Consider the following 72,089-nt stretch of genomic DNA (forward strand, 5'->3'; position numbering starts at 1 on the left):
AGCTGAACTGAGGCAACAAGTAAAACTTCATTAGACTTTCAGTGGGAGAAAAAGTTGTAAGCAACATGTAGAGGACAACTCAGAAAACTTGAGTATTGGCTGAACAGTAGAAGATTTAGGGAATTACCCTTTATTTCCTTAGGTAATTGATCATTTGGGAGAAAGCTCTTACTTTTAGAAGAGGCAAGCTAGAATACTTAGGGATGGAGTGTGTTGTACCTACAGACTACTCTCAAATAGCTTAGCAACACACACAAACATACACACACACACGCACGCAGAGCAAATATGCAAAATTTAATAGTAGTTGTATCCAGATGATGTGTATATGGATGGTCATTATAGATTCTTCTGTATGTAAATGTTGGGGAAATAAAAAATTATTTTCAAGAAAATCTGAAAAATTCAGCCTTCGTCCTCCAAAAAGGAAAGAAAAATGCTGATTTATTTCTTTATGTCTCCTCCTAAGATCTCAGATATTAGTTCCATACTAGATGGAAAGAGATAGAATTATTGGGTATTAAAATAATATAAGAGGGGCTCTGGTTGTAGCTCAGTGGTAGCATGCTTGCCCAGCACATGTGAGGTACTGGGTTCAATCCTCAGCACTACATAAAAATAAATAAATAAATAAAGGTATTGTGTCCATCTACAACTAAAATTTTTTTAAAAATAATATAAGCTCTATTGCTTTTCCAATTATCCATGAAAAATATTTATTCAGCACCAACTATGTGCATGTATCTCTTACTGTTAATAGGGTATTACAGTTTCATCTCTGGCATTATTACAGAATAAAAGTTGTCAACCAAATATAAAAGACAGAAGGAGAGCTAATACATTTATGGAGGGCTTACTTTGTATGAGGAATACTAGCACATCTCATTGCATTTATTTCTCATAAAAACCAAGTGAAGTAGATACTACTATCATTCTTGTTTTACAGATGACAAATGGAGGTGTTTGTAAGTTATATACACTTGGCCCACGGTCCCACAGCTGACAGGTAGGAGGTATCTGAATCTAGGAGTGAATGAATCTCTTCTCTTACCGTGCTGGTGGGAATGTAAAATGGAGAAGTTGGTTTGGAAAACAGTATGGCAGTTCCTTTAAAAGTTAAACATAGCTGGGCACAGTGGCACATGCCTGTAATCCCAGCTGCTGAGGATGCTGAGACAGGAGGATTGCAAGTTCAAGATCAGCCTTAGGAATTTAGCAAGGCTCTAAGCAACTTAGTGAGAGCCTCTCTCAGAATAAAAAGTAAAAAGGACTGAGATGTGGCTCAGTGGTTAAACCTCTGGGTTCAATCCCCAGTACCAAAGAAAGAAAAAAAAAGTTAAAAATAAAGTCACCATATGACCCAGTAATTCTGTTAAGTATAGGCTTAAGATACACAAAAATTTATGCACTAATGTTCATAGCAGCATTATTTGTTAAAGCTCCAGAGAGAAAAAAAAACTAAATGTTTATCACCTGATGAATGGATAAATGCAATGTGGTACATCCATACAATAAAATTTTATTTGGCAAGCAAAAAAAATTAAGTATTAAGTATTCATAAGACTACACATAGATGGATCTCAAAAATATTACACTAAGTGAAATAAACTGAACACAAGTGAGTATATAGTATATGATTCTATTTATATGAAAAGTCCAGAACTGGCAAATTTATGAAGATAGAAAGATTAGTGATTGCTTAGAGCCTAAGGGGAAGGGAGAGATAGTGCTGTTAATGGATACATTACCCTCTGAGGGGGAAGTTAGGATGGAATGTTCTAAAAACTTATTAGGGTAATGGTTGTACAACTCTGAACATATTAAAAATCACTGAATTGTATACACTTTAGAATAGGTGGATTTTATATACACAATATATATATATATTGTATATATGAAAATAAAGAGTAAATTTTCCTTTATCACACTGTGTTGTCTAACAGAACTATGATTTTCTTCATAAACTTGGTTTTTAAAATCAGACCATGAGGGTAGCCAGGTTGAATGGGTCTTTTCAGGCTGTTCTAGACAGTTGATTACTAAAATGGATCTTTTTGAATGTCCAGTTATCTGAATTGGAGAAAAACCTCAAAATGCTCAGAAAATATTAGGGATGAGGAAAGCAGGGAATGAATCGATACATGGAAATTATTTTTGCCCCAATATTCTCAATGTAGGCTATCCACATTTTTTTGATTTTGGTTTCATCCTGTGAATCTGTTTTAGGAGATCTTGTCTCTGGGTCCAGAAGCCAGTGCATACAGAGCTGGCCACCAATTACCTGCAGATTTGCAAAAAAAAAAAAAAAAAAAAAAAAAAAAAAAAGGGAGAGAGACTTTTGTATTGATTATCAGTAATAGTTGGTTTCTGTAAGTATTTCAGGAACTAGTCCTTTGGACTGGCTGGAATTGTGGCAAATTCACACTGTGTTAAACTTTTGTGTTATCTTCCTTTATCTTTTTCCTTTTTCTGGTACTGGGGATTGAATTCAGGGGCACTTTCCCACTGAGCCACATCCCCAGTCCGTTTTTTTTTTTTTTTTTTTTTTTTTTTGAGATATAGGGTCTTGCTAAGTTGTTTAAGGCCTAATTTGCTGAGGCTGGTCTTGAACTTGTGATCCATCCTGCCTCAGCTTCCCAATTGCTGGGATTACAGGCATGTGCCACCACACCAGGCCTGACTTTCAACTTAATGTTGGACGTATTTATGGAGTCAGACACTAAGTTGTGTGCCATGAGGTCACATGTCACATGCATTTATGAAGAAAGGAAGATAACCTTGGGAATCCTGAATGCATAAACTTGGTTTTTAAAATCAGACCTTTTAAAATCACTGTCATTTCCCAGTCTTAACACTTCTTTCCTTCTAGAAACCTGGGTTAGTTCCTTTTATGACCAAGCTGTGGCATTTGGGCAATTCCTTAAGTTTGTTTTAAGTATTTGCAGTAAGTTTAGCTCCTGTGTTTTCCTGACTGGGGTGGGTTTGGGTGTCTCCAGGAAGTACTTCTACCTCTTGCTTGCTCTCTTCTGTTTGAGTGGCCCACTCTCCACATCCCTGCCCCCCTTCTTCTTTCCTTGTCTTTTCTTTTTCAGTTTGATTTGGTTAATTGCTTCTGCACTGTGGTGCTTTCCCAAAACTGGATTAGCAGCAACATAATAGCAGTAACCCTTTAATTACCAGAGTAATTTTCTTTACACACTGTTTTGAACTTCAGCATTTATAGATAGCTGCTGTAAAATTCAAAGGTAAAATGATAGGTGACTGTTTCCTGCTTTTACAAGGACCTACAGAGAGTGTTGTAGGGCTTTAAAAAAGCGGTGAGAACTGAGACAGGCCTCGCCTCCATTTAAACAAATTACAAATCCAATGACAATACTAAAGTAGTATTTTCAAGATTCTTCAATCTAACTAAGAATGATAAATTCAAATGATGATTTAGTGTTATATACATTTTTATTTCTTTGTAATCTGTTTCTGACCTTCTGTCTTCTTGAACTGCAATAGTAAAATTGTTAAAATAGAGGAAATGAAGGTGAAGGCCTTGCTATCTTGGGCAGTTTCCTATTCCAATCATTAGTCATGTAGCCTCTGTAATTTCTTACTAGGCTATATAAAGACTCATAAAACTGCCTCTTTGTGATATGACAGGCTTAATGATTATCCTAAAGTGGTCTAAGGCACCTGGATAAAAAGGTGGTTATAAAGAGTGATGAACACAGTTCTCAGAAATATTTAAAACTTGATTTCTAAGAGCTGTCCAGCTGGTAGAAGGCAAGTTACTCTGAATCTGGTTGACTGATTCCTATAGGATCGCATTTTCTATTTATGTAGAGCTTGCTTATACAACTTTGGCAAGACATAGGATGTTCAGAATTGAGGGGAGGTGCCATTTATAGTACAGAGGACAGGTCACATTAGTTTCTAGTGGAAACCTGCTCTCCAAGGACTATCCAAAAAATAGCAACAACAGTGGAGGGATTGTGGAAGATCCTGGTTAGGCTAGGCAATAGATCTAGAAGTCTTGCTAAAGCCCAGCAACTAGTGACATCCTTGATGTGTTCTGTAACACAATATGCTTCAGGCTAGCATTGTGGGCAAGGTTCAGGCCCTAATAGCATTGACATTTATGGTAGGAATGCTCATTATTGCTTGAGCAGAACAAATGGATTTCCTCTATGTTGAGGAGAGTATGTGTACACCAATCAGTTTTTAGACTTGTACCAACAGACAAGACAAACCCACAAACATGATTTCATACTATAGTTAAATTATTTGAACCAAACACAGGAATCAGGATGTTCAAACGAAAGATACTCAGTGAACAATTGCAACTCATTTATTCAGCTCCATCATTCAAGCTCTTATTTCACAGAGGTTTATTGAGTGCCCATTCAGTAGTGGGCCCTGCTGAGTTATCACGGACGTGGTCCCGAGGGCGTTGATAGTCTAGTGTATAAGCAAGAGAGAGGGAGTCTTAAAAAAAAAAAAAAAAAAAATTCTTGCATGCATCATTGTTACTGAGATTGCACCGGGAATGGACCAGCCCTTCACATTCTCTCCCACGTGGTCCCGGCAGGTGAGCGTGGGTGTGAGCGCGTGCGGCTCTTGGTGTTTGGGCAGTGTGCGAGAGCACGTGTGTCAGAATGGCGCGTGTCACAGTGCGCGTACCGGTGTCGCCGTGGTACGCGTCTCCATAGCTGCCCCAGCCGGCTGTGTAGGTCGGGAGAAGCTTGTGTCTCCCGCCCGGGTACCACAGGCGGCACGGGAACCACCCAGCGCGCGATTGTGAGTGAGCGTGGGCGCGCGGGGGGCGGGGCGCGCCGCGCTGGCGGTGCCGCGCGCAGGCGCAGAGCGCGGGAGCCGGGCCAGCCACCGCAGAGCGCCGGGGGCGGGAGGAGCGAGCGCAGGAGGCCATGGCTGCCGCTGCCGCTGCCGGCTGCTAAGGGGCTCGGCCGGTGAGCGCCTGCCGCTACGGACGATGGTGACCGCACGGGCTGGGCCGCTGCCGCCGCCGCTGCCTCCGCCTCCCAAGACGCCGCAACCAAGGCCCGGCGCCGAAGAGCCGCCGCTGTGAGCCGCGCGGTCCCGGCCCCCTCCGCCACCGCCTGGAGAGGACAGGAGGACCGGAGGGCAGGCAAGAGAGCCGGGGAGTTGCGGAGACCGTCAGCCAGCAGCGCCGTCCCGCTGGGAGGGAGGCTGCAGCCAGAGGTGACCGCGCCGCCCAGCCCCATCGCATCCCGGCGCCCCCGCCCGCTTCCCTGGTCTCCCCTCCCCTCCCCCATCCGGTCGCCCGCTCCTTCCTCTTCTCCCCCTTCGCTCCTTCCCGGCTCACCTCCCTCCTCCTCTTCCCGGCCTCTGCGGGGTCCACCTCTCCTCTAAACCCGCGCCCCCTGCCTCTCATCCTTTAGCCCCCCCGGAGTCCCAGGGCCCCGAGCGGCCCCTTCCGACTCTGCTTCCCTCCCGGAGCCCAGCGCGGGGCCCCCTCCTCCCTCTCCCAGGCCGCGGCCGCAGCCTCCCCACCCTCGCATCTCTTCGCCTCTCCAGCGCCTGGAGATGCCCCTCACATTCCTGAGATGCCCTCACTCTGGGTTCTCTCCGTTAGCCTCTCCAGCGGTCCATTTCAAGGCCTTTTCCAACTCCCTTCCTGAACTACCCGTTCCCAGCTCCTTTTCTCCAGATTCTGTTTCCAACTTTACCTCTCAGCATCTTTGTCCACTTTGCCTCCAGGCTTCCCTCCCTCTCTACCTTCGCCTTTGCCCTTCCTTCTTGTACCCAGCCCCAGACTGCATGCGTCCAGGCAGCGTAAGAATTAGGGGTGCAGACAGGCCTGCCAAGAGTGGGGACCCGTCGCTTTGCATCCCGTCTGTCAGTATCCCCCCCCCCCTTTTTTTTATAACAGTAAGAGAGCTGCTGCTCATCCCTTTCTTTTTGTATCCGCGGTTTCCTCTCGTGCTAGCTGTTCCTCGGGCCTCCCTCTCCAGTTCTGCTTTGCACACCCAAGAACCCCGAGATTTAAGCCCTCCCTTGTGGCATGAGTCCCCAGTCTGTACGGAAATTATGAACTTCGCCCGCATCTTAGTCGCAGGCCTTTTGTTGTGTGGCGCGGCAGAGCCTGCACCCTTGGCTAGACAGGAGGGGAGCTCCCGGGCCTCTTTCCTGGCAGAGTTTTTGCTGAACGTAATCCCCTAGCCCCGGGGCGGCCGCAGCCGCGTTGTTGCTGCTGTTGCTGCTGCGCCGCCTGCTTGCCGCGAGCTGGCTTGGGGTTACTATAGTTCAAGCGCATCTGAGATCAGCAGGCGTGGTGGGAGGAGGTGCGGGGAGAGGAAGGGGCCTTCGCAATGAGAAAGCATCAAAGATTAATGGATGGCTTTGCATCAGAGTCTGCAGTAAACAGGAAACTAGTCTGAAAGGAAAGGAGAGGACTGTGTCTTTTTTATTTTTTAAAATACGGAGTATGCAGTTCTGTTGAATCTTGAATCGTGCCCAAAAGGATGAGCTGTCGGTGCTGCAGTCGTGACCCAAGCTGAGCGCCCGATGGCAGAGGTAGCACTTTTTATTTTCTGTCTGATCCTTAAATTAAAAAATGGCTCTTGTATTTCAGGGCGGACTCTTTGACGTATTGGGAGATGATAAGAAATCTCAGAATTGCTAGTAGTTTATATGGAATTCAGGTATATACAAAGTTAGCTAGCAACGAGTGGGAGTGGGGAGGACCAGCTATATTTAAAACATGTGCCAAAGCTTATGTAAGAAGTGCATTCTCTTTCTTGATATCTCAGTTCTGGGCTGAGTTTAGGCTTTATCTTTACTCTTACATTTTCAGGTCTTATCATCCTAACAGATGGACAGTCAGAAAAATCTGTTTCTTAAGATCAGTTTGGGGGCCTGGGTTGTGGCTCTGTGGCTCAATGGTAGAGTGCTTGCCTAGCATGTGTGAGGCAATGGGTTCCATCCCTGGCACCACATTAAAAAAATAATAATAATAAAATAAAATACAGGTATTATCTATCTACAACTAAAAAAAATATTTAAAAAAAAGATCAGTTTGGTTGATGGTAGAATTTTCTTTTTTAACAGGTTGGGACAAAGCAAGGAGATTAATGATAAATGACTTTTTTTTTTCCTTTAGGTGTGGGAAAAGGGTGTAGAAACTTCCAGTCTAATTTGCCTATATTATCAATTATCTAGTTATCTAAATTGTTAGTAGCCTTACATTGAATCTTGTGTCGTTCTTATTTCTGCTTTGTCTTTTTAAAAGGGAGTTTAGGAGATGCAGGATACTGTTAATTTTTTTGGTAAGATCATATTTTCCATTTCTGTTTTTTATTTAACATGGATTTTCAGCGGAGATCAACTGTGATTTTAAAAATCTACCTTTTTAAAATTGTTTAGGATGGTTTGTTTGATTTCTTCATATTCACAAACCAAAATGTGATACTCAGGAAATTATAGAAAGAGGGCCCTTGTGTTTCCTAACCCACAAATCTGAATGGTAAACTGGACATTATACTTACACAAGACATTACTGTGTTTAACCATTGCTGTTACCAAGTCTGGGAAAGTAATCTCTTGAAATTGTTAAGGTCTTGTCTGTTTGGGCAGCGTTTATTGAACCTTTCCTGTGGTTTCTGGAAAGAAATGTTTTTGTTATTTGTTTTGAGCTGTTTTACTGGGTAAAGCATATTTAAGTCACATTTAGTTTATATTACTTGCAGAGACATCATGTTGGAGTATTATTTTCCTAGTTCAAGGAGAAAATTTTAAGATCTTGTGGGAATGGTAAAGCAGTGTAGAAAGTTTATAATTTGGTTTTGGCTGTATCAAACCTTTAAAATTGCTGTAAGCTCTGCTGTTTGTTTTCTAGGGTTATTTGGTATTGTTTTGGTTTTAAGAGAATTTTTGAATTCCCTCCAACTTTAGAAAATGCTCATTAGCCCTGTTTGACACTAAATTTGGTAAAAAACTAAATAAATTAGATTTGAATCAAACACTATAGAGGTATGATCTCTTCAGGAAACAAGATTCCATTCTTACTTCATGTTAATATAATAATAGTGATTTGGCAGGAATGAATGAATTTAAGTCTCAGGAAACAAGATAACTATTTCAGAGTTTTGTGTAGTTATCAGTTTGATGTTTGGTACTAGACTGTAGTGTGCAGTGTTTGTGATGGTCATCGCCTGTCATGTGTACTTGTACTTAGGTTCAAAATGATGAGGTTTGGAAATGTGTTTTTTTTTTTACTAAATTATTTGCATTTTCTTACTAAAATATCAGAAATAAATGAAACATTTAGTAAGTAATAAATTCATTATTAAATGAGCATACTTATTGCTATACAAGGTCTTTTTGTGTATGTGTGAAATTGAACCTCTGGGGTACTCTACCACTAGGAAAACCCCTTCCCTCCCATCCTGCACCCCAAGTCCTTTTTGTTTTTGAGAGGGACTTGCTAAGTTGCCAAGTCTACTCTTGTAGTGCTCCTGCATCAGCCTTCTAAATATTGGGGAATACAGATGTGTGTCACTGCACTCATCTCCAATGTCCTTAAAGATTTTAGTCTTGTGTAGACAGGGCCATTATGGCATTTGGGGATCTGTCCTCCTGGATATTTTTGTACTGACAGCTTTAGAGATCCAGGGTTTTGTTTTATTTTCTCTTTTTGTTATATTTGTGAGGTAAGAGTTTGGGTAGAAATTAGGAGGGAACATGTACTATTCTGCTAATGGCCTTCTTTCATAAAGATGATCCCCTGTGAGGATTAGGGAGATACTGTCATCCCCTGCTTGCTTAACTCCAGATTTCTAAAACAGGAACAGGACTGATTATTTGTTTAGTTTTTTTTTTTTTTCTTGACCCCTTTCAGAGCTACTGTAAATGGTGAAAGCAAGTATATTTTAAAATTATAAAACATTAAAAACAAGAGGGCTCCAAATCAGATGAGATAAATATGTACTGCAAGTTATTAACTTAGTAACACATTCCCCTTTTTTTTGCAAAAATAAAAATAGAGGTTTACATTGGATTCTAGAATATGGAAAAACACATTTCCATTATAGTGTAAAGCCTGTCAGTGATGTTATTTTCTCAATACATGGTGATTTTTCACAAGGCTGGTTGGTTGTAAGAAAAATCTATTATTCATATACTTTGAAATAAATTCCCAAGAGGGCATTGTGTTATCAGTTTGACCACCAAAGTAAATAGTTGTTTACTGTATATTTTCTGAAGTCATCCAAATGGCTTAAGTGCATTATACTTTCACCACCAATTTCTTTTTTTAATCCTACTCCCATGATAAAACAAAGATAATCTAGAAAACCTAGCAAACCAACAAATAAACAAAAAAATAAAAATCACCCCAGATCCACTTTTGAAGGGACATTACAAAGAATATTTTAATATATTTTCCCTAGGATTTTTTATTTTTATTTTTAATGCAGTGGTCCCTCAGTATTTTCAGAGGATTGGCTTTAGGACCATCCTTAAATACTAGAATCTGTGGAAGCTTAAATCTGTCTTCCTTTTTTTTTTTTTTTTTTTTTTTTGGAGTACTTGGGATTGAACGTTGGGCACTTTACCATTGAGCTATATAGTCTTTCTTATTTTTTCATTTTCACTAAGTTGCCAAGGCTGGCCTCCAATTTGCAGTCCTCCTGCCTTAACCACCTCCCAAGTGTCTGTGATTATACTCCTGGCCTAAAATTCTTATATAAATTACATGCAACCTATGTACCTCTTCCTGTATACTTTAAATCATCTGTAGATTACTTTTAGCACCTAATACATTATAAGTGCTATGTAATAGTTGCTGTATTGTACCATTAAGGAATAATGACAAGAAGGAGTCTATGTGTGTTCAATACAGATATAATTTTTTCCCCAGTAGTTTTGAGTTAAAGTTAGTTGAATCCATGGATGTAGAATGTGGACATGGAGGCTCAACTTTAAGATTGAGCTTTCAGAAATGTAGTTTAGGTTTCTATATGATATAGTGTGCAGTAAATGTTGGTTAGAGATTTAATTTTTCAGTATTTTATATCCTCCTTGGGACACAGTTGTTTGGTTTTGATTCTCACATTATTCTTTCTTGTGTAGGAAAAAATTTTAAAGTAACCAAAAATTACTGTATTTATCCATAAAAATGTTACTTACAAATTATTGGTACTATATACCTATATAAAACACTTGGGTTATGGGAATGATTGATATATGAACTTTAAAAAACTAAGTTCAGATGCTTTTGAGTTTCAACAAAATCTGAGCTAGGAAGTTATGAAAATTGGAGGGTAAGATGGAAATACTGACAAATATTTCACCATAGCATAGCAATCTGTCACTATAATTTTCTTCAGAAATAAATGTTTTCATTTATCCTGTAATGTCTGAAATTACTGCCAAAGCTAGAAATGTGTTTAGCTTTCTCAGCAGAATTCTTAAAAGGATATTGTCAGAGCCAACAATCCAGAAATTATCTTTACTTTTTAAATTGTTCTTTACCCACTTTTATTTGTTCTCTTATAATTCTTGGATTAATTTGTAGTTCTACTACATGAAATAGGATTATACTGAATTGTCCTTTTAAGATCCTAATAACTGCTTTTCATTTTCTCCCCACCCTTTTGCTTTTTTCCTTCTTTCCTTTCTCTGAATACTTATCAACCTCTAAGCAGAGAGACCTTGTAGACCCAGTGCCTAGCTTCTTCTATGTGCCTGCATGTCTGTGTATCAAGGGAAGAATTTGATAAGCATTCTTTTCCCATCTTTGAAAACAGATTATGGGAATCTTGGACTAAAATTTTCCTTTAATGATTTAAGGAAACATTATTGCAAATAATGTTTCTTTTACCTGTATCTTCATATTGAATTTGCTGGAGTTTAAATTTAGTACTTCAGTTTTGATTTTAAGTAAGTAAAGAAAAGGATAGACTGTAAGATGAATAGCTTAGGCAAGCTTTCTCATTTAGCAAATATTCAAGAGTTTCCCTCTTTTTAAAAAAAATTTCAATAATTGCATAGGAATGATTCCCCCCCCCCCCCAAATTCATTGGACAAAAGTTAGAGTATCCTTAAAGGGAGTTTTGTTACTAAGTGCCTATATTTGAAGTTAGTGACTTTTAAAAAAATACGTTTTGAGGTCTGAACATTTAATCAGAATTTTAAGTTTGGGCATATCTCAAAATATCACTGTGAAAACACAATACAAGTTTATTTCATGCATATCTAGGCATGGAGATATGACTAAGGAGGTGGAGGTGGGCTTTTTGTTTTTTGTTTTTGTGGTGGTATGGGGAATTGAACCCAGGAGTACTTTGCTATAAAACTACACGCCTAGTCTCATTTATGTATTTATTTATTTATTTATTTTGAGTCAGGAGTCTCCCAAATAACTGGGATTACAGGCATGTGCCACTGTGCCTGGCTTAGTTTTTGTATAATATGTGACAGTCCTTAATATTCATAAGAACATGTCTTAAAATTATTGTGGCAACTTATTTTTATATATGTCTTCTTTATTTTAGTTCTGCTCCAAGAAAAAACAAAAACAAAAAACCATGGCTGCAAAGGAGAAACTGGAGGCAGTGTTGAATGTAGCCCTGAGGGTACCCAGCATCATGCTGTTGGATGTCCTCTACAGATGGGATGTCAGCTCCTTTTTCCAGCAGATCCAAAGAAGTAGCCTCAATAACAACCCTCTTTTCCAGTATAAGTATTTGGCTCTTAATATGCATTATGTAGGTAAGTGTCTGCATCACATTTTCTGTGACCTCATTGTAAACATTCTGATGTATGTCTTTCTGCGGTTTTGAATTTAAGTAAAATGAGGTTCAGTTACATAAAGATGACTGTGATATAGTCATTAAAGAATGTTTACGAATCTTGTTTATAGTTCTTGTCTTACCATTGCATATGAATTACTAGGACTAGAAGAAAGCAAGCACTGTTGGATTTATTTTATTAGATAAAACCAAAGGCAGAAGAAAAGATTTTAGGTTTTAGTATGATTAAATATAAAGAATGAAAAAATGCTTTTTCAGGCATTTGGTCCCTTCAAATTTGTCCTTATTTTCACATGGTAGTAATTCAGAAAGTTGTTTAAAATGCAGTATTTCTTATTATTCCTTGAGACAAATGAAACATTGCATTTAAAGAAAGAGCATTAATTTCAATTAAACGAAACATAGAAAGTTGTGCTATGATATGATGTGAGGCTAGCCTGGGCAGCATAGCCAGAGCCTGTATCAAAAAGACAAAGTAAAACAAACAAAAAAAAACTTTCTGGAGTTATAATTTATATGCTTTGAGGATAGTGGTAAGGAAAATGATGAGAGATTAAAGGAATTAAAGTACAGAAACACACAGGCATGAAAGTTAAATTGATCTAGAATAAGTCAGTATCCTTAGGTTTTAGTCAATTTTTAGTTTACATGTAATGAGCATTACATTCTTATTAACATTTCTGTTACGTAACTGTATGTTTTGAATGTTATAGCAGTTTGATGTTAATATTTTTATAATTGGAATTACTCATCATGCTACTGCAAGTATACCTTTTATCTGTAGAGGATTTTTTGAGATGAACCTTAGCCCTGAAAATCCCTTACAGAGGGTACCAACTAAGCTATTATAGGAAGAAGTATGGTGTTAGTAGAAAAGAGGTTACACTAGAAGTAGAACATTAGGGTTCAGTAAACTCATCCCTTGCAGCTGCACTACTTTGGAAGAGTCTGAGAAATGAGAAGGTTCTTTTACTATAATTCGGAGCCCTTTATTAAAGGCTTTATGTTAGCCAATTTATGGAAAGTAATTCCAGTCAGTAGTAGGAGAACAATTGGATACTTAGATATTTAGCTTACTCAGCAAAGTAATTCACAGTTTAGTTTTAAAAATGTGCTTATCATATATGATTTCTGAAAAGATTGAAATATTTATTATAAAAATATCTGACTAAGAACCAGATATACTAATTTTAGAAATTAAATGGGTTGAATGGTAGAGTTGAAATTCATACTTTAGCTTATAACTTTGGGAACTCAACTGAACCTTATTAAGAGACACTTATTACATGTCATGGTAGAGTAAACCCAATCTCTCATCATTACTTTTACCACTAACCTCAGATATGAACAGATATTTTCAGCTTGAACAATTTTTTGGAGCAACCTTTGTTATCTAATATTTATAAAATGCTTTTGTTAAAGTTTTTAATTTTTAAAATAGTAATGTATTTGTTTTCAAAAACCAAAACATAAGAAAGTATTTCTTTCCTATCTCTGTTCCTCATCCACTAAGTTCTCAGTATGAGCCCCAACAAGTAGCTATTATTATTTCTTTGTGTATAACTCGAGATATTTTTATGTGTATATAAGTAAATATAAATATGTATTTTCCATTTTTTATAACAGATGTTACCTCTATACCTTGATTTTGTTTATGTATCTTGGAGCCAAAACTACTGCTTTTAAATAATCATGAAATAAAGTTTTGTACTGTTTTTGTTTTTGTTTGTTGATACTTTCCATTTTGGCAAATCTGAAGATTCTGAGTGAATTTTTTTTTTTTTTTTTTAAGTTTTAGAATTTAATCAATTAGAAAAGCCTTCCTCCTTCTTCAGTTAATAAAGAATTCTCTTATATTTTATCTTATTTTTATTGTTTTACTTTTTATGTTTAAATCTCTTGTCCACTTGAAATTTATCTGCATATACCATTGTTTTATAGATATTTTAATTTTTATAAATAAATTTTAATTTAAATAACTGTTCTGAAGTTCCACTTATTTATTAATTTAGCCCATCTTTTCCCCACTGATTATTATATACTAAATTCTCACATATATTTTGTTTCATTTCAAACCTTTCCCCTTTTCCTTTAGTATATATGCCTATTTGTGGACTATTAGCATACTCTAAAAATAAAGGATTTAGATTATATTTTACTGATAGGATTAGTCCCTTTGTTTTTCTTTATTTCCTCTTCAGTGCTTTTATATTTCTACATGAAGTTATCAGTCCTGTTACCCTAACAAAAAGTCCTATTGACAATTTTATTGAAATGGCACTATTATTTATAATTTTAAGTTCTGGTGAAGTGATAGTATAGGGGTGTTGTTCTCTGTGCAAGAAAACATAGAGCCTTCCTGTGGTCAAGATCTACTTTGAGTCCTTGAGTGCCTTACAGTTTTTTTCATATAGGTGTTGGACATTTTTGTTGGTGCCTTGGCATTTTGTCTTTTTTTATTGCTATTGAATATGAACATTCTCTTGAAAGTGTCATCACTGAAATCATTAGTGACATAAAATGTAAAATTCAGACTTCATTGGCATCCTCATCCTGCAGACTTTTCCTATGTTTTGGAAGCCATTGACCACATTTTTTTTTCTGGAAAGCCCCCCCCCCCCAAAAAAAAAAAAAATCCTCCTCCACCCCCAGATTTTTTTCCTCTCTGGTCTCTTTTGATTCTTTTTTTTTTTTTTTTTTTTTCCTCTTTAAACTTCTGTAAGTGTTGAAATTCCCCAGAATTTGTGTTCAGTTTTCATTTTTGGTTGCCAGGGTAATCTCAGTTTCCACTACAGGTCTCTGTCTTCACTTGCACTGCCTTTTGATCATCTCAGTCTGGTGTTTGTGTTCCTCCATGACCCAAGGCACTCACTTTGCACCACAGTGGTGCTTATTGTGCTGCATTCTGAGGTCCTTCTGCTTATTTCTAGTCCCAGCTAGATATGAATTCCTCAGTTGGAAAAGTGTTGTCTTTGTGGGTTCTTTGGCTAATCCTACAGAGTGAATAGTGGTGCACATGCTCAGAAGTCAGGTTTTGAGTGGGAGTGAGAGGGATTTTGGGGAGTAAAAAAGATTGAGCTACCTTGTTGAGGGAGAAGAAATGGAGCTTAGTTTGTGCTTGTTGAATATGAGGATATTTAAGTGGGCTATATCTCAAGCATCATGAGCTATAAGATGTCCACTTAGAATAAGAAATAAGCATATGATTTTGCATATGCAGTAGGTAGCTATTTATTGGTAATATGTATCTGGAAGGGATATCAATACTCAAAGCAACAAAATAAATTCTTTGTGTCAGATCCTTTATAGAGAGAAAAGCAATTATTTGGGGATCAGATTTCCAGTGTTCATTGGAAAGTGTGAAAAGAAAGTGAAGGGGAGGAAAGTTAGAGGATAAAAGGAAATGCATTTCACAGAGCCAGAGAATAATAGAGTATTGAGGGTGTCGCTTTAGATGTGTGACTAACAATAAGCAGCCTATATTAATTTGACAAGAAGACAGTAGTGACTTCAAAGTTTCTTTAGAGTGAGAGTAAAGGGAATTTATAGATCGCAGAGGGGGAAATAGATGGTCAAAAACTAGAAACCTTGGATATAGCTGGTTTGAAACATCTTTCAGTGGAACGAGAAAAATAGCTAATAGGAAAAGGAGAGAAATCACTGTGAAGGAGTTGTTTCCAAGATGGGGAAGAGCTCTGCACATCCTTTGAAAGAAAGGCGAGGACTGGTGTCAAGCAGAGTAATTTGAAGGAGATATAGAAGAGCAAGGATCTGGAGTCAGAGTAACAGATGGGATAGCCTTAGAAAAAGACATTGAGACTCCCATTTCTTCCTTGGCGACTAGAGAGATGAGAGAATTGATGTAAAACAAATAAGTAGATATTGAGGAAAGATAGATGATGACAGGAATCAAGTTGCACCTTGGTGTGCAGTATTTGATCATAAAGTAGAAAAATCTACACAGAAAATGACAAACTATATATTTTCAACAAGAATAAATCCATTATGATATTAAGGGTACTGAGTGAACTTTGGTAGTAAAATTGAAAAATGTCAGAAGTTCTTGAAACCTAACTGGGAAATACTTTATTTTAAGCTCTTTTCTAGTGTAATTAATTGGGGGATTAAATTAGAAGCATATTTTATTTATATCTCTCTCTCTTAATTTCCGCTGCAGGTTATATCTTAAGTGTTGTGTTACTTACCTTACCCAGGCAGCATCTGGTCCAGCTTTATTTATATTTTTTGACTGCCCTGCTCCTCTATGCTGGACATCAAATCTCCAGGTAACAATGTGACACCTTTTTTGAAATGTCTGACTGAATTTATAACTTAATTTAAAGTTTTCTTTTGCCAATAAAATTGCTGATAAAAATGAATACTGTTAAGAAGCTAAGGCTTTGGTAAGTATCTAAAAAACAGATCTTTTTGATACTTGTTTTCTAAATATGTATTTTCTAAATAAATATTCAGAATTAGTAGCTGGGATTATGTTCAAATTTTATTTCTGTTTAAAACCTTGAGTTTATAGGTGAGGATATTCTTGAACTTTTTTGTATTGCCTGAGAAAAACATTTTCTGTGACAGGCTACTGGAGCATGGATCATCTTAACTCTGTATTTCCGAGCATTTTAGGAAGTCAACTTATTAATGTGTGGAATCCCTCTAAGCTCCAATTATGTAGAGTGGGTGATTGATAGAAATTATTTGATAAGACTAATCATTTGATAAGACTAATCATTTATCTTAGAATTTCTGCCTCTTCAACAATATTGTCACTTTACCTAGGTCTGCTAGACCTTAATTTTAAGACTCAGGACAGCCAGTGCATATGAGCTTCCTACTTTTGAAACATTGTCAAAATATAGGTGAACCAAAAGTGACACCATAAATATAAATAAATCTGGACATACATCTTTTGAAACTTAGGTTTCATGAACTGCTATTGAATTTTACTTACTGTAATAAAATACTTCCAATTCAGAGATGCGTGGCATTTAACTTTGTGTTACTACCTTTAACAGTCACCTGAAATTTTACCATGCAGAGATAGATTTATTAATATTCTAGTGTTCTCTCCCAGTTTTTTCATACCTTCATTTCTCACCATTTCAGTTTGAACAAAAGAGGAAGAATAATTATAATAAAGACAGTCACCTGGCTTTTGGCCCCTCTTGTAGATGTAGGCCCTCCTTCTTCCTTAATATTTTATATACTTATCTCTCAAAGTTCTAGAGTAGCTTCCCTAAAACTCAAATCTTGTGCTTTTGTCTCTTCTGTTCCTACCTGGTTGACTTTCTTTGCTCAGTTTGGTACCAGGAGGGTGAAATTTTACTCTTTAATTTATGCCACTATCCTTGCCCAGGGTATGCCATCTAATGTCACCATTGCAAATCTGGAGCTGCCAGAGTAGTGTTCAAATCAAGCTGTGTTCCACTTAACAACAGAGGCAGTGACCTTTGTTTTGTGTTATACATTTATGTCCTCAGAATGAAAACAATTTAAGTCCTTTTCAGTAGCCTATCCATAGAACTTAACTAGACCAAGGGCCAGTACTGACTCAGACAAAATTTTGTCTTCATCCAGCACTACCAGCACCAACCCATACACAGTTTGTATGTGATGCATTACTTGGATACCTCTGAACCTAAGCTCAGGTTCAAGGTGGAGACACTTCTCCATCTTTATTTGTTCATTTTTAAACAAAAATTCTATGTGTAGAGTATATGTAAGAGTTAGCATCTGAGCTCTGGATTCACCATCTTAGTGTGCAAATGAGTGCCTCGGCACATAAGAGCTTTTCACATAGTTTGTGGATGAGTGGATGGGTGGTTGGATAGGCTCAAATCCTAGGTTATTTGTGTTCTATAACCTTGGATATTACGAGAGAGAGAATCTTTATTTTCCTCACCTATAAAATGACACTCTCTCGAAGGACTGTTTTTAAAATTCAATTAAGGTAAGACATAAGTTTCTTAGCACAATTTCTTACATACATTAAGTACTTAATGAATTTCATTCATATTATATCTTGTTTTTAATCACACAACAATGTTTTGTGAACATTTTAGTGCTTTAAAAAATGATTTTTTAAAATGATACAGTATTCCATGGTATAGTGATAAGTTGATAACTTTTTAGAATGGGTAAGATATTGATGATCAACAAGAAAATCTCAAAGCTGGTGGTAGAGGTATTAGAATTGTTGCTTTATTAGTTATAATTCTGGTTGAAAAACTATGAACCTGTCCTTTCCTGCATAATTTTTTCGTTTTCATGTAGTTTAGTAGTATACTGATGACTGAAACTATGTAGCTATATTTTTGTCTATAGTATCACCAATTCATGGATTTTTCAGAGAGGTCAAAATTCTGTTCTGAAAGGACACAAAGCAGCTTCTGAAGTTTAATAAAAACACTTTTTCTGACCATTCTTGGCAATTTCAACTTTTTCGTTTATGGGAATTTTTTTTTTTTAATATTTAAAGTTTATTTTCATTGTTAAAACATTAAAATATAATAAGCAGTAAAAAAATTTTAATAATGTTTGAGTGGGCAAAAATAATTCCTATTCTTATTTCATTTTCATCTTTATTAAAATCCTTTGGTATTTACAGATGAAAAATGAAGTAGGGACATTCCTAGACTTTAACTTAAATATAGGTTTTCTAATTTTTTCTTCAGTCATCTTCAGGAGACAGCATAATTAGTGGAAAGAAAATTAGTTTTAGGGTTAGTTTTACTACAGTAAATATGTTACCTCAGCAAATGACTTGTTTGACACTATAAACAGGGTTTATCTTAGAGTTTTGGTATTAAGTGAATGAATTTCAAAGTATGGCACATTTTTGTATTTTTCCTCAGTATAATTTATACTGTATGGTGCTTTCTCACAAAAGGTTAGAAAAGACATGCTGTCCTTGAATAATTCAAGATATGACTTTTAATAAATATTGAAGTTTGAACTTGCCCTATTTATAAGATACTGAGGCTATTTATTTAAATTTAGAAGACTTTAGTTTTAAAAATATAATGGTTCAGATTTCATGGGGCAGCTTAATAACTGACTTTTCTTTTTTTTTTAAAAAAAAAGCTTTATTAAGATAAAATTTACATACCCCTTTATAGTATGTGGCTCATTGGTTTTTAGTGTGTTTGCAGAGTTGTGCAAACTATCACCACAATCAATTTTAGATTTTTACTGCCCCATATGGAGCTCCATATCCATTAACATTCACATCCTGTTTCCCACCATTCTCCTGTTCCCAGCTGTAGGCAACCATCAGTCTTATTTTCTGTCTCTTCAGTTAGCTTATTTTGAATATTTTATATACATTGAATTGTACCAAACATGGTCCTTTGTACCTGGTGTTTCATTTAGCAAGGTTCTCCATATTGTAACATGTATCAGTACTTTATTTCCTTTTCTGTCCAAGTCATAATCTGTTGTATGGATATGCTGCATTTTGATGGGCATTTGGGTTTCTACTTCTTGGCTATTACAAATAATGTTATAGACATTTTCTTGTGGACATGTGTTTTTATTTTCCTTGGGCATTTACATTGCAATGGAATTGTGGTATTATAGGGTCTCTATATTTACTTTTTGAGAACTGTCAAGACCTCTTTTTATTATTATTATTATTTTTTGGGGGGGGGTACTGAGGATTGAACTTAGCCACTGAACCAAATCATCCCTTTTTTATATTTTACTTAGAGACAGGGTGTCATTTTTTAGGGCCTCTCTAAGTTGCTGAGACTGGCTTTGAACTCACAAACCTCCTGTCTCAGCCTCCTGGCCTGCCAGATTGTTTTTTAAAATGGGAACACTATTTTGCATTTCTCCCAATAGTATTTGCAAGTTCCAGTTTTTCCACATCCTTGTCAACATTCATTGGTGTCTTGTCATTATTAGCAGAGTCATCATAGTGGTATAAAGAGATGTTTCATTGTTCTGTTGATTTTCATTTTACTTTTGGCTAATGATATCGAGCCTCCTTTCATATTTTTCATTCACCATTTGGAAATCTTATTTGGAAAATGTTAGTTCATTTTTTATTCATTTTATTCATTACTCATTGTACTTATTTAATTGGGTTGTCTTTATTGTTGAGTTGTAGAAATTCTTTATGTATTTTAGAAACAAGTCTCTTCTCCTTATAACTGAATAAAATCTTTTTCCTTCTTATAGCTCATTTTTCATTTGTGCAGTTTGTGGACTATTGACAATCAGTCCTAAGTACTTATAAACTAAACACTTTGAAACTTCTCTAATCCACTGTGATAGCCTCTTCTCTTTTAACTGAAATTGGGAGCATAAAGACTGTAAGATGTATGAAAAAGGCCTCAAATATAGCTTGCAATTAGAAATATTCTTGCTGTAAAAAAGCACATGAGTTATAAAAGTTACACAAACAACAGAACTTAGGAGCTCACTATTCCATTAACTGATTAAAGATCTTTATACATCAGTCTGTTAAGCAGTCTAAGTCCCTGAACAACCTAAGAACAATCTGTACATTCTGGCCACCTATGGGAAGCTTTCAAAAGATCTTAATTAGGAAAGCTAATCTTTCCCACAAAACAAAGTGGTAGCCTTCTGAGTTATCTTTTGCAATATGGACAAACAAAGCACCATTCAATACAAGAGATCCAAGATGCTAAGATGTTTAAATACCTATGTTTAAGTAAGTATTATATGTGCACAAACATACGCTTACTATGCAACTGAATTGTTCATTTACACAGTGTTTACTTAAATTGTTTTGACATCTTCTTTTAAATTGTTTTAATTGTTAATATGACATCTTTATTTAAATTGTTTCTCTAGCTTCTTTCAGGCCTTCCAGATATTTAGTCAATTTTATTTTATTCCTGTCAAAATTAAAAGTTCAATATTTAAACAAAAAAATGTATTTAATGATTTCTTTGTTTATTGTAATGGTTCTCAACTAAGGGCAGTTTTGTCCCCCAGGAAGCAAAGTCTAGGGACATGTTTTGGTTGTTTCAACTGCAGTTTTCACTGTGTGACTTAATAATGGTAAGGATAAAGTGTTGCTACTAGTTAGTAAACCTCATTGCAGCAGGTACTGTGTTTTGTCTACTGTAGTATCCACAGGGCCTAACAGAGTGCTAGCAACATATTATGTACAGCAGTTTCTTTACAAGTTAAAAATTGAGCAAAGCATATTAATTTTTCTTAGAAATTTTGCTATATGTTATTAGAATTTAAGGCAAGAAACTCTAAAGACAAAGAAGCTTTTAAAAAGAAGCTAAACCAAAGAGGACTTAAAATAATACAAAATAGTTGACAAATGTCTCAATAAGAATTTCCAGAATATTTTTTGAGTTTGCTGAAGTATATTATAGAACATCCGTAATATGATGACAGAATCAAATGGGAGAGAAAACATGACAGGGAACTCCTCTCTGTGGTCTCCTTTGCTCCCCACCCCCACCCCCAAGAGAGCTACTGGGAAGAGAGCCCTTCTAGGGCACCTTTTGGCTTTCCCCTTGAGGATAGGGCTCTTGTGTTGATGCTCCTTAATTGAGATGAAATTAACATACTATAAAATTAACTATTGGGATGGCATATGATACATTTATATAGCTATCACCTTTACCTAACATTTAAAATAAAGCCTTGTGTTCATTTAACAGATGGTTCTACTTCCCCTTCTTCTAGCCCCTGGTAACCACCAGTCTGCTTTCTGTCCTTGTGGGATTTTCCTGTCCCATGATTGAACTGGATCTATTAGATAGGGATATGGTGTGACCAAAAAGAAATTACTTGACTTTAGAGGCCTAGGAAGTACTGGGACTCAGAGTTATATCTCTTTTTAAATATAATTCTACTTCTTAAAGAGCATTTCAAACACTTTGTAAACATGGTATTTAATTTTAAACTTCATAATTCTTAATTCTTCCTTCTCACAACTGCAGAAAACATAGTAACTATATTGGGGGTTACCTGTAATATTCAGGAATGTGTTCTTTGCATATACGTAGGAATTACTCAGCCACTACATGGTTGACATCTGATGCCAGATAATTCTTTGTTCTGAGGAAATGTCATGTGCATTGTAGAAGGCTTAGCATCATCTTTGGCTTTTTCCTACCAGGTATCAGTAGCAGCCTTTTCTCCTCCCCCCCCCCCCCAGTTGTGATAATCAAAAATGTTTCTAGACAGTACTGATGTCCTTTCCAGGGCAGAATTATTTCTGGTTGACAAATACTGCATTAAAGTTATTCTTCTTGAGAATCTGGATTTTTCTTTCAGTAGAAAGAGATTGTGAATATAGTACATATTAGAAATAGTCATTAGAGAGTGAAATGGAGAATTGTTAAATCACCTGTGGAGCTTGTCAATCACTGACTTTTATAATCATCCCCCCAACCCCAAACTGCTCCTGTTTAAAAAAAAAGAAAATTAGTTTTAAATTTTGAATTTGTCAGTACTCAGCTGCTTGATTATGTAAGGGTCATTCCTTGTTTGGTTATGCTATGCTAAAGGAATTCAACTTGATTGCCTAACAGGAAGTAATTTCATAGAAAAAATAATGAATTTGAGTTTGTTCAGAAATACTGAAAACATTCAAATTATTTTAAAGTACAATGAATAATACATTCAACAGTTGAGGAAAAGAGGGAGGAATTTTTTTTACATAAATTTTCCTTCTTTGATGCCAAAAGAACTTAAGACAACTATTTTCTGTAATACTACTCAACTTCCTGATAACAAAATAAATTCTCCTTTTTTATGCTTCCTGCTTATGTTTTCTCAGAGTGTAAAAGGTTTTTATATATTGCTTAAAGCTTACTACTTCTCAGTTGTCAAATGTTGAATTTTTTTGTGATGGTAGTATTTGTTTCAAAATAAATATGTAATCTACATATATAATTCTCTTTGCAAATTCTCATAGATTTTTTTTTAAAGGTCCTTTTTTGTGGGGGGTTCTAGGGCTTGAACCAAGGATGTCACACATGGGTGGCAAGCACTTTACCACTGAGCCACATTCCCAGCCCCAAAATAACAATTTTTAGGCTGTGCTGCTGTGAAATAGTTGTGGTTTTATCTGTAGCTAATGAACTATATTGGGGGACACACTTTGGGAGAAATAAGAGAGGTGATGGTGGAAGCACAAAAGGGGAAATGTAGTATACTGTGATTAGGGATTTTCATACTAGGATAGAAGGATGATGTTTCAACTTTTTTTTACTGGGCACAAAATGTTGAATAAGGCCATGGGAAAAAAGGAAATCAACATATTGTGGAACTTTGGCTACCTTCTTTGCATAGTAAAACTCAGTTTCAGTAAATTGAATCTGTTTCTAGTACTTGGAAGATACAGGTGAAGGCCATCCCTATATAATTTTTTTTTTTTTTTTTTTTTTTTTTTGGTGCCAGGGATTGAACCCAGGGACACTTAGTCACTGAGCCACATCCCAACCATTTTTTTGTATATTATGTAGAGACAGGGTCTCTCTTGGATTGCTGAAGCTGGGTTTGAATTTGTGATCCTCCTGCCTCAGCCTTCCAAGCTGCTGGGATTACAGGCCTACACCACTGCACCCAGCCATTTCTATATAATTCTTTATATCTAAACTTTTTCTTAACTGTAGAAGTTATTAACATGTGCTTGAAAATGCTGTGATAAAGCTGCTTCTCTCCTCCATCCAATACATTCTTACCGTTTTTCTTCTTTAGAGACTATGTTAGGAGTGAATTGGAGTCTGCGTATGAGGGACCAATGTATTTAGAACCTCTCTCCATGAATCGGTTTACCACTGCCTTAATAGGTATGTATCATTAAAGACTTAAAAGTATTGGTAGGAACCAGTGAGTCTGAGTCCGTTCTTTAGTATCTATGATAAAAATTGGTGTGTACTTTTAAAAAAATGCAAAAGCTCCAAGTTATTCATGATGATTCTCTTTAAGTACAATAATTGTTTAATGTCATATTTTCTTAATCTTTTCCCCACAAATAGGTGTTTCTGTTTTTTATAATCATATTGTTTATATCTCATAGTTTTTTGTGTGTGTTTTGAGTATTTGGGAAAATTAATTTTTAAACAGCGCTATTTGAAAGATTAAAATAAAATTAAAATCTACTCATTGTTTAAAGTCATCACTGTTTTGTCAAAAATAAATTGCCAGAAATGTTAAGAATTTTAGATGTGATTGAATCACTGAAATAGCAGAATATTTAAAGTTGAAATGTTGGATAAGGCCTAAAAAAAAATCCATACAGTCCAAAGTGAGCTACCAGACCACACTATGCCAAAGTTCCGAAAAACTGTGTTCCAGAAAACCTATTCTGTGAATCTTAAACTAACCTTTGTAGAAGGTATTAAAAAGCTGAGTATTGGAGCTTGAAGAATTTCTTTGAAGAGGACTATTTTCTGATATTAGCCCTTGCATTTGAAGAGTCCCCTGTCTTCTGTGGTGTGGGGGAATACTATGGACTGATTCAGACCTGCAGAATCTAAAGCTGCCCTGTCCAGAACTTATCACAGGTGGCTACTGAACACTTGAAATGTAACTCTTCCAGATTCAGATGTGCTGGGTGTGCAAAAACACACATTCAGTTTCTTCTTAGTCCAAAAGGGTGTAAAATATCTTTTAATTTTTAATATGAGTTGAATGTATATATGATATTTTAAATGTATTGGTTAAAGTATATTGTTCTGTTATCTGTTTCTGTTAGCTTTTCGAAATGACTTTTAGAAAATATTAAATTATATATATGGGTAGTGTTGTAATTCTAATGGGATATAAAAAGCTAACAGTGAGCTGGCTGCTTGTAGAGTTTTTTTGACTGGGGAGTGAAAATGCCTTGTAGGGTTGTGTTATGGGAATATTTGTTAGTTAGAAAGCATGTAAAATTTTGTTATGGATGTACCTTAATATGTGTATGAGACATTATTTCCTTGATCAGTGACTTATGGCCACACCGAACTAAGATTCAGTGAATAAGGAAATAAAATTTATAAACTACTAAATGGCATTTTTTTCTGACTTTGATTTTAAAGTAACTTCCTACTCCTTTTCTTCCATTTCAGCAATAAACTTTTATTGAAAAACAAAATACTTTGAATATGCCATGATCTTATAGGGTTGAAAATTTCTTGGAGATATTTCTATTAGTAGAACCTTGGAATCCAGAGATTGTGATTTTGATTTATTTAGAATTACCATTTGGCACAGGCACATCAAAAAAGCAGTTTACTCTTGTGGAGCTCCAGGGGAGATTCCACTAATAATATGACTCCTTTCTCCTTTCACCTAAATAGGAGGAGTAGTCTTCTCTCAAATAGAATATGTTGAATGAGTCATATTCTCTGAAAGAAGACAAGTGAAGCTTGTAATGCCAGGGCTGAGCATTACATGTGCTGCTGACTTAGACTTTTGGGAATTTCAGAGATAAGGAGAAGTTTACATCATGCTGAACAAGAAAATTTATTGTAGCTCTGAGTACAATAAAGTAAGATGCTGGAATCAAAATTTCTTAGCATTCCTAGTATTAAAGCATTACAAGCCTCTCTTTCAGTTTTAACTATTTTTTTATTTATTTTTTAAATATTTTATCTTTTAGTTGTAGTTGGGCACAATGCCTTTATTTTATTTATTTATTTCTATGTGGTGCTGAGGATCGAACCCAGGGCTCTGCTTGTGCTAGTAGAGCCCTCCACCGCTGAGCCACAATCCCAGCCCAAATATGCTTATTCTTAACCAACAAAATATACTATCATTTTATGATGAAAATCGGCTCTCTCCTGCATCACTCCCGTCCATTCTCTGGACTTCTTCCCCAGAGGTTTCTTCTTTCAATGCTGATAACTTCTTCCCTGATGTTCTGTCCTGTCTTCCTTTCTAGAAATCCTGTTAATTGGATTTGAACCTCCTAGGTTGGGCCCTTAATTTTCTTACTGTTGTGTTTTCCTCCACTTAATCTGATTGGCCTTTTCTCTTTTTGTCTGGGGGCAGGTTTATTTTCTGAGATTTCCCAACGTTTATCTTCTAACCCTTTTATTGTTGTATTTTGATTTTTGTTATATAATTTTCATATCTAAGAAAAATGTTTTCCTTGAATTCTTTTATCATGGTAGTCTTTATTTCTTAGGTATATAATTTATATTTTTGAAGGTATTATTACTTTGAAACTTCTTTTTGCTACTTGCATTCTCTTCATTTCCTCTGAGGTCTTGTTTCTGTTTGTTTGTTTTGGTCTTTGTCTTTCATGAGAAACCAGTGTTTCTCAAGCCTGGATTAGAATCACCTGGGAAAAAAACAAAGCAATATAAAACCGATGCCTCTGCTGCATTTGAGACTGATTAAACCTCAAGTTTTGCTTAAATGTCTAGGGATCCTCGACCTATCGTTGTATTAAAGGGAGTTGCTAAGTTGTTGGAATTTCTTTAGGGCTTGCCAACTGGTGTGTTCTAGTGTGGGTGATCAAGTGGGAATGGCTGTTAGAGGCAGGTACCCCAAGGTGTTAGTCTTTGTAATCCTTTTACTTGGGCTGGTCAGCTTTCTCAGAGAGCATAGAGGAGGCAGCTGGCAGTGATTAGAACTGACTGCTGAGAACTATGTAATAAACTTAACAGCAGTGCTTTGGGATCTAGAGAGGGATCATCTCTTGAGGTATAGCCTTTTATTTTCATCTGGGCATCTCCCCTCTGTTATGGATTGTGTATAGTGTCCAGGAGCTTCAGTTTCAGCATATTTCAAAAAGCAAACTTCATTCTTACTCCAGGTTAGGGGGAGGAGGTCTAGCTAAAAACACAATGAGTGGTCTCCTCTTTGTTTTCTATCTTCCAAAATGATGTTGACATAATCTCTTTTGGTGACCTCACCTCTTGTTTCTTCTCTTTTCTAAGCCTTTATGAATATTGTTCACATTTGGATGCTAGTTGTTTAGAGGGGAAAAACTAATGGTTTGAAGGAGAAAATAACACATTTTATAACATAGTAGATTGTTAAAGATGATCGGCCTTGTGTAGAATTGTTGCCATTTTTGTATTTTTCTGTGGGTAAAGTACAAACATAACTGCAAATTTGTTTTGCTTTTCATTGGCAAGAAGGAAGAGAATATGAATAAGTGACTTATAAACTAATCTAGAAGATAATATGCTTAAGAGTCTTAAAGAAATTGTCAAAAGAGCCACGGGGGACTTGTTCAGTCACAGAAATGAAACAGGGTGGCACTGTTAACAGTGTATCACTGGGAAAGAAAAATGGCAAGTTTCTATACAAACCCAAATATGTAAAAGATTTTAGAGTGTACTGAAGTGGCATTTCAAATTAAAAAGAAAATAATGGGTGATTCTAATAACTAGTTCTGAGACAATGGACCGAACATCTGGAAAGAATAGACTTAGATCTTTCTTTTTCCCTTATTCCAAAATAAATTCAAAATGTATTAGTTTTTAAATTAAAAATTACTAAAAGAAAATATAAGTGAATACTTGTATTATGTTGGGTAGGGAGAGCCATTGCACCAAAAATAGAAACATTTCCTTAGGAAGAAAATTTTTAGTTTACTTTCAGTGAAACTTGTTAAGAATGAACTTATTTAAAATATTAAGACATGATACAGTAGAACAATTTAATTAGCTTACAGGATTTATATTTTGATCAAACATTGATACATATTTCAATAGAAAAATGAATAAAGAATGAGAACAAAATTTCACCAAATAATTGCAAGTGTTTTTATATACTTATTGGTAATGTTCAATTCTATTGGTAATCAAAAAATGAAACTTCAAAAACCTTAGAAAATATTTCTTGTTCTTTCCTTCTCTAAATTATACTCACTGTGGGCAAACCAATAAGAAAATGGGCATCTTGTATACTAGGTAACTTGTTTCTGGAGAAAAATCTGACAGTATGTGTCTGAGGCCTTAAAAATGATTCAGAAATTCCACTTTTAGGAATTTAGCTTAAGAAAATGTTAGGAAATGTGCCCCAAGTAGTAAACCTATGCTAGGATATCATAAATGTATAATGGAGTTTTAAATGCACTAGCTTATTCAAACAAAGCACTTCATAATTAGGAAATATCAGGAAAAGGCCAAATGCTAATATTTTATCACATGCATTATTTAGTATACCATACAAATTTTAAATATAGCCATATGTATTAGCACTGAGAGATGTACAGTGTGTTAAATGAAAAATATTGATTGTGAAGTAGTTTGTGTACTATCCTCTCTATATAATTATTGCATAAAATAAATGTAGAAAGTTAATTTGTAAATATGAGGAGCTAACTACTGAGCACTTGATAGGTTCAGATACAGTGCTAAAGCTTTACATATGTAATGCTTCATTTAATAAATTAGGGTATTCATAGTGCCAGCTTTGGTGGTGGAATGATAAGAGACCAAATGTTCTTTCTCTTAATAATTTAATTTTTAATGAAATGTTTTTTAAAAATCTCAAAAGCAGTGTAATCTTGGATAAGTAAGTATATTTCTTGGATTTTATGTTTTTACCTATAGTCCTGATCAGTTAAATATTGAGTACCTTTGGAAAAGGATCTAACGATGAACAGTAGCAGATGAATTATTATGTTTTAAAGAACTTTCTCCGTGTTGTAAATGCAGTCAGACATATGATGAAAACCAGTGGAGATTTATGTTGCTTTTTTCTAATCATGCCAAGTGAATTAGTTTTCAGCATTCATAATACATGTGAATATGTAATTATAGTCGATGAAGTGAAAATTTGATTTAAAATTTTATACAGTAGATCTGGACTTCTCTAAAAGCTGTGTTACCATCATTATCAACAGTATGTTTATTTCTTTGCATACCAAGTGCTCAGAATTAAATGCATTCTATCCTGTTTTAGGTCAGTTGGTGGTGTGTACTTTATGCTCCTGTGTCATGAAAACGAAGCAGATTTGGCTCTTTTCAGCTCATATGCTTCCTCTGCTAGCACGACTCTGCCTTGTTCCTCTGGAGACTATTGTTATTATCAACAAATTTGCTATGATTTTTACTGGATTGGAAGTTCTCTATTTTCTTGGCTCTAATCTTTTAGTACCTTATAACCTTGCTAAGTCTGCATACAGAGAATTGGTTCAGGTAAGATCATCACACACAGGTGAATAAAATTTTACATAAACATTAATAGAGCTTGTTCATTTTTATTTCATAGTCATAGTTACAACATTCCTTTCTACAGCTTCAAAACAGTGACTATTTTCAGCTCATAGGACATCTGAAATTCTTTCTTGGAAGTTCTCTTGAGAAGGTGGTAAAGGGAAGTGATTGTCTAAGATCAGACTGTTTGGGTTTATATCCCAGAGCTGCTGTTACCAACTGTATAACTTTGGAATCATCACTCATCTTCACTTTCTGTAAAATGGAGCTAATAATAACATTGTACTTTCTTCATGGGGTTGCTATGAGATTTAAAAGTCAGTTTAGTGCCAGGCAGATGTATATGTTAGCTGTTGTAATAGAGATAAAAATAATACAGAATCACATATCTAGAAGTCACATCCTAGTTTGTTTGTTTTTTTTCCTGATTATATTCCTGCTGTGACCATAGTTTCTTCCCTTTTTTAATTTAAACTGAAAAGTTAAATATTTGTGGGTTATACTGTGGATTCATTTGGATGCAGTGCTGGAGCTAACATTGCCAACATAAAATGCCTCTTGCAATAAAATAGTCTTTTTCTTTCTTTCTTTTTTTTTTTTTAAACCTTTGCTCTAAGAAAAATTACCCCCAGACATAAACTAGACTTTTGGGAGATAAATTTTTTTGATTTATTTTTCAGTTTCAGTGTATAAAATAGATCTAAACCTGACTGGTATGAAAAATGGGTTTACATGGTTATTCTCTTCTGCCTCTTGACTATGTATATGACCAGAAAGTATAGGAAGCTTTTAGATTGACCACACAAATGACATGCTCTCTTATTCCTCAGGGGCTGATCTTTAAGGAAAAACTGCCTGAGCCCTGGGTCTAAGCCTGATTCTATCTCCTTTCTTTGTCTTACACAATGATTAACTGGGTGGTTCCCAGAAGTACATATTTCAAAGAAGCGGAGATTTTTCCACATTCAGTGTAGAGATGCTTTCTAAGGAGGGGTTGCAGTTATATTCTGAGTGAGAATAACAAGTTTAACAGATGAACTTTTTTTCTTTTTAATTTTATCTTGTGGCACTATTCTAATTTGATAGACAGGAGATATTTAGTAACCCTCTTTTGACTATTAAATATGTAATACCCATAAGACAGAGTCTCCATTTTTTCAGTGTTGTGTGTACTCCCTTGGTTGTCATAAGATTTATGCATCACCAGGTGGAGTAGTTGAAAATAAATTATAGGTTATGAAATTTGTGACTTAGGAAGAATGGGTAAGCAAGAAATGTAGAGTCAGACTTTTTAGTGATCTGTTCCTTGAATGGAAAATAGAGAATGTACTCTTTACTTCTTAATAATCTGCTTACTTCTAATGATACTTTTATATCTAATCAAGCAATTCACTTTAACAATATTTTCTAGTTGGGAAAAGTAGAAATTTGTTGTGGGTAGGCTGTAGAAAAAGAATTGCTTTACTGATAAAAAAAAATATAAAATAATCTGCAAGTCATTCTACTTAAAGCTCTTTACACCTTTTTGAAATATACTGGTGTCACACTGAGAGATGCTGGCAAGATCAGTTGACTGCTGAGGTAGGGTTTTGTAGGCTGCCTGGCAGAACCCTACTGGGTTTCCAGGGACTGGTCCCTGGCTTAGTAACTATATAGAAACTTGGTTACAGCTATGATCTTAGATTCAATCAGATTCTGACATTTGATTCTTGCTAATCAGTCCCATGAGAGATTGTTTTATAACTGGAAAATGAGTTTATAGAGTTATAGCAGATTACTAAGCTTTTTAAAGGTGTGCCCTTTTTCTGGTGTTAATGCACTTGGCAAACAAGATTGAGAACTATGGTTGATGAGTGAATACCCAGTAGGATCAAGGGGAATTTATTCATCTGAGGGAAAGGCTTGTTAGCTACCTTGTGTGCAATAAAGTAGATTTCTCCAGTGAGTAAGTTTTGTCTTCCACTGAACTACTTCTCATCTATGACATTCCTGAGTAAACCATGAAAATTTTTTTTCTGATTCTCTTTTTCCTAACCCCTTAATCATTATTGTATTATTCGTGTTAGTTCTGATTATTTTGATTAAATATAAATATTTATCCTCAAATTGCCTCAGGAGTAGTTCTGTTCTGAATGTGATTTTACTTTGACCTTACCTTGAACTGCTAAGGCATTTTGCTGTTGCCATCAGATGGTGTGTGAAGTGTTAATAATATGAAAATGAATACAATTTTATAAACATGATAGTATTACTATCTAGAGAGCTAACTTTAAAAAAATTTAGCTGAAACAATCTTGCAAAAAAAAAAGAAAATTTTAATTTTTACTTTAAATACTTCAGATTAAACTCAAAAAAGTGTTTAAAAGTGTCTATGGAGGGTGATGAAAAATGTTTTCCTGTCTTATTTTCTGATTTTCAGGTAGTGGAGGTATATGGCCTTTTAGCCTTGGGAATGTCCTTGTGGAATCAGCTGGTAGTCCCCGTTCTTTTTATGGTTTTCTGGCTCGTCTTATTCGCTCTTCAGATTTACTCCTACTTCAGTACTCGAGATCAGCCTGCATCGCGTGAGAGGCTTCTTTTCCTTTTTCTTACAAGGTAATTAATAAGAGCCAATGATACTATATATAACCTTAGGAAGAGAAAACTTCAATCTAGGAATAACAATTTTTGGAAATTACTTTTTGAAGTCATGTTATATGACTTCATATTTCATTATGATAGGATTTTCATTTAGTGGGTACCAAGGCCTGGTCAGTACAGGGGTATGCTAATGGGAGTCTGAGAATATGTTTGGCTGTACTGGGGACTAAAGTATAGCAAATGATTTGTGGAAAGGTACATAGCAAAGTATAAAAGTATTTTTTCAATTTTAAGTTAAATTACTGGTCAGTAAGAGAAAAATGATATTTAAAAAATCACTTGTTTATTGTTTAATATATCTCACTGCCAAACTTGCCCCTCACATTTAATCTTTCTAACAAATTGGAGACATAAGTACTTTTATTGTCATTGCCATTTTGTAGCTGAGGAAACTGTATCAAAAGTAACTTGAATGTGACACTGTTACAAGAAAAAGAGCTAACATTCAAACCCCATCTGAGTTCAGAACTTGTGACTTTTCTGTACTCTTACTGTGTGACCTCATATTTTTTAAGGTTTTGCTTCAGAACTGACATAGTGTTAAATAATTGATGAAACGAATAAGTCATAGTACTTTACTCTTTAACCCAACAGAATTCTAAGACTTGGTTTTTAAAATTTACAGGGTTCTTTTAAGTCTTAGGACAGTTGAGTCCTTTCCCTAGCACACTGTCTTTTCTATGAGCTTACATCAGATTCCTGTTTCTCATTTTTTCCACTCTGGGTATGAATCTTGGTTCCTTGTTTCATTGTTACTTTGAAATACAATAACAAAAATAAATAAAGACAGGTAAAAGTTTTGAGTTCCAGTTATTAGAGCCATTGCTATTCAGCTATCCAGTATGAAGGAGGACCATGTATTAAGTGGTATAGGTAATGAGAAGTTTTAAGACAAATTCATAGTCCTAAAGGAACATGTTATTGGTTAAGATGGAAATTATTAACACAAATCTAAATATCTATACAAATGTGATGGGGCGATATCCATTTTAAAATGTAGGATAAACTTACTGATAGAAATCAGATTTTGTACTTTATGAAAATGAGTCACATTTTTATTTATAAGTAACTGTATAAGCATGCAATAAGTTGATGTCAGAGTCATACAAATTTTAATGACCAATTCTGTATTGAATAATATTTTTTTATATAAATATTATGGAGGTTTTATGCAGAAATCATAAATGATTAAAAAAAAAGAAAAAGGTCTACAACTATGGTTAAGATAGTAACTCCAATGTGAGACTGTAATCCTCAAGCTTTAAGTCAAATTATTCATTTTGAATTCATTTTCAAATTATATATAGTATAATTATTTTAATAGTTTTAACTAGTTACTAAACTGTGAATGAATTTGGATTTATTTACAAAGCAGAAAAGTAATACTGAGATTTTGGATACCATACCAAAATAATTTTTCCCTCTATTTTCCTATACATAGGCAAGATGGATTATCCTTTCTCAAGATGAGAATATTTTGATTTGGTTTTAGTTGAGATGCTCCCATATTGGTTCTTTTTTATTTTTTGTCTCTTAAGAGTTGTTTTCTGTCCTTGATGATTTTGTGTGCCAGATTATATTTATGTGTTTCATTGCCAAAAAACAGCTTATTTACAAAAATAAGATTCGAAATTTACTAGAATACCCTCCTCAAACAGAAAAGCACACTCAAACAACTAAAAAAAAAGGTGTTTTGTTTACCTCCAGAAAATAGAAATTGAAATCAATAAAAATGTCTCTTACTGAAGAGAGAAGGGAAGAAAAGTTTTATAAATTTCCAGAACTCTTTCACTTCCTCAAAGTTCAGTTTTAAACCTTTGGATCCTTTAGTATGCTCTCTTTTGAAAAATAACTGCACACTGTTTTCTGAAGTTAGAGAAGAATGTGCTCCTCTTGCATATGAAGTTAGATCATATAGTTTTGGTGTAAAAGATTTCTCTAAATATGAAGACAAGAATAGAAGTAGTGATTCTCATATTTGCTTAAACAGTTTGTTTAAACATTATATAATGATTCCTGGGAAGAAAAATGTCACATTTCAGAAATTTAGATTAGTAGGAATGTTATGAAATTATTTGTTATTTTAGCTAACAACCACTATGACTAGTGGATATTTTGGCTGCTAGCAGAAAACCAGACATACTTTTCTATAATGTACATAGGTCTATACAACATTAGTTGCTTTCACATAAAAACCAATTTATAAGCAATTGTTTAGAAAAAATCTATATAAAAGTATGGAGCTACATAATAAATGATAGCTGTTGATTTACCTAAATGAATTTCTCATGTATACAAATGAAATTCTCTGAAATCCTAAAGCTTAATATGTTTGTGTGTGTGTATGCATGTGTATAAAATTATATATAGGTGCTGTGTAAATGCTAAGTCTAACTCGTTATTACATAATAGTTCATATTATTTATAATATATTTTTATACCTAAATTAATATCTAATATGTTAAATGAAAGTATTTCTAAGATCTAGTGGGTTTTCCAGTTGTCTGTTTAAGTGGTTTCACAGCAAACTTTTATGTTAAAAACTGATATACTAAAATTATTTTTATTTTATTTTTATTTATTTTTTTTGAATTTTTAAGATCTTTTTTTAATTCTTTTTTTTTAGATGTAGAGGAACACAATATCTTTATTTATTTCATGTGGTGCTGAGGCAAGTGCTCTACCACTGAGCCAAATCCCAGCCCCCTAAGATCTTTTTTTTTTTTTTAATTTTTATTGTTGGTTGTTCAAAACATTACATAGTTCTTGACATATCATATTTCACACTTTGATTCAAGTGGGTTATGAACTCCCATTTTTACCCCGAATACGGATTGCAGAATCACATCGGTTACACATCCATTGATTTACATATTGCCATATAAAATTATTTTTAAATTATCCTAGACTTTACTCTTGGATATGCTTTTAAAATCATCCTTTAAAAAATTCATTTAATTAAAACTGAATTAAAATGTGAGACACTGGTAATATGTTTTATACTGTTGTAGATAGAGGGTTGTGGGTTGCCAGGAGGCCCTTACTCTGTAGCCATTCAGTCAAATAAAGAGTTATAACAAGTGATCCTATTAGCAGTACAGTCTGAACATTTTGAACAGCCAGCATTTTTCAGAAGGAACAATGGGCAAAGGTACAAGTTTCTTTTGAATACTTACCAGCAGCTAATTATATGTTTTGTAAGATTTGAACAGAATTTAAGCTTTCTGAATTTCATTACATTTGAAGGAGATGATAGCTAATTAAGAAAAAATAAAGATCTTGTTTCAGATAGGGTGCCAAGTACTGAATATTTGCCAAAGAGGCAGAAAAAGGTGTAATTTTGAATAACAATAATATGATTTAAAGTATTTATAGAGTGATCAGGTGATTTCATCTCAGATTTTTGTCTTGAGGTGATTAAATGAGGATCTAATGAAACTTGGTGGTTATTTAAAAGCTGAAAATGTTTTTATTCCAAATAGAAAATTCATTTCTATTAATTTCTCCTGTTCTTTTCCAGCATTGCTGAATGCTGCAGCACTCCTTACTCTCTTTTGGGTTTAGTCTTCACGGTTTCTTTTGTTGCTTTGGGTGTTCTGACACTCTGCAAGTTTTACTTGCAGGGTTATCGAGCTTTCATGAATGACCCTGCCATGAATAGGTAAGTTCTTTTATTGAACGTGTCTAGCAACATAAGCCTGTAGATAGCTTTAAGAAGTAATGATGAATTGCTTTGGTTGATGGATTTTAGAGGAAATAGAATTTTGAGGAGTTTTTCTAGAAGTGTTGAAACATTGAGATAAAAATACTATGAAAAAAATAACTAAATTCCCATGTTAAAATGTATTTTGATTGTATGTATATTACAATGAATAACAATGACACTGTACCTTTTCTAGATTGCTTTAAGATTTTTCAAAGCTTTTTTTCCCTTTGGAAGTTTCAGTGTAGTCCTGTTCAAATCTGATTCTATGTTTGATACATCCTTAAAATTTTTGTTGTTGTTGTTGTTAGAACAAACAAAATTTGAATACTACTTTTTACTGTTAAAAAAGTAAGATCAGGTTTTGAGAAATCTGTTTGTAGAACTTCTTGTGATTTCTGTTACCTTCATATACGAATGTAATGTTTTTCATTTATATGAGTTTATAGAAACTCTTCTCAGAAGCCTTCATTTATTTATATAGCCTCTTCTTAAAATCTTTAAATATTTATTATCCATAATCCTCCTGCTTGTCCCAGCCAAGAACTTTTAAGATGGAAAAAAGGGGGTGGTTCTGGTAAAGGGAACAAGAAAAGAGAAATAACTCCTGTAAAAGTTTAGAAGATTCATATAATTTACAAGGTTCAAAATGCAAGATGACTGCTCCTTTCCCCTATTTGCTGTTTCCTTTCCACAAAGGTAACAGCTCTAGATGGTTATTTTAAAAATTTTTATATGGAAAAAAGTACATTTATGTATATATTGTTTTTTGGGTTCATTGTCAACTCTTTTTTGTTGTTTTGCTGTTAGAAAATAATACTGCTTTAAGTATCTGTACATCTTTTCTCTTTTAAAATCTTTAATTAGGAAAAATTTAAACCAACATACTTGATAGTAGTAAAATTAACCCCACATGCTCATTGCCCATTTCTGTTCTCCTGCTCCTATCACCTCCACCCACCCTGCCCCCAACCTCATAATTGTTTGGAGATAGTATCATTTTGTCCTTAAATAATTCAATATGTAAATCTTTTGAAAAGCATAATTGCAACAGAATAATAGCCCTAATAAAACAAATCCTTGATATCAAATATCTATAGTTGTTCAAATTTTCCTAATTATTTTTTAACCCATTGTTTTACTCAACTCAGGATCCAAATCAGACCCCATATTGCAGTTTGTTTGATTGTCTATTAGGTCCCTGATATCTCACTATTCCCTCCCCACTCCACCTCCCATCATATGTTGAGGATACCAGGTGTTTGACCTGCTGAGTGTTTCAGAGTCTGAATTTTGTTGAGTGCATCCCATGGTGTCATAGAACAAGTTCCCCTATTCACTAGATTTTCATTTATACATACATCTTAATTTTGTAGTATATCCATAGAGTAAAATTATATTAGTAAAATTATGTGTACATTTAAATTCATATAGCAGCTTTGCTCCAGGAAGATTTGGTGTCTGTCTCAACATTAGTGTGCTCAATTCCTCTCACATTTTTTGTTGATCCTTAGTGTCATCATAGTTTGAAATATTTGCTATGTGTAGTTTTAAAAACTGCACCTGTCCTTTAATCATTTCTCATTTATTTTTGAGAGGTCTTTATATATCAAGTCAATAGAATAAAAATTCTTATGACTCTGTATATGTTATATTTTTCTGTATGAAAATTAAATTTCAAAAAGTATTTGTATTTATCTGGTTCTTATGGTCTTTTTAAAGAGATATTTTCCTCTGGAAGATTATGAAGAAATTTACCGATATTTTTTCTTTTATAATCAAGGTATGGTTCATGACAATTCATAGGTCTAATTGATAGTGGATATCAAGAGACAGAAAGAAATGATTTATTAACAAAGTCAGGTTAGAAAAATTATTAGTGTTGCAAATTGTTCTTTTCCTTTCATGGTATGCTAAAATGGCAGGTGGTCTGCTTTTGCACATGAAGGGGAGTACACACTAACATTTCACATTCATGTTGTATGATATGAAGTTACTGTACATACCAGTCAGGGTTTTGGTCTGAATTTTCGGAATTTGATTTACAAACTGTGTAACAACACTTTTGAGTCTTTAGATTATTTTCTTTGGACTTAAATGAGATTTACATTATTTACTTCTCAAATGTCTGCTTTTTTAGGGGCATGACAGAAGGAGTGACACTGTTAATTCTGGCAGTGCAGACGGGGTTGATCGAACTCCAGGTGGTTCACCGGGCATTCCTGCTCAGTATTATCCTCTTCATTGTTGTAGCTTCTATCCTACAGTCTATGTTAGAGATTGCAGATCCTATTGTTTTGGCGCTGGGAGCATCTAGAGATAAGTAAGTAATTTCCTAGTATTCTTTGATTTAACTTAATTCTTATAGTATTCTTTCCATGAATTTGTTATCTACAGCCTTAGGGAATGTTAATGATGGACAGTAAAGATGGAAAACAAATATGTAACCGGTATTTTAAAATTTATTTTTTTCCTCAAGATTTCTGTAGTCAAAAAGTCTTACCAGAGACTATGAAATTACAAAAATTTAATACTTTTTATATTTGTCCAATTTTAAAGTTAAAAATAGAACATATTTAGTCCAGTAAATATAGTGATTATTATGTAATTTTGTTCTGTGAAATGTTATTAAAATAGGAAACAAAGCATTGTTTAAAAAAAAAAGAAAGCTGCAAGTGAAAAAGAGAAAAATAAAGGCTGTCAGATAATCGTAAAGATAGGTATTTATGGGATAAGAGCCTTTTAGAGAGTTGTTACTTACTGAGTTATAATGGAGATTCTTGACACCTATGGGACCAAATGAAATTAGTAGTTGGATTCATGTATATCTTGTATTACAAAAATTTTCATAAGGAATAAGACTCAAAACTATTAGTTCCTTAAAGATATAATTTTTGGTAGTTGTAATTTATGAAAGGAAATTATATAAGGAATTGCTTAAAATTCAGTGTCACTATTTTTTTCCCCAGCATTCCAGCCACGTTTTAATAATTAGTTGATTATAGAAATACATCTGAAATTATTGCTTGGAGCAGGCAGTCTTTAGGGAGGTAGAGTTGTGACAATGGATTTCTAAAACATTGCAGTTTAGCATTTTAATTATAGTTCATCAGATTTATCTTTGTAGCCCCATAATGCATATTGCCAAATGTTCTGTAAAATTTTCTCAAATGGTAGAATGGCTGAAACAACCCATTTGAAAGCTCAGAGTTCTTGGATATATTTCAAATAATCTTAATCTTCATACTTAATAATATAGTTACTTGATATTTGTTTTTGAAGCTTAAGGTTTCTCCATAAAGCATTTAAGATGTTGAACTCAAGGATGAGCTCAGTTAAATAACCACTTAATAGCTTAATGAATAGGGTCAGTTGTCATCTCTGGAAAATGAAGCTGATAGAATATTATAGAAAGCTTGGAAAAGAGAAAGGAAAAAATAACAACCCATAATTCCACTACAGTAAGAACCAGCACGTCCATCTCTGGTCTTCCTAGGATGCTGAACTAGCCTCCCTGCTGGTAGCCTCTTCTAAAATAAAATGCAGAGGAATTGGCGGGGAAAGGAGCAAATTAAGAGGCTTGTGAGAGCCTGGGGATGCAAATTTGAGTTGGTGTATGTGTTATTACTCAGGGCTGCCAGCATCCTTGGTCTGAGATGAGAGAGGCAGTCCTCTTGACTATGGGAGGGAAATAGGAATCAACAGCTAGGTTCTGTGCTTCTAACTATTGCCTACAGTCATAAGAGCATACAATCAACATCCACATACTAGTACTTTTTAAAACAAGGGAAAAGTTATGAGAAAAATGTAGCAAATGACTTAAGAATAACTAAAAAATAACATGCATAGTTCTGTGATTGCTGAAGAAGCTAAAGCAGTTGGTAAATGTGACCAGTGGCAGGCTCTAAGGAATAATGTTGTCTTTCTCCAGGAGTTTATGGAAGCACTTCCGTGCTGTAAGCCTTTGTTTATTTTTACTGGTATTCCCTGCGTATATGGCTTACATGATTTGCCAGTTTTTCCACATGGATTTTTGGCTTCTTATCATCATTTCCAGTAGTATTCTCACCTCTCTTCAGGTAAGCCTAATATTAATTACTATGTAATAATTGATTTTCTTATTTTTCCTCTCTGAAAATGAAGTAACTTTTTCAAGATTAGTGACTTTAAATGGTTTATTCTGTGGTAACTTCCCACTCTCTTTACTACAGTGCATTACAGGTATTTGAGCATAGGAGTTAGAAGGAAGTTGTAACAATGCTAGATAGACCTGTTTGTCTCGCTGTAGTTTTTATTAAGATAATTAATCCTTTCAGTTTCTCATTTTGAAAATGTTATGATACAGAGTTGTTACAGAAATCTGAAATAAATAATCATAAAATATCAAACTATTTTCGAGCTTGTTTGGAGTAGATTTTTTGAATTAGATACTTGAAATACCTGTAGTTTCATGACATATATAAATATACATGACACACGTATATATCACACATACAGATGCAATATATAGTTTATACACAAACACGCAAAACACAAACAGTATTGCTCTAGAAATCATAAGCTATTGTAACTTAAAGGTGGATCTTTACTGCTAGCTCAGTGAGAAGCAAAAGAGAATGTAATACTGGTGGTAAAGATTTATTCATTGTTCCTATAGAAGTTAAGGTTTTTTGAGATTTTTAGTAAGAGGAATGACTGTAGAATGAGAAATGACTATAGAATGGGGTTTGGATGAGTTAGAAAAAACTGATTATTCATTGTTTTAGGAAAGATATGTATGAAGGTGTGGTTTTTTGTTATCTCATAGGTGGTTTACTAAGCTCATGCACATTTTAATTACACCAGTGCCTCCTTATATATTTTTTGACATTATATTTATTTTTAAATATACATTATATTTATTTTTCCCTGGATATGCCTCTTTAGATTTTAAGTATGGCATCCTAAAAGAACCAAGAATGTGTTAATGTTTAAAGCTTATGAAAAGCTTTAAAAAATATTCATCTACATTTTTTTTCCAGGTTCTGGGAACACTTTTTATTTATGTCTTATTTATGGTTGAAGAATTCAGAAAAGAGCCAGTGGAAAACATGGATGATGTCATCTACTATGTGAATGGCACTTACCGCCTGCTGGAGTTTCTCGTGGCCCTCTGTGTGGTGGCCTATGGTGTCTCAGAGACCATCTTTGGAGAGTGGACTGTGATGGGCTCCATGATCATCTTCATCCATTCCTACTATAACGTGTGGCTTCGGGCCCAGCTAGGGTGGAAGAGCTTTCTTCTCCGCCGGGATGCTGTGAATAAGATTAAATCCTTACCCATTGCTACAAAAGAGCAGCTTGAGAAACACAATGATATTTGTGCCATCTGTTATCAGGTAACTCACTCAATAGAAATCCACTCAGGTGGATCAGACAGTATACACCTTGGCACTGCAACCACATTAACCAAGTACAAGTTAAGTTTCCAGGTAGCATTAAATCCTGGGTTTTTAAAAAAATGTGATTCTAAAATTATTAAAGATCTGATAAAATATTTCCATTTTATTTTAAAAGTAAGCTTTTAATTTAGTCCCTCCAGTTCTAATTATCATTGTTTTCAACATTATTGCTCACCCATAAATAAAGGAAAAACAGGTCAGGTGTATTTTATATTTACTCCCGAATAAACACACACACACACACACACACACACACACACACGTACTACCAGATGTATACTATCAATCAGGAGTCAGCAGCTTCTGAAAAGTGGTGTGTCAAGATTCTGACTCAGTCCTTCTACTATTCCTGATATGGGGAAGAAGTGTTCATGGACTTACCACAGGTGGAGACTGTGCTCACCTGTGGGGTATAGGTATCAGGGAGTTGTGTTTTTGGGAGGTGGGAGATATGGTGGAGGTCACCTTGGTGAACCTCTGAAGCTGACCTGCCTGCTGTCTTTGGCACACACACTGTAGAGAGCTGATGATTGCCTTCAGTTACAAATTAAATATTTAAATCACCTTGGGAATTAAAAAAAAAAAAAAGAGGGGAAGGCCTAGATTTAGTCACCAGTCACCAATGCTGGAGTGTGAATAAAAATTATGGTCAACAACAGAAACTACTCCACTTAAAATCATTCTTAACAGTGTGTCTGGTGGAATAAAACTGTAAATAGTGTTAGAATACACAGGGAATGTACTTTGATAAAGTAGGGTGGACTTTGTTTTTGTGTGTTTTTAAAACTATCTAGAATATTTTTCTCATAGTAAAATGTACCTATACCACTTTTTAAAAATGTGATTAAAACACCTTAGATACTAGCAAAACATCGTGTGCCAGGTGATGGTTGCATTTGAAGGAACCGAGTAATGTAGCTTCCTTCCCCCAGGTCTCTTTGCCATCGTTCTGTTTGTTAAAGTGGTCTTCAGCTCTTTTGTGCCAGGTAGCGTCATGCACTCAGAGCAGAGTACATTAGAAACAGATTCAGGGCACATCAGCTTCAGCAGCCAATGTCTGAATATTCCATCTGGGGATTCGAGAGTCTTCTTTTTGTATTTCCTGTTGTCACATCACTTTTTTTGAGGTGCTAGAACTACCTGCTGATATCATGTGGAAAATAAGAGTAGAATTGCTTAGCTTCCCGGCTGGCTGCTTTTCTTTGGATGGCTTTCTGCTTAAAAGTTGACTCCCAGGTGTTCTTGGCAAGGAATTTCTGGGATGATCGTTTCTTGTTTTGGGACTTCAAACAAAATCAATGCTTATTAACCAAATTATATCTGTACAATGTACTCAGGCTTCCCTCCCCATATACATCTTATGCAAGGAATATTCATGCAAAGTATGCCACTCCTTACTCCATTGGTTATCAAACATGGGTATGTAAAAGTCTTGTGGAAGGCTTATTGTAACTGTAGCTTTGTGAATCACATCTTCAAATATCCTTATTCAGTGGGTCTGGGACAGCCCTAGAATGTGTTGATAGCAAGTGGCTGTAATGCAAGTTGAGGAACACTGGCTTATACAGACCAAACCTTGAAAACTGGGTCAAATAAAATTGCCACTTCCTTGCCAATACTCTGGTGTTATGTGGCTGATTTTTGTCTCTCCTTGCAAATAATCTCATCCTGGAGTAATCTGTTCAGCTGTGTTGCAGCATAACTGTGGTAAAAGTCCTGTTCTCATCAGATTTTTCTGAGGTTATAATTATACTTGTGTCATACCAATGGTTCAAGTAATCATACTGCTACAGTTGTTTAACTCTTGCATTTCATATTTAGGCACACCTATTTTGAAGGTAGTTTCTTCCTCGTTTTTGTTTTTTCTATTTTTTTTTTCTTTTTTTAAAAATTACTTAGCCAGTAGTTCTTATGTTTACAAGGGGGGGGGGTCTCTGATAGCAATAGCATTTTTACTAAAATAAAATGAAGCTTTTTTTCTAAGATCTGTATTAGAAATTTTCTATTTGTGTTATAAAAAATATTGGAGCCAGAACTCTTGTGGGTAGCACCAGAGAGTTTGGATGCTAGACATTTATGAGCTACCTTTTCGGCCCCTCTTTTAGGACATGAAATCTGCTGTGATCACGCCTTGCAGTCATTTCTTCCACGCAGGATGTCTGAAGAAATGGCTGTATGTCCAGGAGACCTGCCCTCTCTGCCACTGCCACCTCAAAAACTCCCCTCAGCTTCCTGGATCAGGGACAGAGCTGGCTGCACAGCCTCATGCTGGAGCTGAGCAAAACGTCATGCTTCAGGAAGGTACTGAGCCTGCAGACCACGAGCATCCTCCAGGAACCACGATACAGGAAGGTTCTGGGGACAGTAGTGAGCTCATCACCAGAAGATCAGATAGCCAGGAAGGGTGTGTTGACCCCAAAGAGTGTCCTCAGAGTGTGAAAGATGAAGCATGTCCCATCGAGTCAACCTAGAAGAAAGGAAGTGAGTGTTCTGCTTTGGTACTCTGGAGAAGGTGGCTCAAGATGAACTTCGTACTTGGATCTAAGGAGTGAATATATGAAATGATCAGGCAGGAAACTGACATTCCAAGGATCTACACCAGGAAGCACTCTCAGTGGAGACCCCTGCTTTCATCCCCTTGAATGCAATGTATGCTAATCAAAATGTATTTATATGTTCTATATTGATGTTTTGTAGAGGTTTGCCAAGAAAATTCAACCTCAGCATCTTCAGGAATGGCCCCTAATATGAGGGATTAAATGAAATTGATTTGAGTATTTGAAGGGGGCTAAGGAAAAGTGGATAAAGAGCATGAGGTCCGCATGGGAAGAAGGAGGCAGAAGTGGAACTGGAGTTTCCCAGGGATTCGATCATTCATATTGCGAAGTATGAGTGGTGACCTTTTCTCTACCCCCTTTTCCCTCAGTTGATTGGAACTCAGTCAGGGGATTATTTAGTTTTGTACAGCACTGCAATTAAATCAAAGATGTAGAAGCATTGATTGTATTCAAAGATTGAAGCACGCTCGTACTTCAGATGTGCTTTAGGGAAGGGGGTGGGTGGGTGTTGGGCCTTGCGGGTGCATTCACGTAACCTGAGACTCTTGAACTTCATGATGGAGTCTTCATTATTTTGATGTATATGGAACTTTTGTTAATATATTGTATACTTTGTTGGCTGTGTGAAGTAAACTGAAACTCTAATGAACACTTTGGAGTCCGCTTTAGTGAAGGAAGCCAAAGTGGGAGGGGCTTTAGGGCACTGATAAAGGCCCCGAGTGTACTTCTCAATCCTGTGTAATGTTTAATTCTTGCAATTGAATTAAAGCAGTGTTAAAATTATGGCAATATTTGCACTTTGGGAATGAGTACTTAACTGTATGATCACACTCTGCAAATGCCACTTTTAAAGCTGTTAATAGACTTTGCACCTTTTCTTTGACAAGGATGTGTCATATTTAAATTTTTACATTCATCATGGCTACAGGTAGAACTGGGGAGGGGGGAATGTAATTTTTTATGGGAATTTTGATATGAAAAGAAACTAGTCATTTATTTATACAATAGGCTTGGCTCAAAAAGTGTTTTTCAGACTCGGTATTCCTAATGTGGGATGTGATTTATTTTATTTTTAGTAGCAAATTTGGAAGTAGACTGACAGACATAGCTGAATGTCTTAATAAATTTAAATTTGAAGATAACCATGTTTTGTCCTGGGGATTTATTATTGCTGTAAAGTGTTTTATTGAAATTCTGTTCCCAGGAGGTTCTGATTTTATCTAGCTGGACTGTGTGTGTGTGTGTGTGTGTGTGTGTGGGTGTGTGGGTGTGTGGGTGTGTGTGTGTGAGGGTCGGGGGAGGGAAGGAGGGAGAAGGACAAGTTCATTGATATCTTGTATACTAATGGCAGCAAACAGCTCTGCATCAGAAACATCTGGGGAAGATTTTTTAAAATTATATATTTCTGATCCCTGCTTCAAACCTCCTGAATCAGTCATTTGAGGTGCCTGCAGTTCTTTGCAGTTGGTTCTGTCTGGCCAGCTTAGCACCAGCACGATATTACATTTAGAAAATCAGTGTCTAGACTGGAATTAATTTCTCCTCAGGTATGGCTGGCAGTTTTTCCATTTTTTTGGAGAACAACGTTAGGCAGAAAATAAAGCAGATGGCTCCCTCTAGTGGTAATGAAGCTAACCGAACACCTAGCACTGTGATTGAAAACCAATTTTCAATTTTTGTGTGAAAGATGCATGTTCAAATATTAGAAATTTTGGTGCCCTGTTTGATGGAATAAAATGACAGATAAAGTTGAGGTCATTTATGACATACTGAACTTGGTTGCCATTTAGCATGAACACCTGTGTGAGATTTTGTTTTAAGTCTTTGTGATCAAAGGGGTCTCATTTAGTCATAAGGAAAAGTACTCAAATATTTTAATACAAGAAGAGACTGGCTTGGGATCAGTTTTGAATTATAACAGTTTTTCCTCCTCATAACTAGTAGACCTCTGCTGTGTATACCAGGTCAGATTAGCCTCTCAGCGCCTGTTGGATATGTATTTATAACTGTGCATCCTTTTGCTTCAGTCAGGAGACTTATATGGTGTTAGAGTTAAAAACAAAAACAACAAATAAGCCTTGAAAATTACAGTGGCTTTAAAACAACAAAGGTTTGTCTTGGATATGTACACTACTTGTGTCCAGTTGCAAGGATACTCTGGTGCAGATGTTCAAGGATGTAGGCTGGTGGCCTGGCCACTCTTGAACCTTCCTGATGGTATATCAATGGGAGAGAACCCAAAAGCTGTACAAAGACAGTCTCCTAGGCATGGACACTGTCCCTTCTACTTACCATCCCTTGCCTGGAACTGCTGCTGACCACAACAGGGTACAGAGTTTGTCTTCTATGCCTGAAAAGAGAACAGTGGAGCAACATTTAATTTTACACGTTACTCAAAATTTGGGGATACAGCTGTGGATGGTTCTGCCTATACCAGGTGGCAACTTCTGACTTGACTTGTTCCTTGTTCTGGTACACTGGCATGATAAGAGTTGTATGATGCCATCCTTATTTCACATTCTCTTCTAGTCATATTTTAATAGTTTCCAACCCATGGCATATATTTTTAGTTAGGAAGAAGGCATGAAAGAAAAAGAACACAAGAGAAAGAAAATTTCCCTTTAATTATGCTTGATCAAATTGAGAAAATGATCAAATTCCTCCTTTGCAGACCATGTAATGTTTTCTACTGTTTTTTAGATGATGCACACCTTACTTTCACTTGTGCTCAGTATTTTCTTCAGACTTTAATAAAAGGTTTATCACGTTAATGAACTTTTATCTCAGTACTGAGCAATCTAAACCCTCACAGTAGTTAATATAGTGCCTCTTTGTGTTGGCTTTCAGTTTATAGAACGTTCTAGCAGGTGCAACGGCACATACCTATATTCCCAGCTACTCAGGAGGCAGAGGTGGGAGGATCACAAATTTGAGGCCAGCCTGGGCAACTTAATGAGCCCCTATCAAAGTAAAAAGGACTGGAGATGTAGGTCGGTAGAGAGAGTGCTCACTTTGCATGCACTAGGCCTAGATTCAATCCTAGTACAGCAAACAATAGCAACAACAATTGTTCTAATAATCCCAATCATGCCATCTGCAAAATATGTCTCCAGACGTCTGATTTTCAAACTTACATTGAGAATCCTCCCTGAAGCCCCTCAGTAGGTTTTGGCTGTCTTCTTAAATGTCTTATGAGCATTTCCCATCAGAAGTACTCTGCTTTTAATGTCTTGAACTATATCAAGTTGTGGATTTAATTGGTTAATTAAGAAGGAGTAAATCTTGTCATTTCCAAGTTTAAAAGGAAGGGTTTTGTCTATGGCTATGATAATGAAACAAGCACATTCAGAGAAATTTAAATATTAATAAGTTATGTGTCAAGTTGGGGGGCTTTTAAATACATTTTACACTTCCATGCTGCATTTTGTTTTTCTAGTTTGGGAACTCTGGCAAGGTAAAGTAGTAATTATAATAAGATTTTGATTATTAAAAAATATATATATATATTATATATATATATATTTCTGTGTAGGTTCTGTATGGAGCCATGTTCTGCCTCATTTTAGGCCAGAGCAATGAAGTTGACTGATCACGGACTGAACCTCTAAAGCTGGGAGCAAAAATAAACTATTTCCTCTAAATTATTGTCTTCAGGCATTTTGGTCACAGCAATGGAAAACTGATATCTATACTTAAATTTTTTTTTTTAAATTTTAAAACACTGCTTATTATTTAGAAAATAAAGTATTAGTGAAGAATATAAATCACTCCAATCTCATTTTGGAATTTGTCCAAGTTTGTGTTTATATTTGATACTAGCAGATGCCCTCCCCCCCCCCAGTTACAAGTGCACCTCCCCACCAGCAACACTTCCATGTTTCTTTGAAACTCTCCTGCCTAAATTCAAATACATCCAAACAATTTGGTAATTCATCATTACAGCACACCTGTTTCTATCATCTTTGGAGATAAAGATGGTACAGCTTTAAAACAGAGAGTTACATTTTGTAAGGTACTTGGCTAGAAAGGTAATCATAAATACTTGAAGCTTCAAATTAAAAAATTCATAAATACTCAAGAGTATTCAATAAAATGCCTTTTTTTTCTTTCCTGCAGTGGATTTTGCATTTGGTTGCACTATGTGGACAAATTTCAGAGTAAAGACAGGCTCTTGCCAGGGAAGACAGCAGATCCTGCTCAGCACCACACACCTAGACTCTTTCCTTGCCCTTACTGACACCAATGTTGGTGATTCTTTTTTTTTTTTTTTTTTTTCCCTAATCTATTTTGTGTCAATCTTGGCTGTTGGGTCCTTTTTCTTTTAATTATCAGTAGATAAAAGCAACTCCCTTCTTTTCTATTGTCTTATATGTTTGGAAGTAAGAAAAGATGGCTCTGACTAGCTGGAAATATTCTCTTGGGAATGCAGAAGAAATTCCAAGCCAGTTCTAGATGAAATATCCGATTACTTTCCAAATGAGAACTTGCCGGCCTGAAGACCTCTCTGGCATGGACCCTGCAAACTTCCTTTGATTATTCCTTATCAGTCCCCTCAGTTTCAGGAAGCAGGGAGAGGGTGAGGAGACGGGGTCAGGGACAAGAAATTGCCTTCAAAATCACGACCCCAGTGACCTACTTCCTCCTATGAGGCCCCACCTCCTGAAGTTTCTATTGTCTCAATATCCCATTTTGAATCCATCAGTGGATTAATCCACTGATGAGGTCAGAGCACTCACGATCCAGTCATCTTCCAGAGGCCTGACCTCTGAATTCTGCTGCTTTGTGGACTAAGCCTTCAACACATGAGCCTTTGGGGAACATTTCAGCTCTAACCCATAACAGGACCTTCAGGTGAAATCTGATGAATTTTGCTGTGCTTTGTTGTTTGGCCTGCTCTGCGATGCATTTTCACATGATGTTTTTAAAAATATTTGAATTAGTTGTCCATCATCAGGAAATTGCAAGATCATGTATTGTGCAAACTCAATTTCTATCTTACTGTGAAAGAGGTAAGGGGTTGGCTGCACAGGTTACTCATTCCTGCCGGTGACAGCTGGTAGAGGCTGAGGTGGGCTGGGATTCTGATTCACCACCCACCTCCCCTCCCCACTGCTACTGCAATAGAAAGCTTGATAGTTATTATCAAGCTCTTCTGATTGCACAGAAGATGCCATGAATGAGCACAGGGCAGTTTTGCATCTCCTTTAATCACATTCAAATCCCTTAGGAGGAGGTATGTAGTACAAATGTTTCATAATGATCAAAGTGAAAAATGTAGGATTTTAAAAACCAGAAGTAATATGGAAAAAATTTGATGTTCGTGTATGAAAGTGCAGAATCTGTATACTTTCATTTTTCTTTATTACAGTAATTCAGTTAAAAAAAGAAAAACAGTGACCAAGCCTTTCATTTTAACAGCCAGTCATTACTCTATACCTGTGAGGGGACTGGTTTCAGGACACTCCTCAGATCCCCAGATCTTTGGAAGCTCATGATATATAACCCATGCACAACCTCCTATATATCATCTCTAGATTACTTATGCTACTTAATAAAATGTAAATAATATACTGAATTGTTTAGGAAATAATGAGAAGAAAAGTCAGTTCAGGCTCAATATAGATGCCATTTTTCTTTTTGAATACTTTCAATTAGTTGGTTGAATCCACAGATCTGTGGAGCCAACAAACATGGAGGTCTAGCTGTATTTTCAATTTGGGTCTGTGCTTTAACTTTGCAGGTTACAATATCACCAAGTTGTTCCATGGCCCTAGACCAGAGTTTCTCAGTCTTTCTTGGGTATTGGAAGTATGTTGAGATGGATGCTTGGGCTCAACCCCATAATTCTGACTCTCTAGGGTTGGAGCCTGAGTACCTGTTATCTTTCTACAACATTTTCAGGTGATTCTGATCCTGTGGAGATCTGAGAGCCTTTGATCTCGAGCAAATATTCCTGTCGTTTTAGTGAGCTTCAAACAATTTTTTATGTGCTACCAACTATTAAATTTAGCTAAGGTTTGATTCCCCACTGTATTCTCACTGCCCAGCACAGGGCAGGAGCTCTGTAAATGACCACTGTTAGAACTACTGCTTTCATGGAATATTTTTCTTCGAGAAGAAATGCATACAGGTGTCAGGAGCCATTTACAGGCTGCATGTGGGCCACCGGGCATGAGCCTAGTGGATAGGAACATCTGGTGTCTGGGAACTTCTTGTGGACATTTCCTCTGTGTAAGATTCCCCCGACACATTGTGAACTTCTATTCTGCTCTGCCATGTCCCACACAGCACCTGAAATGGGTGTAACCTGCCAAGATGCCAATCAACCTGCTGACTGTAAGATATCGAAAAGCAAGAATCTGCCCTGGAAACCTTATCCATGACTTTGATGTACTCCCTCTTAAACCTCTGGAGTCATTTTTCCTTTGTCTAGTTCTAGCTCTTGTGTGGACTGGATCTATCAGGGGCTCAACTTTTGTCTTTTGTTTTTCACTATTTTATTTTATTTATTTTTTTATTGGTTGTTCAAAACATTACATAGCTCTTGACATATCATATTTCATACTTTAGATTCAAGTGGGTTATGAACTCCCATTTTTACCCCGTATACAGATAGCAGAATCACATCGGTTACACATCCACATTTTTACATAATGCCATATTAGTAACTGTTGTATTCTGCTACCTTTCCTATCCTCTACTATCCCCCCTCCTCTCCCCTCCCATCTTCTCTATCCCATCTGCTGTAATTTAATTCTCTCCCTTGTTTTTTTTCCCTTTCCCCTCACAGCCTCTTATATGTAATTTTGTATAACAATGAGGGTCTCCTTCCATTTCCATGCAATTTCCCTTTTCTCTCCCTTTTCCTCCCACCTCATGTCTCTGTTCAATGTTAATCTTTTCCTCCTGCTTTTCCTCCCTGCTCTGTTCTTAGTTGCTCTCATTATATCAGAGAAGACATTTGGCATTTGTTCTTTAGGGATTGGCTAGCTTCACTTAGCATAATCTGCTCTAATGCCATCCATTTCCCTGCAAATTTCATGATTTTGTCATTTTTTAGTGCTGCGTAATACTCCATTGTGTATAAATGCCACATTTTCTTTTTTTAACCATTCATCTATTGAAGGGCATCTGGGTTGGTTCCACAGTCTAGCTATTGTGAATTGCTTCACTAATTATTTTAGACTTAAGTTTTCAGGTGGCTTACACATTCCTCGGCAGGAAGAAGAAGCCCCTCCCTGCGCCCCAATGAGAAACTGGCCATCTATCCCTATACACAGGATGTATGCCTCTGAGGAATATTTGTAGTTAAGGATTTCAGCAAATGTTATAACACGCACTGTCTCTGCGATGAAGCAGCAGTCTGGCCAGCATGCAATGCAAGTTTGGTTCAGTCTACAAATCATTTGCTTGATTGATCACCCAAAAAGGCCTAAAGCTATTTATATTGAAAGATAAACAGTTGTCAGTCCTCCCATCCCCCTAAGCATATAGGAAAAAAAAAAGAGCAATACAATTTTGGAAATAGGCCAGCCTTCAGAGATCCACATCAGTGGTCTTATCTGACAAGAGAGCCACATTATCAACTTGTCCAAGGCCACACAATTAAAAGCCAAATAGTGCTCAAACCTCCTGAATTCTAACTCAGGTCTCTTTCTGTTATCACAAGTCCCCTCAGGAAAGGCCCAAGCCTCCATATGTATTATGTTGATATATATATATATATATATATATATATATATATGTGTGTGTGTGTGTGTGTGTGTATGTGTGTGTGTGTGTGTGTGTGTGTGTGTGTGTGTGTGTGTGTATGTGTGTGTGGTATGTGAACTCTGGTAAGAAGATGGAACAGCTAGAGTTTCTGAGTTCCAATAATAATCAAAGTGATCAATTTGAGGTCAAACTTTTGGTGAATCATATAAAAAAGGGAAAAAAGAGCAGGAAATAAATAAAAACGCAGAATAAATCAATGTACAGCCAGGCAAGACACAACCTATCAAGGTTGGAAGTTGGAAGCTGTTGGCTAAAAAATTTCTTGCCCCATTTGCTATGAAGATGCTTTCTGCATATTAGCGGAGGCACAGACCTGTGCAGACCATGAAATCACGCTGTTTGCAGGAACAGAATGGGAAGCTTCTGAGACTGAGGAGGTCAGTCTTGGTTTAGAGAATTACAAAATAGATAAAATAAAACTGCTTCCTTCTCAAGGTAAGTATTAAGTCAGTCTAGAAAGCACATGTGAGGGGTAAATATAAACATAAATTTCCATTTTTTTTCCTCAAATAGCTTGATCTTTTCCAAAGCTGCTGGTGTTCCCTAAATTGCCCTGAAATTCTTCCCCTCCCTCAAAAAAGGAAATGAAGCTGGGTGGATATTCTAAGGGGGTACTTACATATACTTTTGTTATTATTAACTATACTGTGCAGCACAAACGGAATTGAACTTGCAAGACAAGGGTCTCCATCTTGGTGCTGGTGCTGCAGGGGATATCTGAAAGGCTAGAAAGTACGAGGACAAGGGAAGGAGGCTGATTGGCAGAGCTAATTTGTACCTTAACAATTAAAACTTTCAATGCATATTTTGAGTTTTCAGCCTGCCCCTGTGGTATTTCTATTTATCATTTGCTTTGAGTTTAGGTTTTTATTGTTTCTTCCACATTTCAGTAAAAAAAGTAAATGATAGCTGGAAGAAATGATACCTAAGAGCCAGGTGTGGTAGCACATGCCTGTAATCCCAGTGATTTAGGAGGCTGGGGCAGGAGGATCGAAAGTTCAAAGCCAGCCTCAGCAGCTTAGCAAGAAGTAGTCTCAAAATAAAACATAAAAAATTCAGGAATGTGGCTCAGTGGTTAAGTTCTCCCAGGTTCAATCCCCGGTATCAATCAATCAATAATACCTAAGAAATACATCTGCCACCAAAGCATACTTGGTGCAAAGAATAAACTGTTTTTATAATTTTCTATTTTAAAAAAAAAGGATGGAAAACTGTTTCAACTACTTAGAAAAAGAACTAGAATTTTTAATGTAATATGGGGCAACTATTTCCTAAATCACCAGTGCAAATAAAATGAATAATTTGCTTTGTCACAGGTATGTGCATATATAATTCTATCTGCTTTGAAGGTTCAGGTGGATGGGATTCAATAAGCCCAAGTGCAGTTTGCTGCATTCAGCACCCAGTATGAGAGAGCAATTAGAAACGCATCATTGTAGGACGATGGGCTTCATGGGTCCCCACCAAGTGCTCTGTTGGGGGCTGCGATCAAGTCAAGATGGTGCCTAGCAGTTTGCCAGAAGGAGTGGTTTGTGAGGCAATGCCACCGAGCCATTAAGATGGTGGGGATTCCTTATTGGCTGATTGCTGTGTCTAGATGATGCTAACTGAGTCAAGCTGTGTGTAATCAGTTAGGTATATATACCTCTGGTGTTCCGCCATAAAGCAGTTCCCGCTTCAACCTTTAAGTTGCTTGTCACCTTCCGGTTATTTTGCCCAGGCGGACTGCTGCAGTGCCCTGCAGCTTGGGCTGAGGGGTCATTGTGTGCCTAGTTGTTCTCACCAAGTCATCCGATTCTTTTAGTATTTAAAGAGAGCAAAGTAGAGTCTCTTTCTCCCTCCACCCCTTAGGCTTTGATCCCTGAGCTAATCTATGTTTTCCAAACATCTGACATGAACGTTCCAGAAGAATCACTACACCCCTTTTTTCTGAAATCCTCCATGAACACAATAGCTGACACTTCTTTAATCCCCTTATGCATAATAATTCATAAACTCCTGGTAATCAGCTGTTTAGGTGGACATTGCTATCTCCATTATCCAGATGAGGAAACTGAGGCACAGAGCAGTACAGTAGCTTGTTATTTAAACCTAGGCAGTTGAGCTTCAGAGACTACTTAATCATTTATGGTATGGTGCCTTGTCTCCTGGACATGAGTTTTCAAATTTTTAATTTTCATACTTAGAACTGGAGGTGGCAGAGAAGGCACAATAGGAATTATCTCTGTGCTGGGTACAGTGTGGGTTCCATTTATTCACTGACTGCCACAGGATGACCTCTATCAAACCCCACCCTGTTCTTTGCTATGGACACCTGCTTTGGTTCAAATAGTATCTCACCCCACATCCTCTTCCCCACAACAAGCTTGCCGTCATATCTCCATGGCATCTAATCCACATGAATTTGTAGGTAACTCCTAGCACCAGATGTAGGCTGTCAGTTATCCCTGCCTTATAGGGCTCTCACAGTCCATTCAGGAGACTCACAGTTAAATGAGAGCAAGAAAGTGTCGTGGATTCCTAAATGGGCACCAATACCTCTGCTTCCCTGTGACTGTGTGCACAGTCCACTATTCATTCATTAAGTCCTAAGTGACTAAGGAGGGATGACTAAGGAGAGATTGTCACTCAGAATCATTTTCACCAAAAGAGGGGAAAATCTTCAAATCTTTAAAATTGACTGTTGGAAACCGTATTGTGAACTATGGGCAATATTTGAGCCATTAAGGCAGGGAAACCCCTCTTCTGGGAACTCCTGGCTGAAATTCCCCAGATCATTCTGGCACCCTGACCTAGCTCACAGCTTCAAGTTCAAATACAGCTGCCAGAGATGGGTGTAACCTGCCAAGCACAAACAACCTGTTGATCTCCACGCTCATCCTGTTCCCCTGAAGGAGACTCCCCTATTGATCCCCTTTGGTCTGTACCGCTCTAAATAAAGCAAGCTCGGGGCTTTTTCTTTGTTACTGTCAGACCCAGTTTGTCTGCTCAATCCGTCACGTCCCTGCTTTGAAAATATATCATTCTTGCGTTTTTGTCTTCATTTCTTAATATACTATTTTCATAGCTTTTATTTAGCAGCCAGCCCATGGCTCCTACAGTTACTCACTCCCTTGCCCACACGGGATGTGGTCTTGCCCCCAAAGACAGCTTTATCAACACTGTGAAGGCAGCCTCGCAGACTCAGAGAGAGGCCCTTAGCACAGTAAGTTCTACGTTTCTATGCACATTGGAATCCTCTGGGGTCCCACCCCGAGGCATTACGATTTCATCAGGCTGGAGTGAAACCTGGGCATGGAGATTTTGAAAAGTTCCTTAAATGTTTCCTGTGTGCCCCAAATTCTGGGAACCAGCATGTCCAAGAAATCAGCACTCTCTGCTGTTCTGCTCACAATGGTACCCTGCAGATAGGTCCCCTTATGATCAGTGTCCCTGGTTGTAGCACCGTTTCCCCCTACAGTGGATGTTTCCATTCTCCACACCTGATCCAATTCAGCGTCAGGCAAGTCAGTTGACCATCATGGCACTGCCAATCTTCAGGCTCAGAATGGCCAACTGGCACAGATCATAATCTGACTAGCTAACTTGTTTTGCTTAGACAGTATTTCTTAAAATAATTGAGCTAACTTTTAAAAATTGGGATATTTTACCTAAAAAAAAAATAAATCTGGATTCCTGACTCCTTTGGGAAAATTAGAAGGTTTTGGCCTTTTTGTAATAAATATTCAACAGGAGCTCAGGGATTCTGCCCCTTAAATGAGCATGCACTTCTGTCTGATCTCTCTGCTCATCAGGTGCATCAGATCTGGATACCTAATTATTTACGTTGCCTGCGATCCGCAGCAGGTCACATACTGAGGAATTATTCCATTTTTTCCAGTTGCTTTTGCTTATCTATTGCTGGATATTGACAATAGATATTGGCCAATATTGCCGCCCTGCCAGTTCTTTCTCTTGCACATCACGTTCCAGGTTTATTATCTCTGCTTTCGTATTTTCTTTTTCAAATCATTTCCAGCTCTTTCTCTTTTTGTATCTTTCTGATGGATTAGATTTAGCGGATTTTTCAAAACTAAGCAGTCAAAAGCATGGGAGTAGACCAAGTTCTCAAATTCTTCCCACAGGGATCAGTTAAATGATGTAAAGGGGTGAAGAGGGCAGGCTAACTGGAGATTGGAGAGACCTGCAGGCAGTACTGCTCAGAAGAACCCTCTGTGGTGATGGAGTGTTCCATAGCAGCCCTGTTCAATATGGCAGCCATCAGCCACATGTGGCTATCGAGCACTTGGAATGTGGCTAGTGAGACACTTTAATTGAAATTTAAGTAGCCATATGTGGTTATGGCTACCATAACTGAATGGATCTAGCTGATTACTGCTTAGCAGAACTGAGCTTAGCAGAAATGAATGAGGGTTCAGTGTGATCAGATGTTCTGATTTTTTCCCCAGAGTTTTCAGGACTCCATATATTTAGGAAAATGTGTTTTCTTCATTTAAAATGTTGACTCCATTTTAAAAAGTGCTGTAAAAACCAAACAAAATACATTGATGGGAAGCATTATGACATGCAGCCATCCACTGATGCTCTCCAACAAGGAGTAATGAACAGTTGAGGACAAAAAGAAAAATCTCTGCAATCTGTTGGCAGAATGCAAGGGGTACAGTTAATGTGTTATTGTCCTGAAGTATAACCTTACTTGAACCTTACTTGAAAGTTTGTCATGGTGGAACTTATATGCATCCTATCTTATCCTACTCTATTATATTCTATCCTACTTATGAAAACATATAGCATATATGAAAACATGTAGGCTAAGATAAAAAGGATGAAGAAAAGGTATCCGCATGAATAGGAACAGCAAAGGGAAAGACCAGAGAGAAAAGGAAGAACACAACTGACTGGAACCTAAAAAAGTTTTGTGTGTCTGCTCATCCAATATGGTAGCCACTAGCCATATGGCTATCCAAATTTTAGTTTAAATAAAATTTCACAATTTAAAAATGCAGTTCCTCTGTCACATAAGTTACATTTCAGGCACTTGATAGCCACATGTGGTTAATAATGACCATATTGGAATTTCCAGACAGAACATTCCATGGTTGCAGAAAAGTCTGCAAGACAAGACTTTGAGGGTATAGCCGGTGAGGAAAGCAGGTGGGAGAGAGCATCATGAGACAGGAGACAGGGGATTACTCAGGAACTAGCCAAGAGGTCATGAAGTGGCTGGGGTACCATGTTAGAAAGTTTGGTCTTTGGGCTGAAGATTTTTCTCTTAAGAAGCTCCTGCTGTGGTTGAGTGGAAAATGCACTGGAAGGAGTAAAAGAGTGGAAGATAGAGACCACTCAAGAGGCTGAGATGAGGATGCTCCAAGGATCAGAGTGCATGCATGACCCACAGTGCTGGCTGCACAGCCTCTTACTGTGCCAGGTAGAGAAGAGTCACTCAAAATAGGTCCAAGTCTTCAGGCAAGGGAACCACATTTCACAGTAGTTAAATAAACCAACCCCAAAGACCACACAGCCAGGAAGCTCCAGTTCCAGTTCTTAGCCATGATATTTAATTCCAAAGCCTGAGATAGTCTTTAATTTTTATTTTTCTCTTATATAAGGTCTTGCTCCCTGGAATAGAAAGCAGGAACACGGAAAATAGAGGACAGAGAGCTCTTGATCTCATGAAGTGGGGTGGTATTAGGCAGGGCAGCCTCCTGGAGGACAGGGAAGAGGCTTGGAGTCACAGTCCTGTGGTCTGAGCAACACTAATATCATGACTGGATGGTGGCATGCTAATCGCCCACACCTGCACCTGGGCTCTGTCCTATTTTTTTTCTTTTTAAAGGCACAGGCAGCAATGTGCCTATTGATACACTGGACTCACTGCAAGGGAGAGCAACTTCAGGGATGCCACATAAATCACCTGTCAATTAGCTTTTTGCTGGTGACAATTCATTCCTTTGGCATCAGCTTCCCCTATCCCATATCCAATAAATCACTCTCCCAACTGTATCCTCACCAATACTGTATTTGCTTTTCCTTTTAAGATGGGGAGGAATATATTTTAGAGCAACTGGGGGGAGGGATCCATAGCCAGCTTCCCTTGTCCAGCTGAACCCATCAAGTCCCCAGTTGTCAATTCTGCAAATATTTCAATGAATTGATGCAGGTGCATTAAAAATAGGCTGGAAACAATAAACTAGAGATTATATATATTATATCAATTAATATCATTATATTATATATTTACATTTTTACAAATGTTCCACATCTGGGACAATAGGAAAAATGGATTTAGGATGATGGCAGCTGGTTGGTTGGTTGCTTGGGTTCAAGGATAGGACCGAGTGTGTGGAGTCTTCCATACCTGATAACATTAACTGTGTGAGCTTTTATACAAATGTGTGTGCCTTTGAGGAATTCTACAGACATCTGGGGAATTTAAACTAATAATTTATAATAGATTCCTTTGACTAGCAAGATAATTCCCTAATGGAAAGAGCAGCACTTTATCTCAGACTTAATGCAGCAATGTAAAGAAATCAAGTTGCTAAAATTCTGAAATTCTTAAGTCTCTAGATACAAGTGTATTTTGCTTTTGTTTGTTTCTAGCAAATAAGGCAGTTTAAAATTCCTGAAAATCTTATTTTCTAATTTTTCTTTTTATGTAATTTATATAATTTCAAACTTACAGAAAAGCTGCTAAACCTGTATGCGCTCTTCGCCATATCCAGCCATTGTTAATGGTGTGCCATGTGTACCTTCTCTTCAGACACACACACACACACACACACACACACACACACACACACACACAGAGTTTTGAACCACTTAGGAATAAGCGGCAGACATAATGTCCCTTTACCCTGAACTGGTTCAGTGTTTCCTAATTTAAAGATACTTTCTTTCCCCCACCTCTTTCTTTGTTTCTCTTTTTTTCTTTTGCAGTTCTGGGATTGAACCCAAGGCCAATTTACCACCTAGCAACATCTCCAGCTCTTTTTATTTTTTATTTTGAGACAGGGCCTAAATTGCCTAGGCTGGCCTCTAATTTATAATCCTCCTGCTTAACCTTCCCGAGTCACTGGGATTACAGGCAAGTGCCACCATGCCCAACCAACATAAAGATACTTCTGTAGCTGTAGCAGGTTGATGCCTCACTTAAGTACAGACTCGAATTCAGAATTATGTATTATAGAGAGCTGTCCTATCTCTTTGATCTCCTTAATCTTGAACAATTCCTCAAGCTTTTTTGACTTTCATGACATATTTTTGAAGGTAAAAAAATACAATAGCAATAGATTATGCAAAGATTTATATACAATCTTTAGTATGTACATGAATATGTAATCTGTATCTAATGCATTGTTATCTATGATAAGATCCATACCTGAGTAGATGTGTGAATTTTGGATTCATAGATTATGTAAGAATCCATGAGATTGTAATTACAAACAAACACTAGGGAGCCCTTCTCTTTCATTAAAATGCTAATTAATAAAAATGTAGAAAAGAATACAGAATTAGAAAATTACTCTTTTGCAGCTATTATAATAATAATTGACTCAGGCTAGAATTATCAATGGAGACTGAAACTAGTAGATGAAAGCTTGAAAAGGAAAGAAATTATATAACCTCAAAATATTGCCCTACAAATCCTGTATCACTTAGAAAGAGAACAATGTCCTGGTATGGTGATGTATGGCTGTAATCCCAGCCACTTGGGAAGCTGAGGCAGGAGGATCTTGAGTTCAAAACCAGCCTCAGCAACTTAGCAAGATCCTATCTCTAAACAAAACATAAAAAAGGGCTGCGGAAGTGGCTCAGTGGTTAAACACCCCTGGATTCAATCCTTGGTACCCCTCACCCCCACCAAAAAAAAAAAAAAAGGAACAATAGTAACAAGGAATAAACCCAGTGAGTTCCCCGGTAAACAAGTTATTGAAGTTAACATCACAAATGACTTGACAAACAATCATGTTCCTCTTGATAGGAACCACTTCACTTACATGCTATTCCTATTAAAACTATATCTAATCACCAGGAAGTAGACAAACCCAAACTGAGGATAGTTCACAAAATAATGTTCCCATTTTCATCCCAAGCCTGATTAAATCAAGGATTGCATAAGCAGTTGCATTCTCAAGCATTACCACTAGATGTCACTGCGGTCCCGCAATTTGCAAAGTTTTATAAATTCCTTTGTGGCCAGCTTCCTCATTGTGACTGGAAGAGTGGGCACTTTGAGTCAATTCCAACAGATAAAGCTTCTGAGAAGCCTAAAACCAAATAATGGCAAAAGAAATGGAGGAGAGGGCAGCACACTTAGTCTTAACCTGTCTCTGCCATTCCAAACTGTGAAACTAGAGGATCCCTCCCTGTCTCTGGGCTTTGTTTTCCAGTATATAAAATGTGGGGGTTTGAATTATCTGCTCCCATCTCTTCTTGTCCAGGCCATCTGTGACTTTAAGCTGATGTTTTCTTAACTTAAATTATTTCTGTGCTCCTTACAAGATTCTTGCCCAACCACATTGGACCCACTACTCTCTATCTATCTAATATTTGTTTTTAAGTTGACTCAGTTTTCAAAAATGTAAATAAAGAAAAAATGTTGTAGGCCGATCACAAATGGAAACCACTTCACTTGCCATAAATAGAAGGTAACCACAAAAATAAATACAATAAAAACAGTAGAGTATAATTAAATTTGAACTAGATGGTAGTATCTGCCAAAGGCCTGGGCCTGTGACCTGCTTTTTTTCTCATGTTTTTTTTTTTTTTTTTTTTTTAAGGAGGCTTAGGGAGTGTTAAAGAGAAGTTGCAGACAGGCCAGCTCTGGGACTTTCCTTTTGAAATAAGTAAAAGAATGGAGACTGAGAACTTTCAGTGAAGTTCAGTATTGTTGAATTCTGTGTCCATGAAACCAATCATGATGCTTTGTATATCACCTAAAACCAGACCCATTTTTATAAGCTATTCCAAGTTATATGATCCCCTTTCTCCCCCTCTTTCTTCCTTCCTTCCTTCCTTCCTTCCTTCCTTCCTTCCTTCCTTCCTTCCTTCTTTCTCTCCTCTGATTCTGCTGTGCTTCTAATAGATCAGAAAGGGTGTGATTAGAAATCATGCATTATTAATCATATTCTCCAATCAATATTTAAGCTTATGTTTTATTTTTGTATCTATTTCAGTTTTGTGTTAGTTTAGCGTTCCTTTACTGTTTATTTAAATTTACATTTATATTTAGTCTTCCTCACTTTAAAAATGCTCATTTCCCTTTTAACACGGAAGATGATGCATAACTCCTGTGCTGTCAATGTTGAAGCAATTATGTGCCACCAAATGGCTTGTGATTTGGCATCTCTTCCTGATAAACGCTTATGATAGATAGAATGTGGCAGAGGTCAGGAATTCTACTGAGTAAAACCTGAGGGTATTCTTCAAATTGCTTGTGCTTTATCCAAATCCCTTAGGACACAATCAGAAAGCTGGTCCTCTTCAATTTTGTGCAAAGCTTTCTTCTTCATTCTTCACAGAGATTTCAAGTGAAGATGTGCAAGTATAAGCCACCTAATTGCACTCTTTATGCCTTAACATTAGCTTAGCCCTTTCCTGCTTTGTATAATCTGTTATAATTACTAATTTTCTGGCCACAATTAGCATAGGGGATTTTATCGGAGCACAGACAATTTCTTAGCTACCCAATGTTGCTAAATAATTTAAAAAGAGGAAGACAATGAATTTCCATCAAATATGCTTTGTTTTCTTAATGCCCGTGTTGCCATTAAGGGAAAACGATTGCAAGGTAAAGAAATCAGGAAATTCATAAAGATCAATACACCAATGCTTTCCCGTATTATAAAAGTTATTTTTCCATCATTTCCTTTTCTTGGCAAGGTGGATCTAATTTGCCATTAGAAGTACAAAATCAGAGAGGATAGTTTCACTGTTCAACAAAACAGAATGCATTTGTCTGGCTGGAAACACTGTTAACTCTGCAAAAACTGTCTAGAGAGGTTTTTTTTTTTTTCTTTTTTTCAGAAGAAATTTTCCTTAAAAGTTTGATGATGAGCTCATGGGCACATTTTCTATATCAAATGCTGTAGAACAATCTCAACCTGCATTTCTCCACCCCCACCCCCCCCCCAAAATTGAAAAGAGAATCCCATCTTTAATCATAAGTACCAGGCTGAGATTCCAACCAGAGCAAGCAGGATATAAAATTTCATGAGATATACTACACACACCCAGTGAAAGTAAGATAAGAAGCATGATTATTTTCTGGTGAGAGGCTTACTTGAAATTTAAAAAAAATTTCTTCAGCTTTGGGCTGGGAATGTAGCTCAGTGGTAGAGTGCTTGTCTAGTATATGTGAAGCCCTGGGTACTGGTACATTAAAAAAAAAAAAAAAAAAGCTAACTTCAGATTTCGTTGAGCCCCATTTGCTCCTGATGCTGATCAGTGTTTAGAATTCCATCATTCTCTTCACATTACAGACTCCTGCTCCCCAATCATTCTACTCTATTGCTTTATTACGTGTTGACGTCAGCCTTAACACATGATGGCATCATTGGCAGAGGCCCCTTCCAAGGTCTTCTGAATATCACTAAGACTTTGAACCCATTTCTGGAACCATATCTCTAGGGTTGCACATTATACTTCTATTTCATTGTTTCCCAGCGTCCAGAGCCAACCTGTCTGCTGAAGATATTGAGCCAAGTGTTGTCCGTCCAGCACATGTGTATCCTTGCAAGAGACCTCATTGTATTTGTGCTGATCTTAGAACAACAGCATTGACAGAGGCTTTAAAGAAACCATCATCTCACTAGTGCCTGGTTGCCAGTAATACTGGGCTCTGGGATACAAAAAAAAAACACACCGACTCGGGGCAAGTGAAGACCAGTTGTTGGAAGAGGGATCCTGGTGGAAACCTGCAAGGACCAGGCTAGGAAGGCCAAGGAACTGTGTGGACTCAGGGGATCTCGCTGACAGGTGCCAAAGGGTAATGTCACCCATGGTGACTCCAAGGGGATATTTAGGGAGCTTTCAACTCCCCAAGCCCTCTCAAATTCTTTGCATAGAGTTGAGATTTCTTACCCTCAGGCAAAACTCAGGTGGTTTAAAGTGGTTCCCCAAATCTGCCCTCAACCAGATTGCCACTTCCGTCCCCTTCTACAAAGAAATTAAAAGGCTGACATGGACATGGCCAGTGTGGGAACAGCTTTGCATTGTGTCCCCAGCTACTCCTACTTCCTGTATCAGTGTCCTGTGGGGAGTGGGGCGTCCTTGGCCAGTCTCGGGTCAGGATATCAGCACCTTCCTTCAGCCAGAGTCATTGTTAAATCAAGACTGTCACAGGAGGGGAGAGCAGCTATGGTTTGGGTCTGAATTGTCCCCCAGAGGCTCCAGTATTTAAGGCTTAGTCCCCGGCTTAGCACTATTGGAAGGTGATTAGAACTTGAAGAGGTAGGGCCTAGCAGGAAATCTTCAGTCACTAGGGACATGCCTTCAAAGGGGATTTGCAGGACCTTGGTCTCTTCCCCTTTCTCTGGCTTGCTCTCCCCACCCCACCCTTCACCACGCTCCCTGCCATGACAGGTGCCTCCCCACAGCCCCCAAAGCCACGGGCCCAACCAACCATGGACTGAAATTTCCCAAACGGTGAGCCAAAATAAAACTTCTCTCCTTATATAGGATGATTATCTCAGGTATTCGGACAGTAAAGGCAAGATGACTAACACAACAGGTAATTCCCCACAAGGAAAATTGGGGGAATGCCCCCCAAAACTGTGTTCACCAACCTTACCAAGTGAGGAATAACCATTTCCAGAAGCAGGGCCTGTGTTGACTCCTGGGCTGTGGCCTCTGGTCAAGGGCTGGGGGCCTCTCTTCCTGTCTTTCCTGGGAGGGGAATTCAGTTCCCCTGGCTTTAGGGTCTGCTGATCCCAGCTCTACATTCTCCAGTTCGTCTAAAGCAATTTCTGCAGGTGTTTGAAGTCAGCTTGCAAATCTCTGGCCAGTCATTGTGTCCTCCAGGCTTTCTTGGGCTCTGAACTTGCTATTTTCTCTCCCTGGAACACACTTACCCAAATCTATACAAGACTGACTCCTCGTGCTTCACTTCTCAGCCAGATCTCCTCAGAGACATTGACTCTGACAAATCTATTTCAGCACTCTGACCCTCAGTGCCATTCACTACCACCAGCCTGTTTTTCATACTCTTTATTACAATCTAAAATTACTCCCCCCCATTTTTTTGGGAGGGGTGTACTTTTAACTCTGTCTCTACCAAACTCTAGAGTAGGGACCTTCTCTGTCTTTTCATAAATTTATATAATGATTGTCTAGAATTGCGCCTTATATACTAGAGATGCTCAATAAATATTTATTGGAAACTAACAAATAGTGGGCTTTAGAGAACTTTTATTTTAATATAGAATACGTATACAGAAACATGCATAAATCTATATGCACTGTTTAACAATGGTTCTCAAGTGAACGTTTGTTAACTCCCTCCCAAGGCATGATACAGAACTGGAGCCCAGGAACTGCCCTTGGACTGCATGTATCCATTTCCGATCACAACCCCTTCTTCTCCGAGAGGTAGCTATTATCCTATTATCTTCATCTATGTGATCATCATTGATTTGCTTTTCTTCACGGTATTACAATCTATACACTTATTCCCAAATCATACAGTTTGGTTTTCCCGATACTTAGAACTAGATAAGAATGAAATTATACCTTTCTGCACCTTAATTATTTCACTCGGGATTATGATTTTAGACTTTTGACTTTAAGCATCATGGAGTAAAGACACTAATAAATTATATCCCCCAAAAGCAACTATTAAGCTGGTCAGACCTTCAAATATAACTATTTCAATGTTCTGGAAATTGATCCAAAGCATGTTACAGATTGATGCAATCTCTTAAGCTCTGGGTAGAACAGCATCAATCTGTGACTTTGTTGCCTGGACTGTTTCCATCCCTCCCTGACCTCCAGTTCTGTGGAGTTCAACTACGTGGGCAAGGTCATGAAAACCGGCACTTGCTGCTGTCATCAGAATGGACTCCTTGATTTGGAACTTTGTTGGTCAAAGTGCAAATCTTGGTGACATGTGAACCAGAAGAGCTAGCAGCTCTACAAGGTGAGATTATGGTCCTGGTTGATACAAGGACTGGGCTGACTGGATGCCAGGGAAGTCCAGAGGTGAGAACCATGGGGTTTGATTACTTCCCCAATACCTTGAATTGACTGGAAGCTGTGCTCCTGTACAGCAGAGACCAGATGGATCCCAGGCCACTCACACCTGCCTACCCCATGGATCCTGCACCTGTGCACAGTAGAAACATCAGAGAGCCCAGCAGAAAATAAAATCTGGGGCCAATTTGAAAACATCTTGTACTTTGAATAGGTTCCATATCCACACATAGATTCATCAGCAAAGAGTAGAAGGCTCACTGGCTTGAGGCATTTGAAATTTATGTTTGACCTATCTATTTTAATTCTAAGCTATGCAGACAGAGGGGGAATCCCTAAGAAGCCAGACTTAAACATGAAAGCAATGGCTGGGTGCAGTAGCACAAACCTCTAATTCCAGCAGCTCAGGAGGCTGAGGCAGGAGGATCACAAATTCCAGGCCAGCCTCAGCAACTTAGCATAACCCCATCTCAAAATAAAAACTAAAAAAGAGATGGGGATGTAGCTCAGTATTAAAGTGTCTTTGGGTTCAATCCCCAGTACCAATAACTAAATAAATAATAAACAATGAAAAACCCCAGAAAAATCAGCAATAGCCACAAACTGTGAGAAAAATAGATTTCATTGATTTAGTCCAGCTAAAATACTAAATAAAACAAAAGACCATACCCATGAGAAAAAAATCACAATCCAGAGTGGCTGTCATTTTATTTAGTTTTGTGGTATTTAACCCAGTTTCAAGGCTTGTAAGTAACCAAAAACATAACCATATTCAGGGGAATAAAGCAGTCAATAGACAATCTTATAGTATGCCCAGGTACTGGATTTAGGAGACAAAAATTTCAAAGCAGATATTATTAAATATATTCAAAGGACTAAAGAAAACAACTTAAAATAACTAAGGCAAAGTATGATAACAATGACAGTGTACAGAATCTAAAAAAAGAGATTATTACTAAAATAATTAGAAATTCTAAAGTTGAATAGTACAGTAATTGAAATGAATAGTTCATTAGAACTCGGTGGTTTTAAAATGGCAGGAAAATAGCCAGTAAACTAGAAAGTAAACCAGTAAAAATTATGCAATCTGAAAATGGGAAGAAAAATATTAAATAGAAATTTACAGTCCCTAGAGACCTATGGGGTCACATCAAATGTACCAACGTATGTGTAATGTCAGCATCAGTCTCTTTAGATATAAGAGAATTAACCTGTTGAAAACTAAATACAAACAGAAAAATCTCAAAGATGTCAAAAAAAAAAAAAGCAACAACCGAGAAAAACAGAAATACTATTAATATCTGACTTCTCATTAGGAAGACTGAAGGCCAGATTCAAAGAGCTGAAACTTATAATTCTATATTAAATAATAATATTGTTTTTTTCTGTTGTTGTTGTTGTTTGGTACAGGGGGTTGAACTCAGGGGCACTCAATCACTGAGCCACATCCCCAGCCATATTCTGTATTTTATTTAGAGACAGGGTCTCACTGAGTTGCTTAGTGCCTTGCCGTTGCTGAGGCTGCCTTTGAACTCATGATTCTCCTGTCTCAGCCTCCCCAGCCTCTGGGATTACAGGTGTGTGCCATTGCACCTGGCAAGAATATTCTGTAAAAGTGAACACAAAATAAAAATGTTCCACAAATAACCAAGTTGGAAAGTATTCATAACTAGCAAACCTGCCTTACAAGAACACAAAGGAAGTTGTCAGGCTGAAAGAAAGTGGCTCCAGTCAGTAAATCCAATCCAAATGAATAAATGAAGTGTGCCAGAAATGATAAAGATGTGAAAAAATATAAAAGTATCCTGAAGTGCATTTTCTCATTTTCCTCTTAATTTCTTTAAAAGGTATACATTTGTATAAGCCACATGTACAACACTATTTTATAGAGTTTAAAATATATGTAGACATAAAATATATGATAATAAAAATACTACAGAAGCAAGATAAAGGAGATATATTCAAGCAATGTTTGCATATTTCATTGGAATTAAGTTAGTATTACCCTTAAGTACACTGTGATAGAATGAAATACATATTGCAATTCCTAAGACAATCACTAAGAAAATACCTTATTGCAAAATGTAATAAACGAGAAACAAAGAATTAAAGTGACACATTAAAAGAATTAATTTAACACAAAAGGAGGCTATAAAGGGTAACAAGAAAATATATGGGTGAATAGCAAGCACATAGCAAAGCAGCAGTTGTAATTCCAACAGTATCAATTATTACATTAAACACAATTGGGCTAAACACCTGACTTGAAAAGCAGAGATTGTCAGGCTGAATGAAAAAGCAAAAGCCAATGGCATACTATCTAAGATGGGAAATCTATGTTAGAGTCAAAGGCACAAATAGGTTAAAATAAATGGATGGAAAAAGACACACCTTGCAAACAGTAACCATAAGAGGGTTGAAATACTCATTTAATATCAGACAAAATAACCTTTAAAATAAAAAATGTTAGCAGAAGCAAAAGGGACATGTCATAGTGATAAGGTCAACACATCAGGGAAATATAATGATTTTACATCTCTATATGCACCAAATAACACAGCCTTAAAATATATAAAGCAAATTCTGATAACATTAAAGGAAAAGTAGACAGTCAACAATAATATTTGGAGATTTCAATATTCCAAACTCAATAATTGATACAACTAGACAGAAAATCAAGAATATAGGAGAGCTAAACCATACTTTCAACTTGATTTAAATACCATATATAGAAGCTGAAAAAAAAATCAGTAAATACAGAATACAAATTCTTTTTTTCCCACATTTTTTATTGGTGCATTGTAGTTGCACATAATGGGGGACTTGTTGTTTTGTATTTGTGCATGCACACAATAAGAATATGTATTCTTTTCAAGTTCACGTGGGACATTCTCCAAGAGAGGTCACATAGTGAGTGAATCAAAAAAAAAAAAAAAAAAAAAAAAATCCCAATACGTTTTAAAAGACTGAAGTCAGACAAAGTTTGATTTCTTACCACAACAAAATTAAGGATCCACAAGGAAATTTTCACAAACCTCAAATATTTGGAAATGAAACAACATACTTCTAAACAACTCATGAGTTAATAAAAAAAAAGAAATCACAAGGGGAATTAAAATATATTTGGAACTGAATGGGAATGAAAGCACAACATATCAAAATTCACAGGTTGCATTAAATAGGCATATAGAAGTATGTATTTTTTTGCTTTGAAAAACTATATTAGAAAAGAAAAAAGGTCTGCAATCAATAAGTTATTCCTTAAGAAATTATAAACAAGCAGGACTTGATGGCACATGCCTGTAATCCCAGCTACTCAGGAGGCTGAGCAGGGCTGTGAGTTTGAAGTCAGCCTGAGAAATGGAGGGAGATCCTGTCTCAAACCAACAACAAAAAAAGCAATGTGCTTTCTAGAAATGTAACTCAGTGGTAGAGCACCCCTGGACTTAATTCCTAGTCAGAGGGGAGGAGAAACTGTAATTGGAAGAAGGAGGGAAATAATCAGTATTAGAGTAGAAATCAATGGAATTGAGCTTCCTTCTCCCATAGAGAAAAATCAATGAAACCAAAAGTTGTTCTTTGAAAATATCAACAAAACTGGCAGGTAAATTAGCAAATCTGACAAAATAAGAGAAGACATGAACTATCAAAAAATCAGGAATGAAACAGTGGGCATCACTACCAACCAAGAAACAAAAAGGGAATCATAAGAAGGTTATGAACAACTATACCCACCAATGAGACAACCTCAATGAAATGTGCAGATTCCTGGAAAGAGGCAAATCTCCAAAATGACTACAGAAGACACAGGAAAAGTGGATAGGTCTGTAGGAAGTAAGGAAAGTGAATACCGTTCATAGTAGCACTTTTTGCAATAGCCATAGGCAGAATCCACCACTCTGAACTTATTCTGTGAAGCCGCTGTTACCCTGCTTCAAGGCCAGATAAAGACCTCCCTGGACAAGAAAACTACAGACCAGTTCCTTCATGAACATAGATGTAAAATTCTTTAAAAAAAAAAATTTTTTTTTTTAGTTGTAGATGGACACAATACCTTTATTTTATTTATTTAGTTTTATGTGGCATTGAGGATCGAACCCAGTGCCTCACACAAGCTAGGCAAGCGCTCCACCACTGAGCCTCAGCCCCAGCCCAGATATAGGAATTTTTAATGGAATATTGCAAAGTTGAATTTAACAATATATTAATGAGAAATCCGTTGCCTATGACCAAGTGGGATTTGTCCATGTATTGTTAGTTGGTTTAGTGTGTATTTCTATAGAGTACATACCTAGGAGTGGAATTTCTGGATTAAAGGGTAAAATGTTTTATAGATAATGTCAGAGTACTTTCCAAAGAGTTTGTACTTATTAACAGTGTAGGATGGTTCCTATTTGGACTGGCAATACTTGGTCTTACCAGACCTTTAAGCTTTTGCCTGCTGGGTGAGTAAATGTATCTTATTCTGGTCTTTTGTCTTTGCCTAAATGCTAGGGATACCGGGCACCTTCTTATGCATGTTTGGCTATTCGCAGAGATTCTATATGTGTGTGTGAAAAACCTGATAGAGTCTATAAATAGTGATAATAGATAGCATTTATTATGTGATTATCATGTACAGGCACTGTTCCAAGTGCTTGATATATGCTCATCTTATCATCACAATAATTCTTCAAGGTAGATACCATTATTATTTACATAAACTCCTTTTTCCCTGCATGCATCATGATGATAATATAATTTTTCTCTTTCAATCTATTACTTTAGTAATTTACATTGCTTGATTTTCATTATGTTACCTCAACCTTAAAATCAAAGGATAATCTCAACTTGTTGATGACACATTGTCTTTTTTGTATATTGTGAATTCAATTTCTTCATATTCTGTTTAGAACTGTTAAAATCTATATTTGTGAGTGAGACTAACTTGTAATATTTCTTCCTTATACTGTTCTTGGTAGATTTTGGTGTCAATATTATCTTTAATCTTTAACACTTATGATTATTCAATTAATTTTATTTACTTGTTTGTAAATAAAACACTCCGGTTCTATGATTTTAGTTGTTAGCTTATGTTATAAGTTGAACTGTGTCTCCCCAAAAGGTATATGAAAGTCCTAACCTGTGAATGTAACTGGATTTAGAAATGGGGTCTTGCAGATGCATTAAATCAAGGTGAGGTCATTAAGGTGGGACCCAATCCAATGTGACAGGTATTCTTATTTTTCATTTTTTTAAAATTTTGTATTTGTTCTAATTGTTTATATGAGATCGGGGAATGCATTTATGCACTTTGATATATCATACATAGATGGGATATAGTTTCTCATTTTTCTGAGTGTACATGTTGCAGAATCATATTGGTCATGTAGTCACATATATAATACAGTAATAATGTCTGTTTCATTCTACTATCTTTCCTATCCCCTCCCATCATTTCCCTCTACCTAATCTAAGGTAATACTATTCTTCCCTAGTGCCCCCCACCTTATTATGAATTAGCATCCACATATTAGAGAAAACATTTGGCCTTTGGTTATGGTATTGACTTGTTTTGCGTAGCATCATATTCTCCAACTCAAACCATTTACTGGCAAATGACATAATTTCACCAGTCTTTAAAGCTGAGTAATATTCCATTGAGTATATATACCACATTTTCTTTATCCATTCATCTATTGAGGGACACCTAGGTTGGTTCCATAGTCTAGTTATTGTGGATTGAGCTGCTATAAACATTGATGTGGCTGTGTCACTATAGTTTGCTGATTTTAAGTCATTTGGGTATAAAACAAGGAGTAGGATAGCTGGGTCAAATGGTGGTTCCATTCCCAGTTTTCTGAGGAATCTCCATACTGCTTTCTATAGTGGTTGCACAAATTTGCAGTCCCACCTGCCATCTATGAGTGTATCTGTTCCACCACATCCTCACCAACATTTATTGTTGACTGTATCCTCGATGATTGCCATTCTGACAGGACTGAGAAAATCTTAGAGTAGTTTTGATTTGTATTTCTCTAGTTGCTTGAGATGTTGAACATTTTTTCATATGTTTGTTGATCAATTGTATTTCTTCTTTTGTGAAGTGTCTGTTCAGTTTCTTAGCCCATTTATTGATTGGGTTATTTGTTTTTGTTTTTTGTATATCCTAGAGATTAATGCTTTATTGGAGGTACATGTGGTAAAGATTTTCTCCTAATCTGTAGTCTCTCTCCTCATGTTATTAATTGTTTCCTTTGCTGAGAAGAAGCTTTTCAATTTGAATCCATCCCATTTATTGATTCTTGATTTTACTTTTTGTGCTTTACAAGTCCTGTTAAGGAAGTCAGAGTCTAGGCTGACGTGGTGCATATTTGGGTCTATTTTTTCTTCTATTAGTTGCAGGGTCTCTGTTCTAGTGCCTAAGTCTTTGATTCACTTCGAGTTGATTTTTGTGCAGGGTGAGAGATAGAGATTTAATTTCATTTTGCTACATTTGGATTTCCAGTTTTGCCAGCACCATTTGTTGAATAGGCTATCTTTTCTCCAGTGAATGGTTTTGGCATCTTTGTCTAGTATGATATAACCGTATTTATGGGGGTTTGTCTCTGTGTCCTCTATTCTGTACCATTGGTCTACAAGTCTATTTTGGTGCCAATATCATGAGTTTTTGTTACTATAGCTCTGTAGTATAGTTTAAGGTTTCGTACTGTGATGCCTCCTCCTCACATGCTTTCATTATCTGGTACTTTAATCAATCCTCTTCTTCCCCTCTAGAAATTCTCATTACCATTTTGTATATTGATGCTTATTTTATTTACCACCACTCCCCATTTCTTTCCTTCCACAAATTTCCTACATCTCAGATCTGTCTGTTACCATTGTCTTCCTGCTTGAAGCATAGTAATAGATTTCCTGCAGGGAGAATCTGCTGGTGACATATTCTCTTAGGTTTAGCTTGTCTTTCCCTGGGTGCAGGAATCGGTGGTGGCAATTACTTTCTTTTGGTACATCAAAGGTACCATTCCACCATCTTCATCTTCTATGATCCATTATCACTGTTGAGAAAACATGTAGCTCTTGGCTAGAAGTCAGTCTAACTTTCATTCTTTAATGAGTATCTTGTCCCTTTTTCCCCGCTTTGGCTGCTTAAAATTTTTCTCTTTACCTTTTTTTTTTTTTTTTGCAATTTTATTCTCATGCATCCACTTGCAGATTTATATTTATGTATTTGTGGTGCTGGGGATCAAACTTGGAGCCTTGTGTGTGCAAAGCAAGTGCTCTACCACTGAGCTATACCCAAACCTGAGGATTTTTTTTTTTTTTTTTTTGTCTGTTTTCGTGCTTAGGGCCCCTGGATTGCTTTGATCTGTAGATTAATGTGTCTCTACAGTTTTAAAAAATTATCAGTCATATTTTCTTCCAATGTTCCCTCTACCTCATCCCTTTTTCCCTCTCCTCCTAAGGAATCAATTAAATGTATGTGAGATTTCTCATTATAACCTTCTTACGTCTTGCTCTCCTTTTTTTCTTTCTCATGTTCATCCTGGATAACTTCTTCTAATTTACTTTTCCACTCATTAACTTTACCATATGTTTTTTTCTCCAATCTGATGTTGAACACATTTGCTGAGTTTTTAGCATTATTTTAGTCTTTATTTATAAAAGTTCTATTTGTTTCTTTTTCAAATTTGCCATAATAAATTCTATAGTTTTTCTCTTTCCTGCAGATAGTACGAAGTTTGCCATTTATTTCTTTAAATATGGTGACTGTTGGTATTGTGGTCTGTAAGATGCTTTTGCCATCTGAGATGTTTCTGTGTTCTGCTAATTCTGCTGATTCTCATTATGTCCTGCTCCCTTGTGTTGCTGCTAATCTTGGTCAGCTTGCTTTCTTTGCTCTGGTAAAATGA

At 36.5% G+C, this 72,089-nt stretch overlaps 1 protein-coding gene across 2 annotated transcripts; it reads left to right on the forward strand.

The window, feature by feature from the left end:
• Window positions 1-4,975: 4,975 nt before the first annotated feature.
• On the forward strand, window positions 4,976-43,723 carry Rnf145 (ring finger protein 145). Of its 2 annotated transcripts, none has more exons than XM_076855718.2 (11): window positions 4,976-5,208; window positions 11,523-11,739; window positions 15,958-16,066; window positions 23,487-23,578; window positions 28,638-28,873; window positions 31,311-31,486; window positions 35,052-35,192; window positions 37,375-37,557; window positions 39,166-39,313; window positions 40,256-40,612; window positions 42,781-43,723. In XM_076855718.2, exons 2-11 carry the CDS (start codon window positions 11,556-11,558, stop codon window positions 43,144-43,146), a joined length of 1,992 nt encoding a protein of 663 aa, XP_076711833.1. In that variant the 5' UTR covers window positions 4,976-5,208; window positions 11,523-11,555; the 3' UTR covers window positions 43,147-43,723. The 2 variants fall into 2 exon arrangements, with proteins under 2 accessions (XP_076711833.1, XP_076711832.1); XM_076855717.2 differs by lacking the exon at window positions 4,976-5,208 and adding an exon at window positions 6,467-6,543.
• The last annotated feature ends 28,366 nt before the right edge of the window (window positions 43,724-72,089 follow it).

The sequence above is a fragment of the Callospermophilus lateralis genome, chromosome 5, assembly GCF_048772815.1.
Source record: "Callospermophilus lateralis isolate mCalLat2 chromosome 5, mCalLat2.hap1, whole genome shotgun sequence".
Classification (NCBI taxonomy): domain Eukaryota; kingdom Metazoa; phylum Chordata; class Mammalia; order Rodentia; family Sciuridae; genus Callospermophilus; species Callospermophilus lateralis.

Excerpts from the sequence above, each read along its gene's own strand:
- Rnf145 (XM_076855717.2), top strand. Across the intron at positions 23,579-28,637 it reads GTTTACCACTGCCTTAATAG|GTCAGTTGGTGGTGTGTACT; the intron begins GTATGTATCATT and ends ATCCTGTTTTAG. Across the intron at positions 35,193-37,374 it reads AATGACCCTGCCATGAATAG|GGGCATGACAGAAGGAGTGA; the intron begins GTAAGTTCTTTT and ends CTGCTTTTTTAG.